General features: G+C 37.8%; 1 long non-coding RNA gene across 1 annotated transcript; it reads right to left on the bottom strand.

Annotated features, from left to right (window-relative positions):
- Positions 1-30799: 30799 nt before the first annotated feature.
- On the bottom strand, positions 30800-60940 carry LOC116732230 (uncharacterized). The gene is made up of 3 exons (XR_004341743.1): positions 59660-60940; positions 54459-54577; positions 30800-31057 (listed from the first exon to the last, which is right to left on the bottom strand). It is a non-coding gene; the product is annotated as an uncharacterized LOC116732230 (long non-coding RNA).
- Between the last annotated feature and the right edge of the window lie 11149 nt (positions 60941-72089).

Genomic DNA, 72089 nt, shown 5'->3' with positions numbered 1-72089 from the left:
CCTTCCCAGAACAACGTCTAAGGCTGCGGAGGCTTCACTTGTTTCAGTTAGTGTCAATGTTTATGATTTAGCAAAAAGAAAGCAACTGAGCTAAAATACCATTGGTGGGAGAGGTTAACTGGCTGTAGTGTCAGCTGTGGTCATTGTGATAAGAATATTTTTGAGAACATTTTATAGAATCTCATAAAAACTAATTGTGCATGTAAAAAAACCCAGTTTTTAGCACTGGTCAGATTTTAACCAGATGTTAATATTTACTAGGTAATATGTCTAAATCTTAATCTTCTATCTAAAATTGTATGCTGTGTCTTGGTGGTTAACAATTTTTGCTAACAATTTTCAGAATTAAGAGAAGAGTGTCACTTTTTGTAGGCACAGATCATTTGTCATCACTCAAAGTAAACAGACTGTTTATAATGTTCAGTCTTGCTAACTTTGGAGTGAAGAAAGTAGCTATCGGGCATCGTAAGAGTCACTAAAAGTAAAAAAAAAACCTTTTTTAGAATTGTTCATGACCATGTTATAACGGAAAACTGAAAAAAGATACCATTGTGGGAAAGACATAAAGGAATAAAACTACCATAGCTATTGTATGTTTACAACAACAAATAAACAATTATTATTAATCCTTGTCTATGTGAAGTCAAAATTACAAATGTCCTTCCTTATTCAGGCTTGAGTCAAACTGCATTTTACTTATTGCCACAGTTTGACCCAGAGATATTTTTATATCATGAACAAATGCTTCATCTATCAATGTCGCATATCTGTCTCTGAACACTTAGTAACTCTTTTCAAGTTGCTTCTTTCTTGGTCTGCACAGATCAGGCTCTGTTCATGACATCATTTGATATCGCAATATAAAATATTTCACTGAGATCAAAAAATGCCACCAGTACTATTATTGTAAACGAGATCATATGGAATAGCCCTACTGTGCATGGAGCTCAGCACATAAAGAATGATACAAATACTTTTGATTGACACAGACAGAATGCATACACTGAACCCCATGGGTTCTTGTTCTATCTTTTAAAAAATATTTAATTGCAAGTGAAGGCTGACAGATTCAGACCCAGTAAAAAGCCTTATATAAACTATAGAAAAATCTCAGCCTCTTGTGTAGTGTCCAAAGCCACTCAAACCCACAAACAGACATTTCCCAGCAGGAGAAAATGTAACTGATTGTACCAAAACAACCTGAAGAAAAAACAACATAATGGCTTACAATGTCCCTTCAATGGGACATTGCACTGGAGCCTTTCTGACCCATGTCGTCATTTAGAACATCTGTAGAATAAATCATGGAAATCTGATGCTTGACCAGTAGGGATCAAAGAGCACAAATAATCTGTTATGGCTTAGCTGTCAGGTTTTTTTTATTTTATCAGTGGAAAGACAAAGGTCTAAAGTCTGTAAATGACATCTGTTCCACCGATGCAGAGGAAAAGTTTCATTTTTTTCCCCTCTGGTTCTTCTTGTGTGTGTCTGCATCCCCTTCATTTGTCTCACTTGCTCACTCGCTTGTCACTTTGTTTCTGCCTCTCACTCACTCCTGCCCTGCCTCACATACCCCCACTTCAGCGTCTATACCCACCATTTCCATCTCACCACTTTCATGGTTTTTTTGCTTACTCGTCGTTCCACCTGTCAGTCCAGAAAATGTCTCTGCAGTTGACAAAACTGGGCCAGAAAGCACTGTGATTTCTTTTATATTTATCCCACTGCTGTTCCATTAAATACCATGTGTGTGGCCGGTATGGAATAAATCAGTTCAATTTCCAGTTCATTTTATTAGTGCAAATTCACAACAAATGTCATTTTAAAGAACCTTGGAGGACAATCCAATTAATTTCAACACAATCTAGTTCTAGAACCGGATCCCAATTCAATATTTTCACAATTAATGGGAACAGATTCAAATGTCCTCTCGCAGAACCAGTTTCAGTATGCATCCATCTACTCTCAATGACTGGGGATTGAGAGGACATGAAGACAAAGTAGTTCAAAGGCAGTGGTGTAGGTATGCTTTCTATTGGAAAGAAAAACAAAGAGTGCACTAATAAATTATATTTTTTCACGTTTTTTGCATTGTACAACGGAACTACAGTAAGTTTCTATGTTGACGAATTTAAAAATATGACAGATGTGAGAAATGAGACAAACATATGAGTGTACACTATTTATGTCTATAAATACCTACACGTACACTACATGTATTGATATATATATATATATACTGCTAAAGGGAACACTTAAACAGGTGTTTAACACTTAAAGTGTTCCCTTTATTTTTTTGAGCAGTGTATATACAGTATATATCCATTTGCTTTTGGCAAGGAGGGGTTGGGTCTGTGTCACAGAAAACTAGATTATTGGCTTCACAACGCTGTTTTCGTGTTACTGTATGCTGTGGAAATAAAGTCTAGAGTGTCTAGTTGGAAATTCTATGTTGTTGCTGTATTTTTAGAAAGTTGTAGGTCACTTAATAGGGTGATGTAAATATGCTGTGACATTCTACCCACAAAGAAGGAATAGATACAGAATTTTTCATCCCATGCTTGTAATAGATACAATACTGAAGACAGGGAATATTATATTTTGGAAAAGAAAAAAAAGGCTTTATTTTACACTGCTTTCAGTTGCTATTCTTATCATAGGTGTTAAGAAAACTTTTCTATATGTCATAGCAAATCATTCTGCAAAATAATAAAATAAAACAAGTGTTCTCTCCCAGCTTGATGCTCTGCTCATCAACACAAACCAGTTGTTTTGTCTTGACTTTGTTTTTTGTCAAAAAGTTGTTAGAAACTAAATACAATTATTCATTTTCAAATGATGATTTGATGTATTAAAAGAAAAGATCTCACCAAACCAGCCTGTGTAAAATGTGATTACCTCCTAATGACTGGTTGTGCCAGCCTTGGCAGGAATAGCTGCCATAAATTGTTTATAAAAACTGGAAATGAGAATTTTACAATGCTGTGTTGAAATCTTGCCTCACTCTTTAAAGGGCTCATTAATAAAGGATTGCAGTTGGTGTTAAAATCAGACTTGGACTAGGCAACTGCAACACGTTTTCACAAGCCATTCAGAGGTAGAATTGCTGATACACTTGGGATCATTGCCCTGCTGCAAATGAGTGAACAGATGGCCAGACATTCACCTTTAGGATTTTCTGGTAAAGAACAGATCTAATAGTTTCATCAATAACTGGAAATTATCCAGATCTTAAAGCAGCAAATTAGCTCCAGACACTACCACCACCATGTTTGACTGCAACCAGGACATTCTTTTTCTAAAATGATGAGATAGGTTAGTTTTAGGGCAAAATAGGGCATGTAGCTTCCCTTTTCTTTTGTCAGTCCAGAATATATCCTCCCCCAAGATGTTGGTTGGCAAGTGAGAGATGGGCAATTGTGTTGTTTTTAAGTCAGCAGTGGTTTTTGCCCACTTTGATTATTGTAGTGTATTGTGGTGAGTCACAATTAAGTAATGATCAACAAAAGGGGCTCAGAGTGAAATAGATTACTTGCATATCTTTTTTCCTAAATAAACAAAATTATTATTTTTAAAAAAATCATTATCTTTGACATTAACGTGTTTGATTACGTCAAACATTAGGTGTGGAGCTAAAAACAATAACTACAGATAATTTGAGGGGAGATGATACATTTTCCCTGGACAGTATAACCCTTGTAACAACAGTAATAACAGCATAAATAAAACTAGAAAAAAAAACTGTAAAGAATCAGTAACAAATATACATATTGTATTATTGTGCTATATGGCATAACAAGGTGATTATTAATTCCATAGTAGTTTTATTATCTTTTTGAGCAAAGAGCTTGAGAGTAAAATTGTGGTGTAATAGGTTGGCAGAAAATTGAGAGATGTGATGGGTGCTGCAAGAGTACAAGCTGCCAGATGGTGTTCAGAGAAGTGTGATCATTGGGCATTTCTTCACCAAAGGGCTCCAGGGGGAACGGGAGAAAGATGAAAAACTGAATGAAGAAGAAATGGGTGCAGAAATACTCTCCTTTATAAGATCCTTTTTAAACCTGTCCTGTATTCTTTTTTCATTATTATTATTGTTTTACCCACTCAAAGTTTTAGTTTGGGGATCATTTGAAGCTCTAGTGATCTTTATCTTCAGCCTCTGGTCTCATTTCTCTATTAAAGCTAATGGGTTTGGCTGGCATCACTTACATGTTGTTCTCAAGCTGCTCCAAAACAATCACCTCACATTTTAAATTTAAAGTCAAATCTGAGTATTCTGAACGTGTATTTACATGTGTGTGTGTGCACTTTATTTTTAACATTAGCACATAGGAGAGTCAGTCAATCAAATTCATTGTATAGAACATCTAAGCAATAAGGCAGTTCAAAGTGCTGTTCATCATAAAAACACAAAAATAAAAAAAGTTATAAAAACAACATAAAGTCGACAATTAAGAAACTAGTGACGAACATTACATTTTGATGAGTGCATCAATACACATTGAATATATTAGCCAATGTTCCATTTATTAAGTTTCAAAGAATTTACCTAGAGACAATTGTTCGCTTGTCAGGCCTTAAAACTGCTGGTAGTCCTTCCAAGGAGGCTAATGTGTAAAAGGAACAAAATGGGACCAAAGACTGAACATCAAGGAACACCATTCAACAAGGGAGTGATTTTAAACATTGTTATTAGCAAACATCCAAAAGGCTCTGTTGCTCAAAGAATAAGAAAATCACTTAAATACAATTCCAGAAATTCCTACTGCATTCTGAAGTCAAAGCAGCACAATTTTGTGGTCAACTGTTTCAAAAGCTGATAACAGATCCACTAAAACCACAAGTATGCACTGACAAGAGACTGCAGCCATAAATATTAGACTCTTTCAAGGACATTGTAGAGTGCATTGTAGACTGAAATTTATATAGGGCATTACTCCTTGCCAAGAAAGTAGTCAGCTGCCCATCCACTGACTTCTGCACAACTTAAGCAAGAACAGGTCATTTTGATATTTGCCTAGTAGCTCAGTGGGGTCCAAATCAGACTTCTTCAAAATAGGACTTAAAGCTGCTTGTTTTGAAAACCGTGGAGCTGATCTAGTTAAAAGACAACTGCCTATTAATTTGACAATGTATGGGCTAACAAAATCAAATACTTTTTAATACAGTGAGGTGGGTTCAAAGAATAGCATGCATAAAGGTTTAATCTTTTTCTGTACTTAGTTTTGTTTTTTAATTTAAAATATTTACATAGTGAACATGTTATGGTATCCTAAATTCAGTTGCCTGGTCAATATTTTGAAACTGTTTTAGAGTAATAATAAAGTAGTAGAGTTGAATAAAAAAGTAGAAACTAATTTGTTTTATGCTGGTAGTTTTATGCTATAAATCTACCCGAAGTTTGAAGATAAATCTTTTCTCCATTTTGTACATAAACATTTATGAAAAGGTGATGCCTGGTATTCAGCTTCCATTATTTTTTACATTTTTAAGGATTTTTGAGATAAGGATTTCTGCGCTGATTTTAAATATATTCTGAATTCTTAAGAATAATCAAAGATCTCCTCATTCTTCTTTTCTTTTACTGTGATAGAACTATCTTAGGTAAGTTAACTGCTCAAATTAACCTTTTATTGATTTTTACTTAACTATGTACATTAATAAAATTCAAGCTTTACCATGATCCACAAAACTACAGCTAATCCCAGTGTTTCCCTCTGCCATTATTCAGCTTCAGATAATGCACGGTACAAAAGCAAATCTTTTCACACACATTATTTGCTAAGTTAAGAACATAACGATTAAGAGCTTCAGGTTTTCTTTTCAGTTTAGGTATATTTTCCTGTACCCAACGGCAACATTACCTTTCATCAGAAAAACACAACATGGAAATTTAGATTCTAAAATGATGTAGCCATTTTAAGTCTAATTTGAAATGCACATGAGTCGACCTACACACTCTTGTAAGCAATGTGCACTGTAATTACAGATCTAGGGCAGCACTACACACTGGAATACAATGCAATCTTTTCAGTGTCGCCCCCTCAAGGTAGTCACATCTTCCACTCAGACTTGATGGTACTCTTTGTTGGCTCACTTGCATTCTTCAGAAGAAGACAGGAAGGGAAAAAAAAGAATTGTGATGAACAGATTCCTGAGTATGCCACAGATGAAAAGGAAGAAAAGGAGTGCATTTCTTGCTCACGGCTCTACTCGCATCCTCTCATCCAATTATCATTCATGTATGCCTTATGGTTAATCAGCTACAAAGCTCCTCGTACTCTCCTTTAGCTTTTCCATTCATTTCTCGGTCCCCTTTATATCCTTCACATGGCCATAAGTAGAAAGAATAGGTCAGGGTCCAGAAAAGCAATTCTCTTCAGGCGGTAATTAGTGCCATGTAAAAGGCAGCAACAAAGGCCGGGGGAGGGGGGGACATTGACAACTACCATGGGAGAGATGGTGATGATGGTCAAGCACGAATCATCAGTTATTAAAAACAACATGCAATAATGCCATCATTACTGCGAAAACACTCCCCACACGACCCTCCGCTAAGCACGAAGAAGGAGGGAGAAAAAAAAAGAAACGAACAATGGGGGAATATATCCTTTGAAAAGTGATTACAAATTGACTGGAGAGAGAGTGGCAAAACCGGGATGGAAGGACGGTGTAGCACGCCCTTGTGTTCTATAATTCTTTTCAGAGGAGATTGCAGACGCTCGCAAGTAATTCCACTTGACGAAACAAGGGGCCCTTTTTAGAGGCAAATGGGAAGAGAAGCATAGTCTCATTCAGGGAAGTTAATCCCCGTTAATGGGTTTGTTTAAATTCAATAAAAAAAGGGGAATATGCACGGAATGAATTATGAAAAAACGATTAATGAATGCTCCAGCAAGTAATCATTTTCCGGATAAATATGCACATGCATATTCATTTTCTCCCAAGTCTTGACACCCCTCTCCTATTCCTCTTCACTATGAGATATGCCACATTTCCATTGCATCTTAGCAGAAACTCGCTGCAAAATCACCAACTTTCGAATGAAAAAATAACTTATTTCTACCTTTCTTTGCTTTCAAAAAAGGTCATTGGGTCAGGAAGTAGGAGAGCTTGTATGCAAGTTGGATTAAATATTTCAGTTTGGTACTCAACAAGAGTTGAGTATTTTAAGCAAAGTACTATTTGAAATTCCTTAAAAAATATATTCTAATCCTTCAGCCTATATTCTACAAACACAGTAGGCACACACAAGTACTATTCAACAACTTTTTATGTTTTGCTCAATACAATTATTTTTGCATGAGCCACATAGATATCAAAACTAAAACTTACTTTGTTTCTCAGTCATTAATACAGACTGGAAGCCTACATTTACAAAAGATTTTTTATTACTAATATAATAGATTTTTTACCTTAAAAGCTGAGTGGTAATATTCATCTCTTGCATTTTTCACACAAAATAGCTATATTGACTTGAAAGATTATGTCGGTTTTTTGAATTGTCTTTATTTGGACTGACAGTCACTGAAAGTGATAAGTGGAGAGTCACAGTATCTACTGTCGCTCAAACAGACACAGGTGTGGTACAAAACAAGAGATGCCTAAATATTGCACACACTCATGAGGCCACGCACATTTTATAGCGGCAACAGCAGCAGCAACCAAGAGACAATTACAAATTGGCTTCTTGGCTTGAACATTGCTTCCGTTCATAATTATTTCTCCTTGTCATTGGGGCCTCTGCATACTGCCGATCCCCTGCTAATGTTGTAAGCACGCCAAGTGACTCCAGAGTTGTCTCCGTGTACAGACAGCCAAGAAAATCTCCCTGTGCAGCTAAAAGCCAATTATTTTTCTTGTAGATCGGCAAAACTATTTGCCCAAATAATTATTCCCGCATAACCTCTTTTCAGGCGGAAATTGAAACAACATAGATCCACAAAATGGAGGAGGATAATTTCCCAAGAGTGTACCAGGTGGTTGGCATACCCACAGAAACACAAGAAGAGGGAAATGAAGAAGTAGAACTTTTGGAGTGTAGATTATCCTTCCGGGGCTGAGGAAGCATTAAATCGTCTCCCTTGTTTGTCCTGAAATGACACAAAGTGAATCAAATCAGTTTGTGATGTCCCTGGCAGTTTTGTGCACTGTTTGGGGACAGTTTGTGAAAAAAATCCATTCATTTGCCAATTTTACCAGTTAGAAAGAATTACATGGTTCAGTTGCTGTATTGTGACTAGAGAATAATAGCAAGTGGGTTTAGAATCCTAAATTCTACTTTACTTTTGCACATCTGATTGATATTCATGAAATTTGTCAAATCCCTTATGTTACTGAAACAATAGATTATTTTCCAAATTGATTGTAGTAAAAACAAAAAACTATGGACTTAGCGCATTATGTTTCTCTTGTTTGATGTCATTCTATGGTAAATAACTAAGAACATTGTCTTTTCCAGCCTGAGGTTGGCCCTTGCTTGAAGCGCTATCTCCTGTTTTGATGTTCCTACTGAATGTCTGGAGAGGAAACAGTCGACTTGTGTCTGCTTGTCTAATCCTATTTATAACTACATTCAGAGCAGAAGTTTTAAAAAAACAAAATTGTGACAAACCTTGCAAGAAGAACTGCAAGTTTATCTTTGCCTACTACAAAATAAACAGGATTGTTCAGGGTCAGTCTAAGAGAACTACATAAAAGAGGCAGCTCTCGTGGGTCATCAAGTTGCCATAAATGATAACATTATTGCCAACAGGGTATTTGGCTGTACTTCCAACCAACGAAAACGCAAATGTGTGGAGTTCGTTAAAGGCAAGTAGGATGTTATCTGGAACATGTCTAATGCTTCCTGCTAGTTACCGTGGAGAATCAGTGGAACTTGTTTAATTTACAAAATAACTAAATATTGTACTTTTCTGAATACACATCAGTTTGTGGATATGCTAATGTTGACACTATGAATTTATCAATTAAAAACTTTACAACCTGCAACACACACAAAAACAAAAACAGGACAAAGAACGCATTTACAAAAAAAACTTTGGCTACATGTTGAAGGGGGGGGGGACTCTTAAGATTCTTTTTGATACTGAAAGGACTGCCTAAAACTAATTTCTGCTCTGCAGCATTTTTCTATTTAAGTGCTGCAAAGGGCTGCACTTTTTTGTCCTGAAATGGCCTGTGCAGATTCCAGACAATAGCTACCCGAGAGAAACACAAAAGGTTAGGGATGAACGAGGGAGATAGAAACATTATCAGCAGCTCGAAGTCCCTTTAGTTCTCAAGTTAAAGATGGAAATGGACCAAGATTAGTATGCCAAGTTTTATCATACTGAGATTTATTATATGTTCCAGAATGTACAAAAGGAAATAAAAGACAAATGCTTTTTTTAAAGTTCAGACCATCTATAATCTATGAGTGCTGGAGACTATTTCAATTTCATTTGGAACTGTAGAACAATGTCACAGACCTTGAAGGTATAGTAAGACATTGGGAGAATAGAAATATATGTGTGTGTGTGTGTGTGCATGTGTCGGCGTGAGTCTGTGTAGACTTTAAAAATGGGGTGGATGATAAGTTAAGAAAGAGAAACTATGCAATCACTGCAGAAAGATAAAAAGTATGGCTGGGAGTACATATTGCTACGTGCGTTTGAGAGCAAATTTTGATGTTACGATTTTGGCTCTAGACAATTTTCTTTGGCAGCTACTAGCCAGACATTGATTTTTTTTTTTTTGTTTGCTTGTTTTTGTTTTAAATAAAGTAGATATGTTACAACTGGGCTGCATTGGTTTCGTCAACAAGAAAAATAGAACCTGAGAAGTGGAATAAATTTAAAATCTTTCCTGTTATGGAGCAACAGGATGAACTTTGACTCTTTCTAGATAGACCAACAAGTAACAGATAATGTATATCAATTGAAGAGAAAAAAATTCCATGTAGTTTTATTTTTAAACTAAATAACGCTTGATAGGGAAAAAACACCGGACTCCTTGACGTCAAGGCAGCAAGAGGACTTGACTAGGAAATCTGCTTCAACGTGCCCAGTCTTTATCTTCAAGCCTCACACATTTCATTCTGTCTCACTGAGCCAGCTGGGCTTACTGTTCCTCCAGGTCAAGCCATCTTCCATACATATTTATCTCCAATGAAAACAAAAAAATAGTATTACTAAAACATGAGATCAGCAGAAAAGATCATCCTTACTGAGTGTGTGGACTAAGGTATTAAAAAATTATGTTAACAGAAATAGACGATATTAATAGTGGAACATTGGTTGACAAAAAATTGTATTTTACCGCTAATAAATAAGGTGCAAGTATTTTCTGCTTATCCATATGAATGGACAGAGAAATTAAATTGACCCCCAGAGCAATATCCCCACATGTCTTAACAATGAAGAAAAATGATCATTCTTAACTCTCTCTGTACATCTCTGAACTAGTTTAGTAATTACTCTCACAACAGCATGATGGTAGCAGCGTGGGAGCATTTACCAAGGATTTCAATTAAGTATTGGCAAAGTCTAATTTGTCATTTACCAATTAAAAAAAAAAAATGGAGATTTGGCTCACTATTTCACAGCTAAATGGGAACCGAGTTAAGAAGCAAACTGCAGTGCCCTGGTTTTCATTTTCTCTGCTTTTTTTTTGGGTCTTTAATTCAGATAAAATGGAGGGAGAACATTGAGGTACTGTCAGCTGTTATTGAAAGCTTGTAGTTTTTGCTTTTTATTTTTTGGACTTGCAGACGCAATACTGCTCCGCTAACGCCAATCTGAAATAATTTAATTTAGAAGTGCACGAAGTGGCAGCTGTCTCAATAAAACATTACACATCAGCTGTCTTTGCCTAAGGCCAGCATCTGTGTTGGGGTCTGATCAAGAGATTGGGGGTACAACAGGAGCTATCAGACTGGTCAGTCAGGCAAAGACCCTGTGGTAAAAGTTGTGTTTTGTGTGGAAAAAAAAGACCTCTTTAAATAATACATTTTCTGACTAGACATCAGAGTTGCATCTTATCACAGTGGTTATCACTGAATGTACATTCTTAACCAGCTCATTCATTCATTACTTTCCACACAGCATTTCTGTTTCAATTTGTTTGATGGTTAATCGGTCAAACTCATCTAAAAAAAATCCAGCTCTAACTGCAGATAATGCAGATTTTTCTTAAAGATAAACTCGGTGTGTTTGACTGCTTTCTTCAAGAATCATAAATTTCCAGAGACTTGCATTTAAAAATGCATTGTGATAAACACTGAGAATTCTCGTAAAAGACTTAAAAAAAAACATGGGTGGAGGGCATGTTGAGGCAAGAGAAAGACAGACTTTAAAACTAGAACCACAGTGGAGCCTTAGCAGTGACAGGTTTCACCTCTTTTCATGAAATACTGATAATTTAAAGAAAAATATCAAAATTGGGAGCATTTGTTACACAGCGGAGAATGATGGGCCGGGTCACTTCCAGTGCAACATTTATTTAGAATAAACCCTGGAAAACAGATACACAGCGGGTTATAGCAGCTGCTCGTTGTGTCTGCTCTAAGCTGCTTCCTCAGCAATGGCCGACTTCTTTTTAACAACAAGAGCACAATACATGTTCACCGTAAAACACATTTACCAGAGTAGCACAGCAGTTTACAGGTCTCATTATTACCCATGACATCACTGTCTGTATACTCATATGCATGAAACTTTCATTAGCCGAACTCGAATAGAAAATATAGTCCAACTTTAACTCAAAAATAGCTGCGAGGACAACATAGGCCCCAACCACAGCGAACCACGCAAATCCTTAGCTTAGCCTGCTGCTAACTCCGGGTCCACATTCGGCTCAGCAGTTGGGTCCGACACAAGCACCTCATTTATGCCACAAGGCACTTATCAGAGATTGCTACCGTTAACATCCATGTATTATTTATCACTCAGCTTACCTGTAAAACAGATTCACAGTGTTTTATAGCAGCGGCTCGTTATGTCTGCTCTAAGCTGCTTCCTCAGCAACGGCCAACTTCTTCTGTCGGCCAGAGCGTCAGCCGCTGGTGCATATGGCGCTGAGCGCCCTCTGCTGGCGAAACTCATACACTTTTGTTACACAGCAATAATAGATTTTAACGTAGTTTGGATACAAAATAAAATAGGGGGGCTACTATTTTGATTAATTTCACTTTCACAGTGCCACACGTTTATAGAAAACACAGAATATAAAAGTAGGTAACTTTTATAAAAATGTGTTTGTTACATATTTGTTAAAACATCACTTTCTCCTGATAGGATAATATGAGACAGATGATCTGTGGGGGAAAAAAATTAAGCTCCTCTGTGCTTCTTTTTGCATCTGCAAACATATACAACTTGGTCATAAACAACCAATTAGCACAAGGAGAAAGATCTTGGCACTGTCAATCAAGCTCATGCATGCACTGCTTACACCCTTCCACTTGCTGTCTGAATATTTTTCACAAAAAACTGTGAAACAAAAAGTCATTGCCTACTTCATTTGCATGACTGACAAAACTATAATGTAGACTATGCATATTATTTCATTAAACCATTTAGTACTCTTTTCTTTCACAAGAACATTCACTGGAAATTAGCAGTGAAAAAGTATTAATTACTGTGGATGTGTGTCTGCTGCTGAAACTCATAATTACTAATTTTAACTTTCAAAGCAAAGAGTTATCAAAACAGAAAGCTAAATGTAGTGAAGCAATTCAATTTTGCTTAAAAGTGACAAATTCTGCAAGAACATAGAAAATACAATGCTTGAAACCCAGTGGGAATTTTAAAGAGGTATTTGTTGAGTTTTTATCTTACAAACACATTACTTACTTTTTAAAATAAAACTGACAAACTTTTAGTGAATTGAGTCAATTAAATAAATTAACTTTTCAATAATATTCTACAGTTGCATTTAAATAACAACATTGTTTAATATCATGCGGAGTTATGCTTGATACTAATTCACATGCACTATTCAGAAGAGGAATGCATCAAATGTTAAGTTATAGGATTTAACAAAATTCCCATGATTTATTTACTTTTTGACCCACATCCTCAATGGCATAAAATAATCCGATAGCATTGCAAAGAAAGTCAGGCTTAAGACTAGACAGTAAAATCTGGATTTGAAGCATCAAAATGCTCCGCTCTTTCTTCCTTCCATTTTACCTGAAAATAACCACGAATCATAAAATTAATGGTTGTGTGTACAAAAAGGAGGTGTGGTACTTGTTTCTGGTTTTTCGTTTTATGCATTTGCAATGTGTTGCCTTTAGGTTGTCAAGGTCTAGAAAGCATTGATATTCTAAAATGTGCTTCCACCGCAAAAAAAAAACTGGTTCCTCAAACTAGTTTCTGGGTGAAGACTTTTCACCTCTACCCTTAACCACTCACTTGTACACCTATGAGAAGTGTAAATATTAATACAGCATAATCAAGTACACACTGTACTGCTAAGGCACAAATTTATATGGCTTTGTACTGGAAATCACATTGTTTTCTGAACATCCCAGCACTGCTATCTGACATAAACATCATGTGTGGAAATGATCACATTTGCCTCAGTTGGCTTTTTTAGCCCTCAACTCCTGGAGGATATTGACTGCAGCTTGATTAATGGTTTAATTAGATTGCTGCATTCACAGTTTTTTTTTTCTTCCAGAGACAAGCAACTAGTCATCACTGCAAAACAAATCAATCCTCCCAGTGTACCACATTACAGCATAAGGTCCTCAATTCCACTCCAATGGTTTGATGGAGCCCCTGCGTGGATGTGGGATGGTGTTTGTGGAGGGATTGTTAATCAAGGCAAAATAATGGATTCAAACCAAGACCCCCCCCTGCACTTGACCAACTCCATTTGGCGTTCGAAGCCAGTCCTCGTACGAAATCCTTTTTTTCTTTTTTTTTTCATAATTAGATGGAATTTATTGCACCAGACATATTTGTGATTGTTTGCACATCAGTCATTTCAGCCATTAATGATACAGAAGGTTGTTTGTGAGTGGAAGTTTTGGCCTGGTGTGTGGGGTGGACACCTACAGTGATCCTCAGGTCAGTACTTAGAGGGTAGGGGGGAGGTGGAAAGGGTACTGCGGCAGATGTTTCCTGTCCATCCATTGGGGGGGCTGCAGGGCGGGATTGGTAGGGGTCTGCGAAAAGCATTAAATGACACCGAAGAGGGGATTGGTGACCTCTCCTATGCTCTATCTCACACCTCCCTCTTCCGACATGTGTCAGTCAGTGCCAGGTCAATATGGTGGCCCAGTGCGCCTGCCGATCTGCCATGTGCTTTCAAGCCAGGAACTGCCAGTGCTGTGCCAGCACTGGCTCACCAGCATGACTCGTTTCCACCCCTTCCACCTGCCAAGTGGGCTGGGACCACGGGAATGAATGAAAACCTCGTGAATAAACAAACATTGCTGATGAGCACATGGAATCTGATGAGCGCTAGACAATAAAGTTTCCCATTTTCCTTTTTTCTTTTTTTTTTCCCCAATTCACATTTTCCTATTTGTTGTATTACCAAGTTACGATGGCATTAATGTCATTTGAACTTTATCACGTCGTGTCAGGCTATAACAACAAACGTCAATGTCATTTATTGAGATTTTGTGCACCAGGCAAAGAAAATATCACATTCCCATGAATGTGAATGAACAGTTTATATGGTTTTCAAAATCTTGACGGAAGACATCTGAGAAGTGTGTTTCTATTTCTATTCGGCACTCTAAATTCTGATTCCACCACATCCAAAAATCCAGTGCGGCCATAAACATTCAGAGGTCACCTAATTAGAAAATAGTATACTTTAACCTCATTATAAATACAGCTGTTCTGTAAAGACCTAAAGATTTTAAGGGAAAACATTACTTTCAAACAAGGTTAGGTTGTCAAAACTTTAACAACATCACTTTTATAAGTTATGACACTCACCGTGTAGGGGGCATAACAAGTATGTGTAAGAAAACATCCAGATGAGATTAAAATGTAACTTTATGCAGGCAAGATTAACATTGCAGATAAATCTGAATCGAGTGAAGCATGGTGGTGGCAGTTTTATATGGTAGCTATAAATTGATTTTAGTTCCGCTGGGACAAGAAAGCTGATCAGACTTGAAGGTAAGATAGATGGAGCTAAATACAGGTCAGATCAGGTAGTTTTTGCAATTATTGGAAGTTGCAAAAATATTTTAGATTTGGGCTGAGACGTATTTTCCACTGGGAAAATCCCTAAATATATCTGGATGAATTGCTTAAGATCAAAGTGCATTAATTTCTTAATAGCTTAGTTCAGATAGGACTAATCGGAATTCAATTGAAAATCTGTGATGAGAAGCTCTGCATGCAATTTGACTGAGCTTGAGCTAGATTTTGCAAAAGGTAAAAAAAAAAAAAAAAGGTAAAATGTGCATGTGCAGACTGGTAGAGACATACCCCAAAAGACTAACAGTTCCAAGTAGCCTGGTGGCTTTTGAAGAATTGAATCAGACAAATTCAGATCTGTGTTTTTCAGAATGATGGTAAATAAAAACTAAAAAAATTAAGAATTTTCCTCCCACTTTAAAAATTATGAACCACTTTGTATTGCACAATCAAATAAAATTACTGCAAAAGATGTCGAGCTTTGTGCATGTAACATGACAATAAGTGCATGCATGCACAATCATCCTCCCCTGCGCTCCCCAGCCTGCTGGCTGCTGATGCCTACCCAGCTTATACCCACGCCCACCTCTACACATTCGCATCACCCAACCGCTGCAGTTTATCCCATTTGTGACACATGGCTGGTCACTGTGCAGCGATGACCAAAGGGGAAAGCGACACAGCTAGGCAAGAGAAGAAATGGTGTCGGCAGCAGCCGGATGGAGAGGCGGGCCGGTGGACTGAAGCAGAGTTTGGCTTGGTCTGGTTGGCTGTAATTTGCCATCAGCTCTTCCAGAAGCCCCTGTAGCGATGGCAGGGAGGATGACTCTGTCCGCATTTTCCCTGCTACTCGTGCGTTTGTTTGTGTGAAATCAGACATACATGCTTGGGAGGCATACAACTGGTGACATAGACACTGACAATGTCCGCTGGGGTTGCATAAGTGGCCAGCCAGAGGGTAATTGTTACAAAGAGTGAATGTACCATCTCATTTGATCCCATTATTCCATTATTTTTGCTGCTATTATCACTATGCTTTGCTGCATAAGTGGTCCTCTTTATGTGTGTAATTTTTTTTTCTTTCAAATAAATGCTCGCTTTGAATTATGACTATATTTTACACAGTATTAAAAAATAAATCTACACATAAGCATGTCCCTAAGCCCTTTGCCAGCCCTTTTAGTCTGTCTGACTAGTGCCACAAGCTATTAGTTTGAACTCTTTGTTGGAGGCAGCTGGGGTACAAACACAGTTTTAATGTTTGACCGTCGCACCGCGAAGACGGCTTTTCATACGGCAGGAAGGAAGGCTTATATGAAAACAGAAATGTTCAGAATGTTGCACTTTCCACAGAATTGATGGAAAATATACCAGCTGGAAATAACCTGAGAGAGTGGTATGTCATGCAATTAAGGTCTGCAACCAAAATCCAGCTGGGACGTTGCAGATATACTGTATGTCATGCATCTTAAGCACTGGGCCACCAGATGGCCCAGGCTTTCTTATCTTAATGATGTGAAGGAGGTGCCTCGCTTTGCACAAATCTCAGTAAAGCCCAAGTTATACCGGGGGTTTAACTGTGATTTTCACATCTGTGAGGCAGCAAATTTCCACAGGAGGGAAATTCTGTTATCTATATGTCCATGCACAGTCTAAAATTCATTATAGAGTGGACACACCTGTAATCATGGCTATTTGTGAGGTGGATACACAGAGCTGTGTGCCTCTCGCCGTGCATGCATCCATATCTGAAATAGATTTGACCCTGAAGAGTCCACCGCTCTGAGGAACTAGGGTGGTGGTCGTTTTCATGCAGTGGCTGTTTACAGCCTGTCCAAAACCTTCCAGCTATGGCAAATCAGCAGCGTGTGTGCAAAACACTATGGGAAATTTAAAAAAAACAAAGAAAAAACTGAGCAGCAAGAAAGTATCAAAACTTTGATCAAAGCATACCACAAAATTTGAGGCTGCCACAGTTCTCTGAAAGAAATATGAATGAAACTGTTCATATGAATGAACAGTTGAGGTGAGGTGACGTGCATGTGAAGTTCATCAAATTATTACTGACTGACCTGATAAATGTTCACCTGTATAAAGACAGGAATCTCTACACAGTGATGATTTTCACAAGACATACTGTGCACACATTGGCATATGAAGGTGATGATAAGGTTTTAAGTTTAGCCTTCTAAATCTAACATCTTCATTCAAAAACCATCAGCTGCCTCTTCAACTGACACTTTTTCTCACTTTTCGTTTTTAAAATATATTCATATTTCTTGTTTCCAGGTATTAAAATGAGCTACCAGCCTGAACACAATTACAAAGGCAAAGTTGTAAAAATGAGGGTATGCCCCTTTCTTACAAATACTCATAAAGATTAGATTAACCCTTTTTATGTCACTGGCTCACTCAGTTATGTTTGGCTGTAATAGGAAACAATGCATGTCTGTTTTATTTGAAAATTAATTTAGCCATGTTGTATATCTGCTCAGACTCACAAAGGACTAGGCTCTTATTAGGCATGTGTGCTCTATTATTCAGACTCTGTCATTGTTTATCTTAACATACCATTGTCATAGACAAAAGTAGTCCTTTTAGAAAGAACTAACATCATGCTTTTTTCAGTAGGCCAAAAATATTTCGGGTAAATGGACTATCTTTATTAAGCAGCCTCTCTCACTCTCTCCCTCTGCAGAAGGAGGTTTTATCCTTGTTTGACAACTCCCCGATGAGTGAAGAAAAAAGCAATCGGGAAGCAAAGAGTGAAGGCTAAGCTGAATGAATGCCAAAAGACATTAGGTAAACCTTTTGGGCCTGACAAATCTGCAGAGAATAGAGGATCTAATCATTATCCGTTATGAGCCGATGGTGACTTGAATAGTAAAATTTTGGGAGAAAGACTATACGATTACCATACTACTACTGTGGGTTGATCGTTTTTTTCACAGTCTAACACATGGAGGTTGCCAGAGGTAACTTTGTGACAGGAACGATGGAACTTTGTCTACATCAGATCAAAATTCAATTAAATAGTCAAATCTTTACCCTTGAAGACCTGATGACCCAATGATGTGTCTTGTGCATTTAGCGAAGCTCTATGACCGTGTTGCCTGAGTATATTTTTTGGTAGGGGTTTGAAAGAGCAGAGTGCCGGTGTGAGAATGGGTCTGGGCTTATTGAGAACACGGTGCTGAGGCACAGGAACCTGGTATGTCAGCACTGGTGACACAGAGGTTCGGGAGGCTGGCTCAGACAGTCTGGAGGCCAAGGCGAAAGAACCAAAGTGACTGGTGGCCTAGGACTTTCGGAGGTGGATGAGAGATGGTTGATATTGGCCGTGGTAGAGGAAGTCAAATTTCCTTTAAATCATGCTATGTGCAGCATTTCCATAACAACTGTTGGTAACCAAAGGTAACATAGTTACTTGAAGTTAAATGGCACTGTGTGCCTGGACTTTTCATAATACTGCCCTTTTAACATATCCAGGACATAATGCTGTTGCATAAAACTTAATGGCTAAAGTAAAAAAATCCTTACAAAGTAAACCACAATAGACTGACATGAACTGAGGCTGAGGAAATAAATGTAATCTAATTAGCACTTCAGCCAACCCTGCAAGCCTGCAGCTAACACGTAATGTCAAGTCATTGTTGCAGGAGAAACTTGGATCATAATTTAACAATTATATTTGCTCAGTTCAAGTGTTGTGAGCACATGCCCTCAAATACGCCGATGCCATTCGAAAGAAAAGAAACTCATGTTAATTCTATCGATTAATTACAGGCCTTGATTGTGTTTTTTGTAGGCCTTTCTCCTTTCCATTACGAGACTTTAACCTTGAGGCAAACTATTAACCAGGCAACTGAAAAGTAATTCAAATTTCTTCTTGCATTTGAGAAAATGAAAATGGCATATTAAACATAGCAAAGCAATGTACCCTGCGATTAGAGTTTGTAGATGTCTGTGTCAAACAGAATCACACCATTAAAAAAAAAAAAAAAAAAAGGTGTGATGGCAGAAGTCTGTAGCCCAGATTTAATGTTTCATAAAAGCTTCACAGTGCAAAACAACATTATTGTTAAGGTCAAAAAGGTTGGCAAAAACAGCTTTAAACATCTTATTAATGTGAGTAATATGTCAGCGATTAATCAGCCCTTTACATACTACACATAAGCAAAGATCAGGGTGTGTTTTATGTTTATTCGCTTGGCTACTGTCCAGCTCTGAAACACGTCTGGTTATAAATAATGCCTCTATTATACCTAGATAATGTCTGCAACCTGAGGCTCTGGAGCCGCATACGGCTCTAAAGGGCCTTCACAAAGCCTCTTAACAAGCCACTTTTGACAAAACAATAACAAACTGAACAGATTTTTCTAATATAAAGCTTATGAAAATGACTTGCCTTTGCCTTTTTATGTTTTTAGGCAATCTCTGCCTAGTATTTATGCAACAAATCTAGACTAGTGATACAATTGGCATTTTTCAGTTAGGTCACAAGCTGTGCTTTTTCATGCTTATAATCAATGAATATAGAATTAAAGAAAATGCACTTATTCTCATATTGTAAGAGTTTAGTTTTTCTATCTTATTCTAAAATAATAAAAAAGGGACACTTTTACTACGAATGGCTCTTTGGATGAAGTTTGCTGCTGCCTGTCTAGCTTCTGTGAGAATTAGCCTTTGAATTTCTGGTAGACTCATGGTAAAAGTAACATGGTTTTATAGTGTCAGGCTAGTTACGGTATTGTACTGTAAAATGTATGTTGGCATGATCTAACTTTAAATGTTTAAATTATGCTTAAACATATATTAAATAAAAAACAATAATTATACATATGTTACACATAAAATGATATACATATGATTTCTAATAAGTTTTTTGTTTATGTCAATACACAGACATAAACTAAAATAGAACTTACCCACCCACTAAACTCAGTAAAAGGAATATTGGGGGGAATTGACAATTTGGTCATTTTTTTTCATACAACTTGCAAATGTAGATTTGAACCCTCTAGTGCCTTAAGAACTGCCTTAGTTCTCCATGGCACAGTTTTAACAAGGTGTTGGAAACATTTCTCAGACATTTTCATCCATACTGACATAAGCTGTTAGTTAGCAATTAACTAAATTAGGAATAATTTGTAATGACTCCAGCAAAGGGCTTCCAATAAGATCCTTGTTCTGTAGAAAGTATATGCATCCAAAGTCATTAGTGGTTCACACGTGCTTAATTGGCTGTCTTGTGTTTTGATGCAAGTCCATGACAAATATCCCCATGGGGGTTAATTCTGTATGCTAATCAAAACGGGTCACTTTCACTTAAAAAAAAACTGGCTTAACCCTCGAAGGCTGCAGTGGTGCTCCAGTGTGATCAGACTGCTATAGAATGGAGAGAGATGTGAGTTACCCCGTGGAGAAACAAGAAGCAGAATGTTGATTTTTATTAAGGCATGGACTGTTAGTTTGTTTTTTGGGTTTATTTTGCATAAGTAAAAGGCAATTATAAACCGTGTATCACAACTGAAAGAACAAAAACATGAGTTAGGGCCATGACAAATGTGTCCATGTAAGCTAACTGTCCCACATACAGTACCTCTTTTTGTACCATTTTCAGTCCAGCTGAACTACCACATTCCAATCAGACATACATGTATCTTTGTTTTGACTACAGCCCTCAAGGGGAAAACATGCATCTAGAAGTTTCTTCATTTCACTTTAACGCTTTTTCTGGCATCTAATTAAACTGACTTAAATAAAAATTGGAACTGTGTGATGAAAAATGTTTGCTTTTTTTTTTTTTTTTAAGTCATATGACTTTTGAAATTTCAGTATCTTACAGCTTGTGACCTGCAACTATCAAATATTTCCATGTCAGCATTTCCCTGAAAACATGTTGCATATTGACATTTAAAAATGGCATCTGTGGTTCCAGCAGGTTGCTTCATTTGTTGTCAGGCTGGCTTGCATACTTTTCTTTGCTAGCTGTGTACATCTTATTTGGCAATCACACTGGGGTAAATGTCCACACACACGGGCAGCCAATTAGATGTTTTCCCCTCTGAGCCTTCCTAAAGACAGAAAACAATTGGTATTTGAAGGACTCAGCAGTTAATCTGTTTAGGACACCAATGTCGTTTTTGGACAGATTTCCCCACTGGTTAGGGGAGCTCTGAAGCTTTGGCTTTCCAAAGAGGGGATTGAATGGAGGGGGCTCAATGGCTACAAAGCCTCACCCCAGATGGCCTTGCACTGGCTCTCTCTGGAGATTACTGGGCCAGTGGAAGTGTCTTAAAGGAAAATAGCCTTAGAAGGTTTATTTTGTGAAGCTAAATGACACAGAAGGGGGAAAAAAAGTTGGCTGGGAATAAATTTGAAAGAGTTTCTAGTTGACAGTTCAGTCTGCTGTTTTGGGGTATGAAGTTACATGCACACAAATGAATGTCATGCCCAAGAGTGTCTGCCTGCCTGACATGAGCTTCACATGTCTCATCTGTCTGTGTGACAGGCGCGTGAGCAGGAGACTGCGGCCTTGCCTGAAAAAGAAGAAAACAATCTCCTTTCAGACTATTCTCCATCATCCCATTGCTACAGTGAACCATAAAGCTGGCCTGTGAGATTCTGGTCAGTTTAGATATATTGACCCCACACACTCAGTCAGAGTAAGCCCGAGGGCTACCATGACAGATGACATCTCGTGGCACATGTGGAAAAAACAGAACCAGGGTCAATTTCTTTCCATCTGGTGGAGATGTTAAAATGTGAATCCTAAAGAGTTATCATCAAGAGATACACCCACCTCAGTAACTTAGATTCTTAGCATTTTAAGAATCTGGAGCCTATTCAGAATTTAACTAAGAGTAAGGATATAAACTGGGCATGAAGTCAATATGTCAGAGGGCTAACACAAAGCAACGGATTACCCTGGGACGATGCGCAGTCACAACTGTTGCCGAGTTATATTCCCCAGGTGCCCCAACACTTACATACACTTACTGTACATCATGTGCATTAATCTCATTAATTTTTGGATGTAGAGGCCAGTAATAACACCACACATTTTCCAGAGTAAATGGATCTATATATTTGTGGCTTTCTTTTATTATGACACTTGGAAAGAGAAAATCCAAATTCAACATTCTTTTGAAGTCATTTTTGTTGCACAAACATACCACATTGTAAAATGATTTTTTTTGTTAAAGCAAAAGTTAAAGACATTCTTATGTGATGCATGTATTTAAACATCTAATCAGAGTTGTACATATCTTTGAATTTTGAAAAATATGGGTATAACAATTAGCATTTATGAAAAGCAAACCCGTATTTTTAACACACAACTTATTGAGCAAGGACAAAACAGTGATCATTTATTTAAGCATTTATTGCTTTCGTAGTTTGGAACTAAATGAAACGCAAACTACTGCCATGAAAAGCCACCTCTGTGTGATTTAGTCTCAGTATAAACACTGGTGCTCCAGAAAGAAATGTAACATTTCCTCAGACATTTTCTACCCATGTCTGAGGAAAACACCAGAGAAGCTAGGGATAATGCTAAGGAGAAGTTAAAATGGGATGAGGTTATAAATCAATTTCCAAGCTTTGAACATCTCAGAGTTGGTGGAGAAGTATGTCGTTTTCGTCAAACAATGTTGAAATACATCGGTAGTGTCTGTGTTTTCACAAACACTGTAATAGACATACTCTATTACACCATACTGTTAGAACAGTATGGTGGAGGGAACATGAAATACAGAGGAATACACATAGAAAGCCTGTATGAGGTTTTGAAACTGGTTCAGTGGTTCACTTTCCAGTAGAACAACCCTAAACATCCAGTCTGCGCAACAATTGAGTTTAGATCAAATCACTCGTGATGCAGTCAAGGCCCAAACTTACATCCAACTGATAATTTCTGGTAAGATTTACAACTTTATTTTCATGAAGTGCTCTCCATCCATCCTGCCCGACTTAGCTTGAGCTATTTTGCAAAGTAAAAGTTAAAGGGCTTAAATTACATTTGTAAGACACTGCAATAGTGTGAATGTGACATGAAATTCCTGTTTGGATAATCTTGATCATAACCTTCAAATAACTCAAGATCAGTGTGCACCTAACAGGAATAGGAACGTAATGTCACTCCACATCTTACATGATGAAATGTATTTTATGCCACTCAACCCTTGTTCCCATATTCACAAATTCTCTTATCCTCTCCTTTGTGATGGTGCGGGCTTGTGTGTGGGGGTGTGTGTGTGTGTGTGGTGAGCCAGTGTCTGGCTGTAAATACCAAGCTTGGAGTGAACTCCTTCAGACTGAAGTCACCAGGGTCCTCCGCCTCGGCCAATCTTCCAGGGAGATGTGCAGCATTTGTTTGTCTGGCAGTAATGAGGAAAGGGAGGCCAAGAGTGTTATCAGGCGTGCCCTGTCTCACACACCTCCAGCAGACACATAAATACGCACAAACAGCTCTGCCGCCACTTCAACCGAAGATGCCCTTCATTACTGCAAGAGAACGTCTCTGTAAAACTTCAATGAGTTTTGACTCTGCAGGAAAGGTGCGGCCGCGTTTGTCAGGTTATTAGGGACAAACCACGACAGACATGTTCAAACGCTGTCGCAAGACACTGACATGTTTGTAGCGCATTGAAAAGTTTTTAGTGTAATTACGCTCTTGCCCTTGCCTCACACAAAGAATGCTTTCAAATCCTATTGTTGTAAATGCTCAGCAGAGAAAGATAGCGCTGCATATGAGAATGCCGAATGAGGTGAGCGTCTACTTGCCTGGTGGGTCTCTCCACTGTTAATTCAGTTATATGGCTGCTATGCAAAAGCAATGGGACTTAATTAAATGTCTCACCTAGAGCAGCGGAGGATCATGTTGCCACTAAATCCGGTTTGAAGTAATGCCGCACTTTATTGTGACGATCAGTGCTTCCCTAGGGGTTCAATTACAGCTAAATCTAATTGAAGGGGAACCGTACAACAATACCACCACTCCACACCCCCACCCCCACACCTGTCCCTTCCCCTTTTTGTTCTTCATAATCAAAGTCTTCTGCATTTTAACTAAGTCGGATTACCTTGGGAAGTCTTATAAAAGTCTTTTGTAGACAAGAGACTAACAGCTGGTGGCAAGAGGTCCACAAACTCATTACCTGAGCCAAAGGTAGAATTGCCTCCACAAAAGAGTTTAATATCCTCCATTAATTGTCCTCATATAAAGTTAATTAATTAATTACAGCTGTAATGGAGTGGAATCTTCTCTGGCTTATCAGTTAAACAAGTCTTGCTCATGTTAAGAATGAGTTATTGAGTTGCTTGGAATTAATAGGGGTGTTTTCTAAATGACGTGAAAGTTTCCAAGCCAACTTGGGCAAGTTTCCAACAACTAAATCGTCAATTAAAACAGCACGTGAAATTGACAGAATGGCTTTCTTTTGTAACTGTAAATGAGATAGCTATCAAAGAATCTCCATGGAGAGAAGAAGCTTTCAATGGGGTCTAATTTTGGAAAAAAAAATACTCAATTTTGTCCCGATAAAAACGCTTATCACCGTTTTAAAACCCTCTTTTTTTTCTTTTTTTTTAGAAATAAATTCCAACAAGTTGCCAGCATCACCTTCACATAACCTTTTATTTAAGACAGAACAGGAATAAAATTATTTCATGAAGAACACGCTTTTTACATTGATTTAAAGAAACATAGATTTAAAGAAAAAAAAAAGTGCTGTCACATAGCACAGTGGTTAGAGTGGGCGCCTTCTCGGTTCCTTTGTCGCATGTCTTTCACATCTCTCTGCTCCCTTCCTGTCGGATTACTGTGAAATAAATGTACCAAATAAGAAAAAGAAAACATTATATATACAGTATATATATATATATATATATATATATATATATATATATATATATATATATATATATATATATATAAATAATAAAGTTTTACTAAAAAGATTCCTTTGGAACCATGTACACAATTGTGTATTTTTATACAATATTGGAGAGATTAAATAACACTATAGAGCTTTGCAAATGCATACATTTTTCCATATTTTAGGAAATTGAAATCACTTAAACATTGTTTATTGGAAATTATTATATAGGTCAACACAAAGTGGCGTATAGATCTGAAATGTAAATAAAGTGATATGCTTTTTTTATTATTATTGTTACAAATCCAAAAATAAGAAAAGTGTGATGTGCATTAGCAGTGAGTCTTTTATAATTATTTATTGAAGCTTTATTACAAAGCTGGTCAGTTTAAGAACAAAATATTTACAGCTGCTTCCTGGCAAAAGGCAGGACCTCTTGAAGTAAAAGTGAATTAAAGGAATATAAATGAAAATGCTGGAATAAAGACCAAAGCAGCACAAACATCCCACTAAGTTAATCTCTCCGCAACTTATTGTCTAGATTTCTTTTGATTTTTAGAGTGAAAAATATATTAAAACCATATAGGATTTTTCTAACATTTCAGAATTATGCAATATCTTATGTTGATTTATGACACAGAATACAAATAAAATGGAATAAAAAGTTTGTAATGATAACAAGAACAGCATTGCAAAAGAAAAGGCTACAATACTGTTTGCAAGGTAAGCAAGCAGCAGTTATGGGACTCAGAGCCAACTTTTTGAAGTGGACAGTAGCCAGCTCCTCATCGACATATATATATATATATATGTATATATATATATATATACATATATATATATATATATAATTTATTTTACTACTTTTTTTTATGAAAACTGCACTAAGAAATCAACTTAAAAGAACTGTCTCTCTAAAGAGAACTCAAATTCCCATCACTAGTAAGTAGTATGTCTAGTTTTGCCGTTTGTGACAAATTTATTAGAAACTGGACACCTTTAAAATAATAACTGATTTTAAGTATTTTGTATGAATCTATGGTTTTAGGCATGTACTTGACCTAGATGTAAAACATAAGTACACGGTTATACTTTGGTTCCACCTTTTAATATTTAGTCACATATATTGTGAGGTTTTATGTGCTTTATGGTAGATTTAATTAGTCTTAGAACATGATAAAGGCTCGAATCGAGACCACTTAACAGTTCCCTCTGAATGACTTTCACTTTTTTTGCTTAACCCCCCCCGCCCCCGGAAATGAGGTCTTTTAAGTTGTGTGTGTAATGCATCTACGAACGAGTTGCAGAGAGAACTGAACCTTTCCAGGGATCCCATTTATAAAACACTTGGTGTCAGAAGTTCAAATAAATTCCACAAATTACTCACTCGTTGAAAGTAACTTGCATTTATCTTCACCTGAACAACTTTACATAAATTTAACAGTTCACATATTGGGCTGAGAGTAGGCTATTTACATAATGATTCACACACGAAGCATCTAAATCTTAATAGTTAGTTGCGGTTGCTCAGCTCACTTGGTATATAATATTTTTGGAGCATAACAGACAAAACGCTGTAAAACAAATAGGTAAAAAAAAACAACTTTCTTCATGAGAACCTCCTCCCTTTGCAACCTTTCCGAAGCTTTCAATAAATCTCCTACCCATTCTGCTGCAGTTGTCCCTCTGGAGAAACTTATTTATATCTTCACTGCGGGGATTCCAGTCATTTCAGTTTCAATTCATCAAGCTTAATAGGTATAGTTGAAGGGACTCGTGCTCATGCTGCATTTGCTCTTGCCATTTCTTCTTTGAAGCAACCCAGGGTAAAAGCAGTAAAAGTGTGTGCACTATATTTTCTGCCTAACTGCACATTGCTGTATGCACAGGCAATAAAATTGGGAGGTTATGAGAAACCATGCTAAAAATGTTAAACCATGCTAAAAATGTTGATACATTTTTTTTTTTTTTTGATCGTGTTGAGATTGTATATTTTGAAGGGATGGAGGGGTCCTTATGCTGTAATCTCTAGTGTACACTCACAACCTTGGCTCAAGTATTTAAGTGTTTAAATCCACAGTGATTTGGGGCAGTATTATGGCTTGAGTGTAATGAAAAAGGTATTGCACATGTAGAGCAAAGATAAGATCCTCATAATTATTGGCTCACCTGATAAAAGACATGTAAAAACCCTTTAGGTAATTTCATCCTTAATTACAGTAGAATATCCTGACACCCTAGAAGATGAAATAAGTAACGTTTCTTGTAGTATATAGTAATTGAGAATTTTTTAAATTCATGCTGTAGTTTGTTTTAGGTTGATCAGGGTTCATTTAGTAATCCATGATTTCATGTTTCCCAGAAGTTATAAACAGGATGTGACACAGAGACCCAATTTGCTTCGTCTCTTTTCAAAATTGGAAAGATAAGAAAAATAAGAAAATCCAAGTACGGTACATTAAATTGCTGCTGCTCTACTTTAGTCAAAAAATGGCTAAAATAAAATAGATAATTACCTTCCCTTGGCTATCAGAAAAAAACATCTAAAATTGTAACATTAAAGCTGCAGAGAGACCTAGAGGCACATTTTAACTATGGATTCTTCTTTTTTTCTCCAGCAGAGCTTACCTTCTTGGATCCTTAAATTAACTTAAACTATTTTATGTTTTGCGACCATTTTCCATTGTAGGGTCTGAAAGCAGACCCCTTTATGTAGATCATTTCTCCCTGAGTTAAGAAACTCCGCCATCCAAAGTGCTGCTGCTACATGGAGACACCATAACAGAGGCATCCAGAATGTGGTAAGGGGAGAAAAACTACCCCAGAAAACTATCTGGATTCCTGAAACGGTTCCTGCAGTAGAAACACATCTTAACCCAACCATGCAGAATGAGAGGAATGGTAATGCAAGTAAATGAAATGTCAACGCTAACTGGTTGAAAGCTGCAGGATAGCGCATGGAATCACCAAATATCCACAATACCCATTGAAAGTTGTTTACATCCCTACTCGCTCTTTGGGAGGCAGGTCTATGACCTCACCTGGAAACATGTGGTCTGAAGATTGTCAGCAACACACATTGGGCATTGGTTCTGGAGTGCAACAATGTATGTCTATTGCTAATAATTGTGGAGAGCATTTATTGATGTTTGCCTATTTCTTCTCCAAAGCTCTATGAATCTTGTTATGGGGCCCAGCATTATGATCTCTTTGAGCTACCAAGACATTTTAAATAAATGCTCATCTTCTGGATAATGATCCAATTTATGATCAAATAAGTACAAAAATGGTTAATTGGACAGAAAATACCCTTTGTCCATGGCCATCTTAATCCACAGACCTAAATAACCAAATGAGTGGCATAAGTTAGAAAGGAAACATGAGATAGGCTGAAGATGATCTACACAGACTGACCCCTCTTGCTGTGTGTTTCAACTTTAATTGCAGCAGTCTGTATGCTTTTCAATTGAGAACAGAGGCTTACAAGTAGGTGCAAAGAAATAACACTCAAAATTAATTTTTTTTAAGTGGTATTTTTATAACCACTAAGCAGATGTGCTTCAAATAAAGTTTTTTTTAAAATATTTGAGTATGTGTGTCTCTTGTTGAAATAAAATACTTTCATAATAAAAATTTTCTACACATCCTTTATCACCTGGTTAAATTATAGTGAAAGTGCGGTTGACATACAAATAAACTGCATTCGTGTATATCAAAAACATAAGTAATGTTCTATAGAAATTTGATTAGGTTAAAACGTTATCGTCTATAAAGAGGACTATTACATTTGCTGATTGTGAATTTTATTTTATTTTTTTTTACATAAAATTCCATCAAGAAAAATGTATTAACCTAAACTACGTAGTCATTAAACTAAAATGTAAAACTAAGAATCACCCTACATGTCTGGTAGCATTTCTGCCACAAAGATTAAACCTGATGGCTTTAAACAAAGTCAAAAACTTCCCTTATTCCCAAGGAAGACATACATTGAAGGTGAATAAAGACATGTACATAGAATATTGGTGCGAATTTCCCTTCAAGGAGGTTTGTCTAATCCTTGTTTTTCGCTGTCTTAGACAGCCTGCATGCAGTGCGTCGGTGCTAATCAAAACTGACAGGGTCTTCTTCGCAGATCCCTCCTCTCAAGCGTGCATTCTCATCTTCATTACAGCCATTGTGGACCATATCGGTTTAAGCAAACAAACATAAACTTGTGCACTGAGCAGATATAGCAAGGAAACGCAATCAGACGAAGCAATGGGATTGTAAGATTTCTGACCCTGGAGACTAATTTGACATTGAACACTGGTGTTACAACCCCTCCCCAAGACCACTAAGGGTAAATTCTGGCACTGGGTGCAACACAAAAATCAGTAATTTAAACAGTTGATGTCAGTAGCTATTTTACAGTTCGGGTAAAACCTCAATCACAGGAGGCAGCAAACACAGGGAAGCTTTAAGCTTCAGGGTCTCCAAGGCCAAAACAACAAACAAAACACCCCCCTTTTAATTATAAAATAATACAAACACTTTCTAGAGAACTGGAAAAAAAAAAGTACAAAACCTGAACACCCTGGCTAAACACAAAACAGGAGAAAACAGTTAAACAAAATGGCAGAAAACCCCTACCAGCTTCCACTGTGAATAGAAACATTATTTTAGTTAGACACTTGATTCTTCACAATAAGCTCACACCAAATGGTAGTGATGTTACGTGATGTGCCGAGGCTTCGAGGCGTGTGTCGAGTAATGGAGGGGGCATTTCCGTAAAGCGCGTATCGAAGCTTGCTTCATTTAGGGGAGGAGCCGAAAACGATGACGTCCGAAGCCTCGCTGCCCGGCTGTACCACGTGACTGCTTCGGGAAGTGGCTCAGAGTTTGGCGCGGGGTTTGACAGCTTTAGAAACCCCACAGGCTCCATTCAAAATGTGGGTTGTTGTAGGCGAGTTGCGGTCAGTTGAGAGAGTGGATAGAGTTTTGATAGTTTGGATAGCAGAGTTTGGATAGTGGTTATTTAGTTTGAGACCGTTAGTTTGGTGTTTGGAGAGTTTAGGAGAGAGAGATATAGATAGATAGATAGGAGATTTAGGAGCGCGAGGACAGGATAGGAGTAGGATGGAGCCGCGAGAAAGAGGAGGATTTCCCCTATGTGGGAACATTTTGATTTGATAAGCCCTAACAAGGTAAGGTGAACTGAACATTTGCAGATGCATTAGGTTTGCTTATGAGGAACTGTATTTTTCACTGTTTCTTATTTTCTGTAAAGGTGAGGTGTTTATTGTGCTCCAAGGAGTTGGGGTACAATAATAACACCTCATCCATGTAGTGTCAAAAAAGAGAAATCGTTTGAAACCAAAAACTGTGGAGAAATTGTTGTTTCTTAATAAAAATGCATGAAATCATCCAAGTTACACAAGCATTAGCCTATTCACTACCCCCTCCCTAGTTCCACAAGCACTTTCACTGTCCTCTGCCTGATTAGGCCCAGGCCATTTTTCTAGAGTCACAGAAAAACATTATTACACAACATGCCATATCACATGACGCTACTATTTTGGGAATAATTACACACAGAGAATACATTCAAACAATATTTTATTATACACATATGTGTATACATAATTTATGTAGACAAATGATTTCGTCCTACACCTTTTGTGAAGTCATTCCCAAGAGCCATAATAAACAAAAATTCAATGCATCACACGTATTAAGATACAGCTGGCTGTGATTATACACCTGGCCAGTAGGTGGTTTTGTGTGCACATGAAGCTTCAAGAAATGAACCCTTTCTCGAACCAGTTGGCTCAAGTGGTTCAATGCCTCATGAGGCTTCATCTCACCATCACTAGCAAATGGTATCTTAAATGGTATCATTTAAGTCCCCACAAACAGTCACCAGACAGACAAGATCACTTCAGATCAAGGCCCAGGGAAACAAGGGATCCCACATCTCTGTTATGAAGCTCTTTATGGGGTGGCTGACGAGCTCCAACACATTGCACCTGTGGCAGCCAGGTAGAACTGAAACACAAAGAGAGAGAGAGCTCATGAAGAGAGCCCCTAGAGGTCAGTGACTGTAACAACCGGTAAGGAAAGGCCTTCAAATGAATTGTTGTCCTTTGTGTCATGCTTAGAGATGGAACTGGAAATTTTCAATTTGAAAAGGAGACTAAAGGCTTATGCTCTTTTTCTTGAAAAGCAAGGTAATATTAAACTTAGACACAGCACATGATCATCACAAATTCACACCTACAATTAATATTTCTATCAAAGTAGCTCAATCATGCTATAAATATATAGTGCCCCATACATAAAGCACATTTTGGTTATGATTTTAAATAAAGTAAACAAACAAAGGGTAAACATTTCAGTCTATATGGGCAAAGCTGGTAGAGAGATATCCTCAAAAGATGCTCAGATAAAAAATAAACATACTTCCTGTGCAGCCAAAAAAAACCAAACAAACAAACAAACACACCTTTGCCATGAAGGCCTGTGTGTCACTGCTGCAAAATTATTTGATCATTTGCGGTGATTCAAAGACCATTTGGTAGGTGAAGATATTTTTTGCGCCCGTGCCTTTAAATTGTCACTTCCCTTATGAATCACTACAGTGCAGGTTTTTGTGTTTTTATTGAACACTAAAATTATTGGTGATATGCTGAAGATGTTAGAAAGCTCCTCATAGAGGAAGAAGCACAATTTAGAACAGTTTGGTAATCCGGCTTAATGAGTGTTTCATTTCACGTTTTTTTTAATATATATGGCTGAAAATGAGTGTTTGTGAGATCGCTGCTGAGTGACACAATGTGGTAAATATACAGTATATTTTTTTTAATATAATTTCACTAATTGGTTTAAAATAAATTTTATACTACAAAGAACCTCTCACTTTTTTTTTTTTTTTTAAGCAGGCCTTGATTAAGGTGCATGAATTGTGTTTTGCCTCTTCTCCAATTCAGACCAATATCCTGCATTTTTCTGTCTGTGCATGTACTCTCTGGCTGCTTCTCTGAATTGGGGCATGTCAGGCTCCACATGCTAAATACACTATTGTCCTCAGCTAACAAATTCTAGTATGAGTAACATACAACATCTTGCTGGAATTTTGGAGCCAATTAAAACAAATACATAAGCCAATTGACTATAGGAAACAATAACCTTGTTTAATTATGGTATCTAATCACAGTTAATCCTCTGGACTGGCAATAGTTCTCTTTTTGTGCAGGCTTTAAGTGGAGTAATGTCATGTCCTTACCAGCCACATACTTTTTTTGAAAATAATCAGCATAAGATGGATTTCTGAAGAAAAAAAATGCAATTAGTAGACCTCGAAAACCTATTTTCTACAACAGCGAGAGAATATGGAGGGGTGACCTTGCTGGATGATTATAAGAGGATTAAAATGAGCCATGTTGGTGCACTAAAAGACTTAGATATGTAAAGATACTGAACTAATGTGTGCTAAGAAGATGTATGTTGCCTCCTTTTATTTATAGCCATGTTGTGTGCTTTCTAATTAGAGTTCACAAAGTGCTTTGGAGGATCCTAGCATTAAGTTAAATGACACAGTGGAATGAATAGGATTCCTCTGAATATAACAGTTAGCTCTGCTTTTTAGTCTCCGAGTTTTGAAAAAGACACACACAAAGACGCCCCCACCCCTACATGCCCACCCACACACACACACACACACGTCCTTTCTGTGATGAGTTGCAAATGACAGCTGTCATCAGATTACTTTCAGTTATGAGACAGTTTGATTTTCCAGTCAAGAAAAACAACTCAGCTTATTTTTTTTTATATTTGCTAAACAATCACAGTTGCTTTGCATAATTGCACAGATCATTTCCACACCCAGTTAGAAGTTTGCCCAAACAAATTTGCAGAAATATTCATCACCAACTTCAAGTTATGTGAGCTTTGCAACGTGGTCCAAATGCAGAAGGTACATTGTAAAATTTGTGGGATATTTGAATGTCCAGAAAAAGCTGGCGACTCTTAAAAGAAGAGCAGGAGATTGACTGGAGATAGAGAGAACAGGATTGTCAGGCCAATGAAGTATGGTGGTATATAAGTTACTGGTTTTGAAGGTTTATGATGCATGAGCAGTGAATGATCCTGAGGTGCTTGAGGCTAAAAATGGATAATTAGTGGTTTTTCTATTACTCCCTTGTTTCTTATCTCAGTTAAATCTGCCTGGTTTCTATTTTCACTTCTTAGTGATTCTAGTTGTGTTTATTTCTTGTATCTAGTCCTTTTTTTAGTTACTCTAGTTCATTGATGTTTCTTTAGTTATTTTTGTTATATTCATTTCCTAGTTCCCAGTGTACTCCCACTGTGCCACCTTTCTCTCTCACGTTAGCCTGCCTCCTGCTTTCTCCCCACACCTGCAACCCATTAACCCAACAACCCAAGTCTGTTGTTTCAGCATTCAACCTCCCAGTACTTAAGCACCTCTTTCTCAGTCACTCTTTGCTGGCTCCTCTCGTTACTTCCTTATTCCATCCTGTGTTCTCATTGTTGTTTCTGCCCTGGCGTCCCGTGATTTTTTAAAAATGTTTTATTATTTATTCTTTTTGTAAGTTTGTTTTTTCACTAAACCTTCAAATTCACTGGCTGCCTCCATCTATCTGCATTCGGGTTCATCTACAAACCATTTACCATGATATAGATATAAATCTCCAGAATAAAATTAACTAATTGACATCCATTTCCTGAAGCTAGCAGAAACTCAGCTATCTTGGAGCACTAAATACCAGCATCCAAAACCAGCAGTTTTTAGATGTGTCAATGCTCCAACATAACTGATTCAAATAGTCCAACTATTTTGTCAGCCTGACAAAATTCTGTAGAAAGATGTTAATGAAACAGCGTTTGATTCAGGTGTGGTAAGAAAGGCAACAAAGTAAAACATTTTAGTCAAACAACAAAAAAGAAACATCTATTTCACATTGCAGCCAGGTAAAACTTTGTGAGTGGAATGGGCTCATTGCTATTGATTTTTTTTTCATTTTTTTGTAATTTTTTTTGTAAAATAGGATAACCTCAAGACACTAGACGTTTACGACTTCACAGCCTCGTTGGACGTCATTTCTCTGCGTCTTAAGCTTTCAGAGTGCAATTTAACGCTGCAAAATGAAATGATTATGGGGAGTTTAAAAGTTTGTAGCAGAACATCTATTCTCAGCAGCTCACAAAGTGTAAAATGATAAATTGGCACAAACACTCAAACTAGAAAAAGGATTGTAATGACATGCCTCGACGTGGCACACGTGAGAGCAGACAACTTGGAGGAAGGGGAGGATTTTCTTTACATGAGCAATGCCAAATGTGCATGAAAGTCACAGCAAACCAATCAATACCTCCAAATGAACTCAGATATGTGTTTAGCAGCAAACAAGCAGTTTCATCACCCCTCGTTCCTTTCTTCATCAAAGCTTTCAGGGGCACTTTTGAATATTTTACACCTCTAAATGTCTTTATGGAACTGCATGCAATATTGCAAAAGCTCTTTATCAACCATTCTTTATATCAGCATTTGTAAAAAAAATTACTCGATAATCCAGCATATTATACATTGTTTGGACTCATAAAAAAAAAACAAAAAAAAAAAACAGTCACTTCTGGTTACCTCCCCCTAGGCTCCAACGGCAGACTAAACAATGTGCTGCATGATAACGCATGAGGAGTTAATGCTGTATAGATGCTGGTCCCTCATTCCTGTCCTCCGGCTCTCAACACACACACACACACATGCGCGCACGCCCACACACAGATCAAGTTCAGAGTCAATATGGCCAAACAGTTCTTGTTGTAGCGGAACAGATGACAATGCCTTATTCTGTCTTCGGTGCGCAGCAAAAGGTGACTGCTGTCTGTTACATCACATATTATTTGCTGTGGTACATTGTATTAAATCTTTAATAATAGATTTTCAGGGAAGTGCATCTCCACCTCCCCCCACTCCAAAAGAGAAGAAGGGAAGAAACAATGCATTCATTATTGGCTTCTCTACAGCCAAATCACATAGCAGCACGACTAAACCGTAACCCCCCCCCCCCTTTTTTTTTATTATTAAGAATGTCCATCTGTCAAATACAAAATGGGTTGCATTTGGTTTGCACTCTAGATGAACTTGTGCCATAGAGAGAGGTCCTTGTGTGGGTTGGGAAGGCAGACGCACAGACACTCAACAGATGGCCCCTCTTCAGCCCAGCAACGGGTGGACTGGTGTGGGGGGAAAAAACGGGAGGTCCAGCAGGCCTGAAGACCCCACGAGTCTCTGGCATCACTTGCCTCTACACGTACACCATTGATGTACTCTTGTCCTAGTGACAAAAGTTAGAAACTTCACACTTGATCTCTGCGGATGTGAGACAGGTGGCATGGAGGACAGAGGAATGTGAGATGAGAAAGAAAGAAAGAAAGGAAGGAAGGAGGAGAGACAAAGAGAGAGAGAGAGGGGAGAAGGAGCAACTGAAGAGAAGGAGATGCATGCATATATAAAAAAAAATGGTCTTGGCAGTGATTTAAGGTTGGCAGAGCGGAACTGTTCTGTGGCCTAATGACAGTTTGGCTGATCGACACTTCAGCTTGCTCCCAAAGGTGACAGCAGACGCACAGGCCAGGTGGAGCAGTGACACTGGTGTCAGACTTCCCGCTTTGAATACAAGTCTGAGGAGTTATATTTGTCATTCACTCTACAGCTGATACACATTTTAAATATTACATTTGTCAGCTCTCGGTAGCAGAGAAAAAAATGGCCTGACCTGTTCTGGTTAATTGCTATTTAAAGGGCAAATATATTTTAGACCCTTAAAATGTAAAAAATAAATATAAGAGTATGAAACATAAAATAACATACATACAATGTAATAATGACAATACATTAGTTTTTTTATTGAAAAATATTAAAACAATATTTTTCTTAGTTTTCTTCCACTCACTCAATTTCAAAATTCTCAATATTTATTTTAGTTACAGAAAAAAGTATTCAAATTTTAGGTGGATTTTAGTGGGTCTCTTTAAAAGAGAGAAGCTTTGGTACAGGTTATATTTTCAGTGCTAATTAAAAAGATGATGTAGCAAAATGTCAGAATTTGAAGACAAATTGTTGAAAGACATCACTAGGCACTAATTTTGAATTTTGATCCACATCCCAAATCCTCTTTTAAGCTATTTTTTTATATTCTAAATGGAGCAGAATATTCTGACAGCCAGAGTTTTACTAAATATTTATCAGCCAAAGCTAGCTGATGCTTAGTAAAGACAGTTGTGGCAGATATTAGGGTTATTTTTGTGACACAACGGCAGAGGAAGCATTCAAGTTAGACAAGCAGTGATTTTCCGTATGGCTTTATTAGCTAAATAGTTTTATTCTAAATGGAAATTTGATCTTAATCAAATGTATCTTTCACTGTCAAAGGTAATCACTGAGTACGTTAAGCAATGTAGAAGATAAATATTTCATGGGAAGCCTTTAGGCATTAACTCATTCCAGTAATTCAACACTAATCTGTGCTGGTGATTTGCTTTAGTTTTCTCTTATCAAAGTGGTTGTATTTCACACTCAGTTTCCCTTCTGACACATGACACAATTGGATAATTCACCTTATCTTTGGCCAGGTTCCTTCCAAATCCAATAAACACAGTTTCCCCATTGGCTTTTGAAGGTGCGAGTCCCTGTTGAGCTCAGACAGCAATTGGCTTTGTGAGGCATCTAAAGGGTCTAACAATCATTTCACAAAGAGGAGGTTGAAGCTGTTGGCATCAAAGGCCAAGCATTTGCTGATCACACTTCTTACAAACAACCTCCAACCATCCCTCGCCTGCTAATAGCGCATTTATCTGGTTGCCGAGTCACCCTTTGTTGTAGGCGCTGCTTGACACCTAAGAAGTAACAATCGAGTAAAACGAGAGAACAGACACATTCTCAAGACAACAATACAAAAGAATGCATTTCACTTCAGTAACAGGTGCTACCATCTTCACCCTCCCTCCTTCCCTCTGCCTCGTTCGTCCATCCGCCCACCATCAGTAGCATTACTATCAGCCCTAGGTGAAACCCTGATAATTGGTCACATGGGGAAGGGGGGATGATTTTGTTCTGGCATAACTACTTGGTGTGCAACTGAACAGGGCAGCGATGAAGTCTCTGCCATCTGCCCCACTTTTCCACTTCTCAGCACATTTCTGTTGAGATTACCATCACCTCTAATTTGTGACGCGCTATTTCAGTGTCTCCATATAGTGTCACTGTTGAAACTGCGAGTGGACTAATTACTCACTGATTGTGCTGAGACTTTTAGTGCCAAGAGGTACTTCCATGATTTGTATAAGATTTGAGTTGGATACTGTGCCTTTGATTTATAAAGGGGTAATTGTAAGTCTTACTTGAGCATTTTTATTGTTCTGCTTGCTTGTTTAATGCTCCTCCCAGGTTTCTCCCTGCTACGCTTTGCTGCGTGAGTTATGGGGTTCAACAGGCTACCATATGGATAGTAAATGTGTTTCTTGTCACTGCAAAACTCTTTCACTCTTTACTAGCACGTTGCTTTCTTAATCATGAGAGCTATTATCATTACCGTTGATGTTGCACTTTGTTTTCGTCGTTAGACTCTGGGCCTTGCCTGATTAAAAGTAAAATATACTAGATGGTGCAATGCAATCTGCAGCGTCTGTTGTGGTTGCCGAACCAGCAGTTTTGCCTTGCATTGTTATTGCGCTCATCAGACCCTGCAAATGTATATTCCAAACATTATGCCTTCGCAGCAAGATCCCGATCAAATAGCAGTTTTATCATCCTGTTGGCGAAGCCACGCATGAATATTTTATATTTTATAAGTCAACATTATTTGTTGGACTGGAGAAAGCCAGAGAGAAAGTTGGATGTTTAGACATGCACTGAATAAAGTGCTGCAGTCATTTTTTCCTAGTATACACTATCTTGTAATGGCAGCTTAACACCAATTCACACCTTGACTTTTGCAGCCCTCATGACTTACATCATCACCATTACTCATGTGTCCCCAAGTAGTCTCTCAGAGGTTTTAATGAACCCTTTTTTGAATGCCCTTCCTGTCAGTTCAAAGAAAAGGACACTTTGTAAGAATGACCCTACTTGCAGCAACATCAAAATGTTTCATGTTCACCCAAACCAATTATGAGTCATTTAACAAATAATGATAATGTAGTGGACAAAAAGAAGATGCCTCTCTCTATTTTCCTCCACGGTGATAATGGAAACAAAAGTGAGCCCAGAAAAGGGCTAAAAACCGGTAAACACATAATGTGACTCACTCGTCTAGACAACAGTTTATTTATGGCGCTATAATTTTCTCTTTCTGTACTTTCCTCTGTTTCCATTTTAGCTCACTGTTGGGATGCAGAGTTTTTCATTGACCAGCAACTTGCACGTTTTGTGAACAAACTTTATTTTTTAGTCAATGTGAATTGTATTAGAACGTTTGAGTAGTTAGATAAACCTAAGTTTTTAGCTGATTTCACTCATTTTGTTATTGCATGTATAACTAATAATATGACGCTGAAAAATTAAAATTCTTTTAATAGGACAAATTATTGCTGTTAATTTCTGACTTTGTAACTTTTCACACGGCACCTTAGATTAGGCTCCCTTTTATAACAGTTTAAGTGACTATTTAAGTGAAGAAAATCTCAACACTGCCACACTGGTAGGACATATCAATCCAATCAGACTATGCAGTTTGTCTCTATATGTCAGATTCCTCTACCTCCACCAATAATTTCAACATCTTCCTCCATCTACCAGTAGCAAGAAGGGAAGTGGGCAAATGTGTTCAGCACAGAACAAAACAGCATCAATCATAAATTCCGTATTAACCTTAGAGAAAACGCTAAATGCTTTAAGGCCTTTCCAGTTCAATGTCATCTTCTAACCACATACCAGAAGTTAAGTCTCATGAAACATTCCTGTATGCTCAGCTGTCCAGGAATACAAATTAATGGAGGTAGCGCACCCTTATATGTTTGAAAAAGTTTAGCTCGAACCTTTGAAAAAAGTATAATCTTCAGCTGCATTAATCTTTTTGCACCGCTCATTCTGATAAAGAATGTATGTAACACAGTGACTCAAGAAGACTGCACCAGCTGTGACATTAAAAAGAATCAATTTCTGCCGTTCTGTTGGCACAAGTGCCTTACTGCATGAAAATGAAAACTGCAGCAAGCATAACAGCTTTCATGGATTGCCTTACTGTCTTCAATCAGATGTCACCGCAGCTCCAACACATTCAAATATAAATCTGTAAAACCTAGCAACATTTTTAACACCATATTAGTTAATTGGCTTGGATAAAATGATGGCACGGTGTGAGGCATTTTTCTTAAGTAGCAGTGCATTTAAAATTCCATGACAGTTACTGACAGCAGGAAAAGTGTAGTGAATTTATAAGGACGCACTAATGAGATTCCAACAGCATCTAAGCCAGTGGGGAAAACAACTTTGAGCACAACAGTGAATCAACTTTTCATGCTTCAGGTCACTGGCTCTGGTATAGAGCACCAACAATGCAAGGACACAACAGATCGTCCAAGTCCATAACACCTGTAGTCTTTCGTATTTGCTTCTGCATGCAGAACACGTTGTTAATTTTCTTGCATCTACCATCGAAGGTTTTTTTTTTTCCCCCCCTTTTTGGAAAGACAAGAGGATATGCAAACAATCCTTGACAGAAGGCATTTGATATGCTAAAGGTTCCTGATGAATGGTATTAACTTGACCAGGTGCTTCCCAGCATACAAATAGAAGAGATCCGAGGGAAACAATATTCAGTAGCCAAGAGGAAAGGTGAAAAGAGCCCAGGTGAGCTGAGAGAATTGCATGCAGCCAAATTAAACAAAGCAAAATCCACAGAACTCATGGTATCAGCACTTCATCTCTCAGGCTTCTATATGCGAGAGTCAGGAGTGCTTTATCTGCATAAAAATGTAGCATTACATCTCCCCAGGCTATTTCAAGCAGAGCCAATGTGTTCTTACTTCACTTACAACTCCCCAGGAATGCTGGTTGGATTCTAAAATTTACGCCCTAACAATGTGTTGAGGGAATTAAACATTGAATATTGTATATACAAAGGATTACCTGCAGTACGGGGGAATAAATATGGTTTGCCTTGAATTAAAATCAGTTGAGTGTAGGCCTGCACATTCCACTACTTCAGCCTACATTTGTTGTTTGTTGCTCAATGCACACAATCCCTTGTGATATAAAATTGTGTGCGGATCGATGTCTTTACACATAAACTTTAAATGCAAACTTACCGCCAAACAGTTGCTCTCAGTTTGGCAGAGGCTGGACAGGAAGGGCAATTGATCCAAGGCCTGCATCAATAGCGCAACCTCAAAATGCTCAGCACTTTCAGATTTCGACTACATTTCCGTTTTAATGTGTTGAAAGCTGAGAAGGGGTGAGTTGGATTCCAGCAGTGTGCCGTTCAGATTTCTTTGCTTCCCCCCGTTCAGTCTCTCATGACAAAAGTATCTGTTTTAAGTGCCTGAAGAGGCAAGTCTACTTTTCATAATTACAGAAAAGTATGCTTTATACTTTTCTGTCTTATCAGCTTCTTTTGTCCACAAGAGGATTCCGACCCCATTGACCAAAATGTTCTCAGGGGTTCTACGACCAATAAATTGGCAATATTTTCTTTTCTGACCATCAATATATGTGAACAAGACTTGAACAATGAGAAAAAAAGATGGATGGCATTACATTAGAATAGAAGCTGAATAAGAGAGACAGAACATACAACCCATTTCCGGTGAAGTTGGGAGGTTGTGCAAAACATAAATAAAAAACAGAATACAGTGATTTGTGAGTCCCTTTTCAACCTATATTTAATTGAATTTACTACAAATAAAAGATATTTAATGATAAAATGGATAAGCTTCATAGTTGTCTTGCCATTATTCACGCATTTGGATTTTGATGTCTGCAACACATTCCAAAAATGTTGGTGCAGAGGCATGTATGCCACTGTGTTACATAACTATTCCTTTTAGCAACACTCAATAGGTGTTTGGGTAACTGAGGACTCTAATTGCTGGAGTTTTGTAGGTGAAATGGTTTCCCTTTTTTTTTCCATCTTGATGTACGGTGCACTTTTAGATGTAGCGACGGATTGTGTTCACTGACATTGGTTTCCTGACATGCCTTTGGTTGCCTGACATGCATGTTGTTAAAATCGACAGAATGCTGTTGGTTTTTAATGCAGTGCCACCTGAGGGACCAAAGGTCATGGGCATTCTTATTTTTGGAACGTGTTGCTGGCATCAACGAGTGAATGCCAGCAACACAACCATAAGTTGGTTTTGCAGCTTATGTTGGTTTTGCAAATAGCCTTGTTCTGTTTGGCTGAACATTAAATATCTTGTCTTTGAAGTGTGTGTGAATGTAGATTGAAAATGATTGTATTGACAGAGCTACACTCGCTGCTGTTCTCCTGTTAATCAGCAGGTGTCGCTACATAATTAAAATGGCTGCAGAAAACAAGACGTTCCAGCTTGTACACTACAAAATTACACAATTTCGACTTGTACAAGCTTCATAATTACAGAAGCCGAATAGTTTTTCTTTCCAGTTTTCGGAAAAATGTTGGGTTTTAGTTTGCTGAAAAGTCTTCATACTCTGTGCGAAATACATCTATATAATGCATGATTTTAACTTTTGGAACCAATTTAGTCAAATAATGAAAGCTTATTATGATGTTCAAATTTACGAACGTCCTTGAGACGTTAAATGCTGCTATCGCAAAACAGTAACGACTATTTTTACTATATTTTTTATGTTGGTCATGCAGGGAAACTTAAATAAATGCTGCTGCATTTTTTAAAGTGCATGGATTTATAGGCAATAATTAGCATGATAAAGCCTTGAAACAGGGATATAAAAAACATGGAACCTGCACACCTACCATAAGCCTCAGGCCGGAGGTCTACTTTAGTGATCTGATGCACCACTGGGAGTTATGGATCATAGAATCCATGCTTCTCTCTCTTTCTGTCTTTTTTTTTTCTCTCCCTGATCTGCTGGTGGTTAAGACAGCAAAGGCAGCCAAGCCCTGAAAGAGGCACTGCAGCCACAAGGGGTTGCCCCCCCAGTGTGCTTTTGGAGCCAGGAGCCTTGTTAATTCCACCACCCGCTGCGAGAGGCTGTACCACCACAGTCAGGAAACTGGGTCCATTTAAGCTTCATATTTTTATTTATGCACATTAACATGATCTCCATACTTCATGCTCATACTTTAAAAGACGGAAACGTAATTATGACACGGATAAGTAAACATTTTCATGTCTGGGCTGCAATATCTTGAAACTACTTGTACAATTATTAGTTTTGACTTTAGAACCCCTGAGATGTAGTGAAGCAGTGGAGACCTACTACCTTGTGCTTTATCCAGACAGTGTCTCATGTACCAAGCCTCTGCTCCTTCAGCGGTTACCAAAAACAACTTTGTGACAGTACTAAGGCGTTTCTCTACTAAAAAAAAAAAAAGTTGTGACCTATAGCAATAACTGTACTCTCAAAAGAACTGACTATGAATAACTAGAAACTGAGCATTCTAATCTGCCCTACTTAAAAGATTTGGTGCAGATGCTTAGACCATATTTAGGATGTAAAAGAGCAAGATTGGTATTTGTTTTAACTGTCATCATAGGCTATTCTGTTTCTAGTTATTAAGCTTCTTGTACAAGTCGAAATTGTGTAATTTCGTAGTGCACAAGCTGGAACGTCTTGTTTTCTGCAGCCATTTTAACTATGTAGCGACACCTGCTGATTAACAGGAAAACAGCAGGGAGGGTAGCTCACATTGACTCACATTGAACATAACTTTTATTATGTACAAGTGAAAATTTTAGGAGTCTGTTTATTTCATGTCAGAACTTCTATCGACTGTTAAATATCTTACAACAGACCAAATCAGTCCTTTTACCTCAGTATTTTACAGTTGTACAGTTGAAGGAGGATGAAAAAAAAGAAGCTCAAACAGGCTGAAAACAATTTAACATAGCGTCTTTCTCTTACAAAGGCAGCAGGACACAACTGAAAAACTGGAAAAGAGCAGAGCTGAATGAATATTGTAAAGAGTCTGTGAACCATTAACATAACGGAAATACAAAACATGTATCTCTCAGCAGCTACAGCTACTGACAGCTACGGCTGCATCTACATTGAAACCTGGAAGGACAACAAACAGGTAACTGAAAGTTTTATATATTGGGCGACATGTTTGGCAGACTGCAGCTGTGAGGGAAGCCATACAGGTGAAGGAAACTGAGGGGAATTGCTGATGAAATGATTAAAAAACACACACACAAATAACTAAGCAGAGCATAACAAAACATAAGAGGAACACCAGATTAAAAGTGACAAAAAGTACTTTCAATAAAAGGTGTAAACATAATACACTGTACAAAAATATCTACCAACAAAAATATAAGTTGGGAAATAAATCTCTGAGCTGTATTTTTTTTTTGTATTTGCACTAAGTTGGAGTTTAAATTAATACCTAGTTTTCTTCTTTGCTTCCTACAAGGAATACATTCACAACAGTGAACACACACACAGACAAAACACAGTGTACACACACTTGCTTTCCTCAAGGACATGAACAATTGCCCACAAGAGAGAAGGTTGAGAGGAACTTTGTGGCATATTGCTGCGACTAATTTACCAGCAGCTTGGGGAAGTGCTGAGTGGACACAGCTCGGCAGCTGATTTGGGGCCAGGGCAGGGGCCCCTCGGCGACAGGCCTACACAGCCAAGGAGCTGAGGCAGCAGGAAAAAGAAAAAAGAAAAAAAAAAGTCTACCACACAAATGCCAAAAACACACAGTCGCTCGTACCCACATATTTGCTTCTTACACTCTTGTCTTTCACTTTCTTATCAAGCAAACAGGGTACATGTCAAGGATATGCCACCCTCAGGTGCCAGCTGTAGCTCCTGTTGTTGCATGTACTTTACTTTTGTTTGTTGTTCTTTCTTTTTTTTCGGATTTAGCATCTGTCGCCTTGCTCCTTGCTCACGTCCATGCTGTGTCCCCCCTCAATGACAAGGGCATCCCATCGTGCCAGATGGACCTCCCACCCAGCCAACCTACACTCACTTCATAAAAGTTGATCTTGTCACAGTTTTGAAAAGCAAGTGGCACTTCCCCCTAGAACACCGCACAAACACGCTCTGGTCCTGCTGTGAATATTCATGATCCATTCCTTCCTGGGGAATGTAGGCATTTGTTTGTTTTTGGTAATAAATCCTAGCATGATTCTAAATATACGTCGATCAGCCCAAGGAATTAAAAATAAAATCTTGGATGGGCTTGCAAAGGATCAATTCTGACTTTCGTCATGCATGAACTCTTCAAGTTGTTGTGGAGAAAATGCTTTGACTTTTTGACCATCTTGTGCCATCAACCTGGACATGTATTTTTTTCTGTGCAGGTGTGTGTAAACTTTAAGATTTTTTTTTTTTATTATACAAATCTATTATGATGAGCAAATCCTCTCATTGTTAAGATAGGATGTGTGAATAAATTACTCACTATTGGTGACTCACTAGTTTCAGTGCCATGACTGAATATTGCATTCAAATTGCTGGGGGCACAAATGGAAAACATTTCACACAACAGACAGCTTCTTTATGAGACATGATATTTGATCAGATTGTTTAAACATCCGACTTTTGGATACACCAAATTACCACCAAATGACAGCTCATCTGAATTTTGCCATGTTTTTTTTTAATGGAGGTTTGTTTTAAAAGTTATTATCCATGAAATTTATATCTATTAGTAATAGTTCCCTTACTTGTAGAAAGAAGCAAGTAAGGAACTTATTGGAACTAATAAGCTCACTTATTAGTTCCAATAAGTGAGCTTATTGGAAACTAGGTAATCAGAATGGTGGAAGTTATAAAGACAATCAGACGTCTAGTTAGTTAGTCCAAACTAGTTAGTAGTTTGGACTAACTACAAAATAAATTTAACTCAAAATGTTCATATCAATGGGTGAGAAAACTACTACAGTTACTCAACAAACCATTTGATTACTGGTTTATTTGCTATTTCTCAGCTGAACAATATCCATTTCATGTAAAAGTGGCCTTGGTTGAGGCTGCCAGTTGTACAGTCTGCCAGATCAGCTGTTACTTGTCAGTCAATTCTAGCTCTGCCAAACATTAAGTAAACATTTGTATTGACAATTAAGATCCACTCTTAAGTGTTTGACTTTCAGTTCTGCAGCAGCATCGAATGTGGGTCAGGCAGAATCTCACTACAAAAGATCTAAACTAGCTGTTTGTGAACACGTAAAGGAAGATTGTTATTTTCAATCTTCATCTAAACACTGTCATCATAGTTACACTAACTGTAGGATTCCCCAAGGCTGTGAACAATGCCCTGCTCTGCAAACCTTATATTGCTTGGAATGAAACAGAAAATTCAAGATTTTTTAAATAACTTTTAACATCTGCGTGCACTTTTCAACCTCAATTTTAAATATCTTACCAATTGTAAAAACTTAGTAAAGGTTAACATTATTTAACTGATCTTTCCTTTCTAAAAGAGCCCACTCTTAATTGTTGTTGTCGGTGTCACCTAGTGATGTCTAGGCATGACATATTCACTGATCAAATTAATATAGTAGATTAGAATGTCTGACCAACCAGTCGCTGATCGGATTCTATAAAATGAAAGTCGTCCAATAGCGGCTAACGTTCCAGTATTGGAACGTATTGGAACGAAAAACGTTCCAATACGTTCCAGTATTGGAACGTTAAAGGTAACGGTAATTTTAAACCTATTTAAGAATGTCTTCACAGCATTCTTAAATAGTTCCAGAAATTTACAAGTGGAAACGAAAACAGACAAAGCATCAGATAAAGATATATTTTCTTCATCTTGTACCATTGTTTAACATGCTCCACTCTATTTCCATCCCTGGAAAAACAAATAAGACACGACTTTGTAAATCCTTTTTCTCTGATGTCATCAAGTATTTCAAGACATTACCTAAAATTATACATGTTTGTATAATTGGAATGACAGGTTTTCTTTGTTTTTTTTTTCTAAATATGACAAACATTCTTTTAATTTTGAGTTGGCTGGTTGTGGTGACTTGACCATTGAGGTTTCCCTCCTTTTATTTAATGACAACTTTAAAACTTTTACTAAAGCTAAGTGTACCTCCTGCTCTCATCATTAGCTCTGGCTCACAAAAACAACTGCACAGCCTATTTGAAATTCAAAGAAATTATTAATGCATTGGTCACTGAGCCACGTGTTTTAATGCAGGATGAAAGCATCTGTCAGGAAAAATGATGAACTCAGTTCGCGGCACGTTTGAATTAACACACCAGAGAGCGTACATCCCTGCCTTTGTTATGCCATTGATCTTTAGCTTGCTTGTCTTTTCAAATTAGCTGTGATGTAACCCTACCTCAGATTCATGTCAGTCTGATGGCTGATTTTATTTCCTATTTCTACCTTCCCAATGAGGCATCCCGCTAAGAGTTCACCCGCAGCAGCCGCTCTCTGAGCAAGGACACCTTGCATAATGATCAGGTGTTTGAACTTCGTTGGCACATGTTGGTTTTTGCAGCAATTAGAAATCAACAATAAATGATGAAAAATTGTTCCTGCTGTGTGGCAGCATTTAATGAATTGGACGTACCAGATTCCTGCTGTGACTTTGACAAAAAAGAAAAAATAATACCATAAAAAAAAAAAAATCAATACTCTGAGACCAGGCCTCCTGTAAAAGTGGCATTTAGATACTGGTAAAAAATGATAAACATAGGTTGTATATGCAGTAATTGCAACTGCCGGATTGTTCGACAGTGGACAGTTTGTACATTGAAAGCTCGAATATAAATCATAGTGCAACCAAAGAAGAAAACAAGATTTATCTCCTAACCCTCTAAATGACTAAAGTGTAAAACATACATCTTGTGATCAAGACAAGTTTTCTGTGTATTTCATTATTTGTTTCTAAGATTAATTGATTTGTTAAATGTTTTTTTTTTTAAATATATATTTGTTAAAAATCTCCCTATGTCTTGATATTATTATATGAAACAGATAATCCACCGTCTTCCGAAATACACCGCTTGGTCAGAAACGGAAATTAGAGCCAACAGGAAGGTCTTAGCGCTGACTATTACCCCTGTGTATGCGCTGCTCGGACCTTTTCCCTTGCTTTCTGGACTACAGCTTCTTCCTCATAATAGCTCCTTACAATGATGTCTCCTATAAATGTGGAGGCTAGTGTTAAGAATACTAGTAAGCATGGTCACCAATGACTGCAGATAAAGAGTTTTTTCTGTAGCAGTTAGTTGTTTCTCTGCCATTAGCAGAGAATTAATTGCATTAAATATTTTTACACATGTCAGAAAGATATCAAAACAAAAAATATTGACAGTTCTCCAAATAATAGAAAAGAAAAAACAAACAACTATCAGTGCAATAAATTCCTTTAGGCTCAAAATTATCTTCATGCCTGTTTTCATTTTTTCTCTCTTTTTACAGATTCCCAGATATTTGCTCCTCTCATACCTGTTCAGTGTTGCGGGGGTTCAGGCCTGTGTCAACAGGCAAGACACACAAAAAAGTTACTTTAAAATCCGTAGCTCTGCCAATAGATTATGCGTTCAGACCCAAGGTCTTATCGAAAATCAGAACAAGCCAGTTCTGATTGACAGAAAGCCGCCTCCTTAAGCCAGAACCTAGAGCCTCTGCGTAGCGGCCACTTTATTTGAACTACAGCTCTTTTCCACTCTGTAAACTGAAACAGTGTACAGCAGCTAATAGGCCTTGTGGGGAATTTCTCTGCAAATGCATAATAAAATGATGGATTATACAGTAGATCAACACCAAATTAGCCATTATTTGAGACAAATAATCCCTAAGCTTGACTCATTATCATAGCTAATCATTGGTTATCAGTCCATGGTCTTTTAGTTGCACTAATCAAACATCATGAAGCAGCAGCCCCACTAGTTTACCACCAACTGTCACCTCGGGGATCAGCTTTGTGAATCTACAGCCCTGAAGGCAAGAGGCTCAGCAGCATCTAACTCAGCATATTTTTGCCCTGACACACAACTCGCGGTGTGGCAGTTTGTGCGAGACATCGGGATCAGTGGGACCGGCTGCTTGCATCTCAAATTAATTGGCTCACATTTAGACAATGACCTACTGGAAAGTGGCCCGGTCAGCCAGTTTTAGCTGCAGTCTCTGCTCCCTTTGGGACTATTTTGGGCGGAACCACTGGAAGCTTTCTGCCCTAAAACCCTCAAGCATAGCACCTTAACCTTTTTCCTCTGTGGAACAGGCGGCTGCTGAATTCACAAAAGTGCCTTGACATTAAGGGAAGCGAAGCTGCTGGGATTGAAACGGTGAAGGTGATGTGGTATAAAGACTTTTAGCTAAGGAGCACGTCAGCAGAAGTTCTTAAGTGTATAGCACAGGCCTTGGAGGTCAGGATAATTCCAGAGCTCCTGCACTGTCTGTTTCACTCCAGATAAAAAGGTTAGATACCCACTGAGAGAAAGCAGTGGACTGTGAACTACACACAACGGCCTTACAGTTAGAGAGTATACAGTATATATACAGTAATCTTGATGAACAGTAAGAAAAAGCTTTTATAGGAACAAGTTCTGCTAACGTACAACATGTATGTAAACAAAACGTGTTCTCCTTATTTATAACATTAATTTGTGGAAGACTATATTGTTCAGTTTTGTCCCTTAAGGGCACTAATAATATGTTTCATTTTAAATCACAGCGCTTTGATATTATGCACGTAGCCTTGGTTACAACTGAATATTCATTCAAACATAAGCTAATATTGTAATTGCTCATTCTGTTTGTTTAAATAGGAGGACACAAATAATTCTTGTGTGTTCTAAATTAGAAATTCATTCGAAACAAAATCTGGCCTTTTGTGTACTTGTTTACAGTTTTACTTAACTATATATAAAGTCATTTTTGAATAGATTAAAGATTTAAAAAGCATTTAAAGAAATCCGTATGTGTTCTTTTTCAGTTTAAATAAACATTCATATGTGCATGTACAAATATTGTGGTGAGTTATAGTTGAGCAGTAGTCACGATTTGTGTTTAATTTGGATTTCTAACAGCTCTGTATAATCTGTCTGTCTGTCTAGCTGTCTCTGTGTCTATCTTTATCTATGTTGATTGACTGATAGATTGTGGGTGCAGTTAATTAAAGCAGAAAGTTGCAACTCCAACAACAGCGTCTGCTGCTTTCATACAGTAACTTTACACAACTGCACTGAGTAGCTTCTCGGTCTCCGCGATGTGACTTGGTCAGCTTCCCTTTCAAATATGGGTCAGCTATTTCAGTAACCTTCAAAGCAAATTGTCTTTAATTAGAACATAATCCACTGTGTGCTTAAAAAAAACACACACACAAATAAAACAATACTCATATGAAGATACTTGTGGTACCATGTTCTATCACAGACACTTGAAAGGGAAAATGAACGGGCGCCTGGATTTGTACACCATTTCTCACACACCCCCACACCCACGCACACAACTGCACACACGTGATGGTACATTGGGTATCCTGTTCACACGGGGATGTGCACAGTGGAACACTTTGAACCAGCACAGCATCATTAGCGTGCTAGGTTGCCAGAGGCTATGGGAAAGGGCTACCGCACACAGCTCAGGCGGCTCACTGTGTCTCCTGCAAAAAGCCCATGAGGTTCATTATAGAAACACGAGCTCCAGTAGCCAGCACATTCTGAACCAGAAGAAAAGTTATCATGGCCATGATTCAACTCCCTGTATCCTTCACTCAAAGGGGATTTTCTTGCTTTTGCTTCCTGAGGCTCATTTGCCAAATTCCAGCAGAGAATCTTAAGGCACTTTGTCATTTCCCTCAAAGGAAAAGATGCCACAGCAAATAAGTAAAATTGAGATCATACTTTAAATTGGTATTTGCCCTCGAGCAGAGAGCGTAGGCCGTGCTATACACAGAAACTTAAACAACCGTGAATTTTATCACAAATAACAAATGCGTACAAAACAAAACAATCCGACAGCGTCTTGCAGTGTGCTTTGGGTCCTCATCTATTCATGCCGATAGCTTGCTTCACAACACAGGTAATATTACAGAGAAATATCATTATCTGAAGGCATTTGCTGACCTTGACTGTGTACAAAATACAGATTCACTCATCTCGTCTTTCCAACAGGAAAACAGAGCAGAGAGAACAAACACATTGCCTAATCCATGCTGAAGTCACCGCTCTCAAGAGATGAAACGCAAAAGCAAAGTTTCCCCCCCTAAATCTGTTATCCCTCACCTCTCCCTCCCTCTCGCTGTCTCCTTCTCTCCTTTCTCTCCTCACACATTGCCTTCCCATCTCAAGAACGGTGTCACTTTCGCTACTCTCGAGGAAAAAAAAAAAAAAAAGTGTTGTCAGCGCTTGTCTCAAAGTGCCGATAAATTTCAGAAAGTCTCTCCAAGTAACCTTACACTTGTCAAGTCTAAGTGGTACATATCCAGTACACAGCATGCTTGGAAAGTTGAAAAACTACCCCGACTAGGATTTCTGTAGATTTGGTGGCATCCATTGTCTAATAGCTCAAAACTGCCAAACAGACCTTAATGCAGCAATGGCAGCTTGTGGACAGACTCATCTTTGGTTCGGTAAATATAAAGGCGCAGGCTACATGCAGTTAACTGTAAGACCTAGCATGGCAAAAATGACACTTTTACTTTTTTATAATCTGTGCTAGCATAAAGCATCCCCTTATCTTTTGCTTGGTGTACATTTGTTTTCTTTAATATATTATTGTTTTACTTATACTTTAAGAACCATTTCCATATTTATTTATGACTTTGTCTGTTTGCCATTAATTTTACACACTAAATCAGATGTTGTGATCAACTACTCAGTCCTTCAAAGCCTTTTTGTAAAATAGTTTTTTAATATTGAGCAATGTATCCATAATTCTTGCTTAAAATGTGTTGAGGCACTGCTACTCTTACTTGAACACATTTTTTGTGTGCTCTGTCCATGTATCTTGGTGTGTAGAAAAATGTGTTTATGGAACATTAATTCCTTCCTGGTTTTTGAAGCATGTGTGTTGCTTTTTATACGCTCCTGTTCCTGGGATTCTACTGCAAGACAGCATTGTATTCCTGTTTTTTTGTTTGTTTGATTTTTTTTTTTTTTTACCAGCAAAGAAATAAAAAACATACCCAAGTGGTCAAATAATTATAAGTGGAATTAATTAGAAAAAGTCCAAACCATTGCTTTCACTTTTTGCATATATTATACTGAAATGACTGAATCTTCATAAGCGCAGATAAAATATCTCCAGTTGGGATTACTTAATGTTACCGAGTTACAATTGCAGTGTCAGAGTGGCAGTTGTGCCGACTCTGTGGCTCCAAGTACATGTTATGTAATTGGAGCACCTGCAGCACTGGTGGATATTTTTAACAAAAAATTGTGTCAGGGTGGCTGATCTAGTGATCCGACTGTGCGCGCTAGACGCCGGATTGTGTTGTAAGGTGATGCTAGCACATCAATTTCTAATAGTGTCAAGAATTGTTGCAACTGTAGGATGAAAGACTCACCCTAATGAGATGAGTTCATGGACAAAATGTGAAAAATGGATAAATGGATAGATTTTAAAAAAATATATTTTTATTTTTCTCTGCCTGTACATCCTCTACTTGGACAAACCAAGTAGAGCCCACTCTGCCACTAGCCTGAGTGGGCTCATCTGCAAAGTGCATTTCTGTTAACTCCAATGAGGAAAAACATCCAAGTTAAGGTATCTCACGTGCAGTTAAGGTACGGACTCCTGGAAAAGCTCAAAAACCTCACTTCAAATCATTCCAATTTTACAATGCAAGTATGTAAGGATGAAACAACGGCAACTGCTGCCACTGTGGAAAACCAAAAACAAGCCAAAATGTAAAAACTAGATATATAACTTAATACCAATAGTTAATGCTAAACAGCCTGGAAGACAGTCACATGTTTTGATGACTCCCTGCATTCTTTTGTCAGCATGGCTTACCATGATGAGCGCTGAACTCCTCACTTGTTCAAATCCCTTCCTTATTGGCGGCATTTCCACCAGCTAATTAATTCTCATCCCTAAATGAAATTAAATGGATTTTAGCACTCCTAAACCATCCATATACTTTTCATTACCCCACAGTCTTCCATAATCATTAATTAGAGTGTTTTATGTATTTCCTGTTAGTTTTGATGAACCGCCAACAAGCGGCAAAGTGGAGGGGGATAAATGGGAAGGAGTGAAGAGGAAAGAGGAAAAAAAACATGTTTATGTGTCAATTATGTGCTAGCTCGGCATCTTAAAAATACGCCAAGAATGTATATAATTTATTGCGGCAAACAGAAGCGCTCCTAATGCAGTGAGAAGATGAGTAATCACTGCCCTGGGCAGCTCCCAGTACAGTGAATCCCGGACTAGTGCCAGCGTGTCATTCATGCCACAGTACATTTTCTTCACACATTAGATATTAATCATTGCCTACTTCACTAATGCTAATTTTCTTCCATTTTCCATCTTGCCTTTATCAGCTCTGCCTCTCACTTTTCTTTTCTTTTTTTTCCCTCCTCCTCTGTCTGATTTTTTTGTGCTCAGCTCTCTTTCATTGACACCTCAAATGTGCAGACAGACAGTGGCAAGGCTGCTGAAACCAAATGTTACAACAGAGGGGGGGAATCAAGTGGAAGAACATTAAACATGTGCTGCTTTTTTTCTTCTCTGTATTTTTGCTCAGCCCAAAATCTGCTGCTATTTTTAAGCGTCATATTAGGATAGAAATTAAAAATTAGATATAAAGGTCAATGCAAGCAGCCCCTCAGGCAAATGTCGGGGCGAGCATTTTGCCGCAGTCTTATGTTCTCATCTTTTCGTCACTGCTTGCTCACAACACAGACTCCCCCCTCTGCTTTTACCTGTTAACCTGTTCCCACTTCCATTATTGATTTCCCACCCACCGTTTGTGACATGTACACAACGCAGGCAGTATTCACTTGTTGTAGTTTGCTACTACACATACTGAGCACCTCCTCCTGCAGTGCATTGCCCTGCACAAGTAGTTGTGCTGCTGATATTTTCACTTTTTGCTACATCACAACAGCCAACTTGAATATACATCTTATCGGGGCTTTTATATAGCCTAAGTAACGCAGACATCAGTCATACGCAGCAAAAAATAAATAAAAATGCATGAGTTACAATAAGAAAGTCATTGGTGAAAGAAACAAGTCTCATTAAACATGTGGAAGAATGTGATCTGGTCAAAATGAGATTAAAGTTGAACTTTTTTTACCTTCTGTGCCAATGGCTATTGATTATGGCTAAATAACATTGCACATCACTTCAAACACATCATCCCCATGGTGATGACATTATGATGTAATGACAACATAATGCTGTGAGAATGTTTATCTTCAGTATGGACAGAAAAACTGTCCAAATACAGGGCAAACCTAGAAGAAAACATGCTGGAGCCTGTAAGACATGACACTAAAGCTAAACAGCCCTAAATATGTTACAGTTGTACAGTTTAAATCTGTACCAAAAATCTAATTAAGATTGTGTGCCAACACCCTATATAAACTCTGAGTTTAGAGTATTTTTGCAAAGACAAGTGATCATAAATGTCAGTTTTGTGCCAGCAGCTGTCATTTAGACAAAAAATTGATTCTAAAGGATACTGTCTGAATGCAGGAACACTCAACAATTTGCAGAATTTTATTTATTAGAAAATAATTACAGCTATTCATCATTTCTCTTCCCCTTCTCAACTATGCTCTACTTTATTTTAGTCAATCACATACCATTCCAAAAAACACAGTGAAGTTTGCGATTTCAACATGACAAATTCAGAAAAATGTCAAAAGTCAAGAAAATTGTAAGGCCCCGCATCTGTATTGAAAAGTTGCAGTCTCACTGGAGCATTTATCAAAATGACTGGAACTAGATTTCTAGACTTCTTCCCCAAATCAGTTACATAAAAGTGCTTTTTTGTTTATGTAGCTTTCCTTCCCTTCCACTACTTTCTTCCACCCAGTGTGCAGATTTGGCAGGTGTGACACTTAAATCCTGACAACTCATTTTCAACAACAATGTCAAAATAAAGTTTTATATTTATACCTCTGAAAGTTTAGGTGTGGGAAAAGTGCTTAGTTTTGATTGAAAAAATTGTAGGAACCCTGGATACAGTCACAAAAAAAGAGCAAAACAGAAACAAAAAGCCCTCTAGTTTCAGAGGAAAGGTCTGGCTTACACATCCCGCATGTTCAGACAATTTTATTGGCTGCAGCTCCCTATCTTCACTTATCTCAGGACCCACTCACCCTCACTCCTTCCTGCACCTTCCTTCTGGCTGCCTTCCATGCTCTGATATTTCACTATTGCCAGATGCCACATTAGAGCAGGCAATGTTGTTCACCCTGAGAGCAACAAGCGCCTTCATCTGAGAAAAAAAAAGAGAGAGAAGGAGAGACCAGAGAGAGGGAAAGAGCAAGAGAAAGAGAGAGAGAGAGAGAGAAATGACAAGAAAGGAGTCAAATGATCCATAACATATTATTCTGTCATTTGGAAATAGCATTATAAGGCAATGCCGTCCCCTCCAGAGTGCAACACTCTGCCTTCCCTGAGGCTCAGGTGGCATTTTATGTACACGCTTTACTCTGATAGAATGACTATTTTGAGGCAAAACATTAAAAAATGGTAATTTATTAATTGTATAATGATGAAGTAAATCATTTTTTTTTATCCTGATCTGACTGTTCAGGCAAGAAGCATCTCATCTGGTTGCCTACCAGTGTCAAAGATTGAGATGAAGTCAGAAAACTGACAACATGAAGCAAAAAACAGTGAAATGACTAATAAAACAGCAAAGAAAACGATGTAAAATTACACAGATTTGTTTTCGTTTTCAGCACTCTGTCTGGAGAAGTAACTGTAAAATGATTGTTACAATCACCTGAATATGACGATGTGGTTTGTTTTTCTGACACCCTGCTGCTGCTATCTTTGGGAGTCCTGTTTTTGAAGTAAGAAAGGAGGTAGCTTTTGAGTTGGCCCCAGCGTGTTGACAGAGTCTGCTCACACAGACTGCTTGTCTGGCTGGATGACACTTGGTTAAGAAGAGAGAACGTTTTAAGGAGACTAAAGTTTATTCACTGTACAAAACACAAAGAGGGAGCATTTTCACCGCTTTTATCGTCCTTCGGAACAACTCAGTAAGCATAAAACCCTCGGTGTATGGCACTGTCTGCTGCCCTACGCTTATTATAAACATATTTGTGGAAATTTAGTTTTAAACCATTCCCAGAAATATTTGCTAAGCTAATCTTATGTCATTGTTGTGAGCCTAATATGATGTATCTGCTCATTTCGTGAGATGGATGCATTGCTTCACTCTTCCATCTATGTGTCAGTAGGTTATGCTGAACCATTTCTGTTATTTCTCATACATGCGACTAAGTCATGTTGGGCTTCTCCTTGGCAGTGAGCCATGTTATTCAGGACATCATTGTCATGAATGGCCAATCACTTTGCACTACACTGTAACAAATGGCTGTAAAAACTACAGCATGAAAATACAGTAAGGTGGCTGGGTTTTGAAAATACACCTTTTTACTGTGATCTGAAATGCGTATGGAAAGTATATGGGACGTGATTGGTCCGCTGGATCACGTGCGGAAATTTACAGCTGTACTGTAAATTTTTAAAGAACAGTTGCATTGTGGGATATTTAACGGCTGGAAGCGAACGTTCACAGGCTAGAGGGCGGGCCAACAATGACTTTCACCGGGTGAGTACTTTTTAAAAAAACATTATGTTACAGTTTTGTGTTTGTTTGTGTGAGAAAATATATTTTATGTGGTTATAATGAGCTGCTACTCGCTTGTTCGCTAAAGCTAACTTCGGTTATTTCTCAGCTAGCATTATGTGCAACACTGTGCTTTTTAGTTCATCTAGAATATGCAGATGACTATATTCTGGTCTTTTTGCAGAAGTTGTTTGAGGGTAGGATGCCTCAACTGTTTTTTTTTTGTTTTGTTTTTTTATTATCATTATTTCTCTCGCACATATGACTGTCAACGGTAACTCGTTAGTGCACGCAATTAACCAGAACATTTTAATGCGTTGATATATAACGCAGATAAATCGAACCATCTATTTTGACATCAGAGCCTCTCCCCCGCGGAGGGTTATCTTGTTCACAGCAGCGCATTACACACGGGGAGATATGAACAGCGAAATACTTTTACAGCAGACAGCCACAAGAGTTGAACAGTTTAAACTTTCTTGTGTTCGGTCTTTAGACAACGTTGTGCACATCTAGTTTACTAGCCCGCAATTTCAGGTGCACAAATTACACCGATCTCCGTTGGCTGGATGAGGACAATATAGTGTCGCTTCATCACAGGAAATGAATGTAGAGGAACATTTCTAAACCAACGGTTAAAACAAACCGACTTTCTATAAACCTTCCTGAATATAAAAACCTGGAAAACTAAGAGTCTTCAGACATGTTTGGTTTGAGACAAAGTTTTTTTTTTTGAGAATGTGCATGTTTCATATGGGCTTCATGTTGCCCTTGGCGATATCATAAAATGGTGGAGCATCCAAGAACTAGAAAATAAAATAGATGTAATAAATGAGCTCTTATCTATCAGTTGGCTCCTGAACAAGTTTGGTACCACTTGTATGCATGTGTAGTGGAGTAAATTTCTCTTAGTTGCTGTTGAGTATTGGGAGACTACAAATGCAAGATAATTGCTTGGATTTTAAATTGTTGGCGTGCAGCAAGAGGGGTTTGCACAGCTGTGTGCATATTTATATTTCAAGCTTACAAAGTTAGGCATAGTGACTAATTGTGATTAATCAGCCAGTGCCAGATTCTGCTGTGGGCGACCGCCCAGGGTGGCACCTTGTGTGGGGTGGCAAGACTGACCCCTCTCATCGCACCAGATACTCCAATTGTCTGTGTCTCACTGTAACTTCCATCATTCTGTCCATAGACTAATGGATGGAAGGCATAGTGAGATATTGCCATCTCACTGTATTTGCCAACCAGGTCTACAGATAGAGGTACAGAAGGTGTCTCTATCTGCAAACATAGTATATGGATAGAGACATCAGAATGTATCTGTCTACGGAAATGTCTCTGTGTACCTGAATATAACGGGTCCAGCAGCTCCTTTTGCCACCTAGAGTATTTTTTCATAGGTGAGAACTATGAGAACTATTTCAGTAATGCTTTTACAAAACATATTTGGTAGTTCACAGGCATCTAATCTAAAAATTTAATATGTACTTAAAAAATCAAAAGGGTAGTTTTGAGAAGTCTCCCATCTGTTTTTAGGCAATTTATAGGCCTCAACCCAGAAAGGGTAACAAAAGCTGCAAAAGGAAAAGTGACATCAACCAACAGGACGACTTATGCAAAACACTAGGACAACAGTGAACCTGTGTGTCTCTGTTCTCCTCCTTCATGGACCAGTGGAACTTTTAAAATGGTAAAATTACACATTTACACACAATCAGTTCTCTTACTCTATCTCTCTCCCTGTTTTTCTTTTTCTCTACATGTCTCTCTGTATCTGTCCTGTCCGTTTCTAATAGACGGACAGGAGGACAGCTACAATGAAGGAAGGTCAGAGAGAGTGTCTGTCCACTAAATCTTTCCTTTTCATCCTGTCTGTCTTTAACTGACATAAATGCAGTTTAATGTGCTGTTTATCTCATGTATTAAAACATGTTTTTTTTTTTTTTATCTTCCAGCAACCTTTTGATGATTTCTGGAGAAGTTCAAGACTGAGACCAACTCAGAACTCATCCATGGTGGTTTTGTTTGCCTGTTCACCAAGTCTTAAACTTGCCCAAATGTTTGAGATGTACTGTTTGGGGTTCCAATAAAGTTTTGAAAAATATGTAACTTCAATATTTGACATTGCTGGATCCCTTCCGTCCTTCAAAGGAAGAAAACGACAGACATTTAGAATTTTGACTGCAAGTTTTACATGAAAAGCTGGTAAAACATTGTTTTTATGACTTTGACATGTAGTTTGCTTGGAAACTTTGACGTTTGGGCACTTTTGTTTTAGTAAAGATTATTTAATTCATTGTATTCAATGTAATATTACCATGAGGGTAAATGTATCAGTTATGTTTTTAGATCAGAGTATTTTTCACTTTGGTTGCAATACTTTGACTTCTATGTAACAAGCAAATATTGCTGTTGCAAAATACTATATTTTGTTTTGCTTTAGTTTGTCAGATTTAAATTGACAATAAAATAAAGCAATTTTAAAATATATATGTGTTTTTTATTAGAATTTTTTTTTTTTGAGAGGTTCGTAAATTAAGTTGCAAGTTCACATTTAAACATTTAAAAGCTAGCAAAGTTAGCAGTTTCATAAACTACTGTAAAATGAAAATTATTTGTAATTCTACTACAGGATTACTGTAATTTTATTAAGATAAAAATGTGTGCTATTTTAAAGAAATTACAGTTAAACTAATCAAATTACAGTAAGATAGTAATAAATATTACAGTAAAACTGCAATAAAATTACAGTAAAACTGTAATAAAATTACAGTAAAATTGTAATAAAATTACATTTACCCTTCAATAAAATCAAAGTAAAATCATAATAGAATTACAGTAAGACTACTGTAAAAGAAATTACAGTAAAGTTACTGTAATTTCTTTACTGTAAAAATTACAGTAATTGGCTAGCAACCCTGCTGCCAGTAAGTTACTGTAAATTTTACCGTGACTTTTTTTTTTACAGTGTAGTCGGTCACCTGAATTTCTTGAGAAAAAATGTTCTCTCGCCAAACTGACAACTGACTTTTTTTTTTCTTGCATATACATAAACAAGTGAAGCGGCGTACTAAAATGACACATAATACCTTTGCACATGATCCAATTACTCCGCCATATGAAGTCGTCTCTCTCCAAATGTGTGTGAACCGTCGTCTCAGTGATCCCATTTGCACAGGGGGGACGTGGTGAGATCTTTAAATGTAATCCTCTTAATGGCATCCTCCCCGTGTGGCAGAAATGTTACGTGTTATCTCACATGTTCAAAGAAAGGCAAATCAATGGATGTTTTTTTTCTTTAAAAAACTAAACGCATTTACTGTGTGAACCCTTGTATCAATTCTTCAAAAGCTCTGAAACTTTGGGATATCCGAGCACGGTTCCCAGATGAACTACACATCTGTGGCAAGTGTGCACTCATTTGTATGCGGCAGTTTGGCTCTCGCTATAGGGTTCATTCGGTGCTGATCGATGGTAGCAGCAAGTGTGCGGATGAACGGGTACTGCTCTGCAAATTAGGCCTTTCCCCGTTTCATCTCTAAGCTCGTGTTTGGAAACGATGAGAGCGGGTCCCGTTTCTGAGTGTGCATGTCCTCCCATTGAAGATTTCCACTTATATGTTTGGTATGGTAAAGCTCTCCCATCAACCCCTTTTAAAATTGGAGCTGAACAAGCTCAGACGTTAGCGTTAGTCAGGGCCATCACTTTACTTACCCCTCCTTTTAGGCAGGTGGAATGGCGAGTTGGGCTGGGTTGTTACATCCCTAATTATTCTCACTTGTCCCCGTTAATCCTCGAGCGCCAAGGAACAGTGCAGATGCAGCGAAGGGTGCAGCTGCCAAAAGGAAGCACATCTGTGGTCCAGGAAAAAATTTATAGATAAATATACAAGAGAGAAACACAAATGTAGTAGGAGAGGATACTCGCTGCAATAAGACGACTTTTCAAGAGGCGGAAATTTCTTGGCGCCAGCAGGTGAAATTTAGAGAGGATTGTATAGTGCTGAGACTTGGATTTGGGGGAAAGAAAGAAAAATTCAGAGACATTACTTTTAAAAGTTTGTAAAAGATATACGTATATTCTGAGACTCAAACTGAGCTACACACTTTGGCCTCACTGTTAAACTAATGAGTAAATTTAAGCTAGGGTTGTGCGATAGTAGGAGAAAAGATAATTGCTATGCTGTTGTTGAAGAACATTTTCCTTATATTTACTTAGTGAAGAGCTGACTTATCTCTGCCATTAAATGAAGAAAGATGTTATCAAAGGCAGTGAGAAGTTATAAAAGCGGCTAAATATATTGTTGACATAAATGTGTTATGTATAAATGTGCATTGAAATGAAATACTAAAAAATGCACTCAAGTAGTCTTCTGAATTGAGATTGTGCACACACTGAAATTGCAATAATGAGTGTGATCTCACCGTATGTTCTGTATTTGTAGTCAGTTTAGTTAAAATTTTCCTTAAATTTTCCTGTTTAGTTAAAAGCTCCCAGGCCACTGGTAGAAGACCAGAGCTTGAGATGAAGAGCCGTCCAACAGGGGGGATGATTATTTATTATTTATTTTTTAATTATTGTGTGTGAACAGTTTCTTATAATGTGTGGCATTATAAGAAATATGTTTGCTCATTATTCCTCTCCTAAATTTTCTTGGACTAGATTGCACTTTTTAAGTTTATGATTTATCCTCCCAACTGAATAACAATAATTCAGCCCACTGGGACTCTCCCCCTCACTTTATCAAGTGCTGACCTCGAGCTTTGAAATAAAACTCATCTCGATACAGTTATTTTCTTTCTGTTTCTTCAGAGTTATGCTCATATTCAATATTCATTTGCATTATGGTATTTTTCCACTTCAATAAAAGAATAAATAGTACTGTTGGAATAGAGAGGGGAAAGTGAGATGTGCAAACACAATCTTTATAGATTAGTCAATAGTAACTGCTGTTTTTTTAACTACTGTAGGGTTATATCTTGTTACTATTGGCAGGAAGCATTGTGTATATTCTCAGGCTCTTTGCTTATGCAAGTATTTTTGCTGTTTAACCTGCCATGGCTGCCAGTTCCACTTTTCCAACCAATACATTCCAATGTATATATATCTATATATATATATATATATATAGATATATATAAATAAAAATCTATATATATATATAGATATATATATATATATCTATATAGATATATATAGATCTATATATAGATTTTTATTGATATATATCTATATATATATAGATATATATAAATAAAAATCTCCTGTTTTGTATTAAACTGGAGGCTATTTGAATAGTTTCACATTGGAATATATATATATATATATATATATATATATATATATATATATATATATATATATATATATATATAAGTAGTTCTGTAAATACTAAACAGAATATTTTAAAAGAAAGTAGCCCAAGTATAATCAAATAGAATTTAACTTGAATTCATTATGCACGTGGATATCAAAATAAGGCCTTTTACTGATTCATTTCTAATCGGTATTTACCTTGGGCAGAAGAAGTGACGTTTTTCTTATCCATATACTGTCAAAATGACACATAAAGACTCAATATTTGATCAAATGTCCCTAAGTAAGTTATATAATGACAATTGCTGTTTTGCAGTGATTGAAGCAAATTGTGTTTGCTGTTTTAAAACCTAGTTGTGTTCAATCTTCAACAATCCAGATGTTGAATTTCATTAAATTTAAGCATTCTAGAGGTTGGCGTCCTCCTTCATTATTTCACTTTTGTGCAAAGCACCTTTACCACCATTGGCAAAACTATACATAGGTTTTCGTATGTACAAATGACCCCACTTCCATTCTATCCATCTCCTTCCTATTAAAAAAAACTTTAAACTATTCTAGGTAACTACGGTTGGAGCAGATAACCACTCTGCTTAGATAAACTGTAACGGCAATATTTTTGCCAAAACCTGACAATTGCTATAAAAAAAATGTGCTCCAGGTGCAGCCTGATAACAGATATTTTACCAAAGAGCGGTGGGGAGGCTGGTATGTTCTTTCTTCTTTTCCCTGAATGTTTAATTTTGATCATGTGTTTCCAAAAAGGTTGTTTTGTGTGATTGTTCCATCTTCAACAAACAATGGTTCATATGCATAGCTAACAGTCACAATCTAACATGACATTTATGCCAATGTTAACATGCACAGTTTTGCACAGAAACGCGCACGTTAACAGCTGGACAAATTGAAAATCTAAAAATATTTTTAAATAAATATCTTTACTTCTTCTGGTCCACCAAACCTTAGCTCACTCACCTGACTATTTATAGTAGATAAACCAGCAGCTCAGTTTTAGCCTATTACCAACATATAGAAGGTACGTTGCTTCCAATCTGTTTGCTGGACATTAATTGCAAGATTGTTTGGGGGAAGAAGAAAAAAAATCAATGTGCTGAAATGAAGTGATGCGTAGGAAAAAAAAAAGTAGGTCACTAGCAGGCATGCCTCTTTTCTCCAGCTGTGTGAGCCCGTATGTAGGGGTGCACACACATAAAAAAACACACAGACATCCAGGTGGAAAGCAAAGCCCTGGTTGGGCCTTAAAACAGTGGGACATTTAACCACACACCCCTAATGCCATCAGTTAACGGTAGAAAAGCTGATCGCGTTTTGTCATGTTCTCAGTGAGTCCCTGCATTCTACTGCATGTTGCCACTCAAAAAACCCATGTTTTTTGTTGTTGTTTTTGGGTTTTTTTGGCATTGTCCCTGAATTCAGAGAGAACTATGTAATGCTGTCTCTATTTACCAAAAACAAAAGGTATTGAAACAATCAGAGTCTTGGAAATGTGTCCTATAAACAATGACTGACATAGTTTTAAACTTTGGTCTCTTGTACTTCCCCTGTGTTTTATGTTACAGTTATATGCTGATGGGCATGTACTCACATTAGATGATGATTCTTGTCACCTATAGAACAGCCAGTAACTATGTTACTTAGGATGTCCTCAAATCTTGCTTTCAGTTTCATCCAATGGGTATGAAGCTGTCCATGGTGCTGAAAAAAAACTTTTACTTGATTATAACTCAGATAGGGAATTGCTGCTCTTGCTAACTTCGTCTAATGTTTTCTTTTTTTTTTTTTTAAAGAATACTAAATCAGCAACTGTGGTTGCAAAGGTGGCAAAGTTTCAATTAATTGATTAAATGATGGTTTTATTACAACAATTATTTATTTGCTTTTGTTGTGTTATTTGTTAAATTTTTTGGGTAACAAATAAAATTCCAGAATCTTTCACATAACAGAGATACTATTCCTTTCCTGGGGGCTGTTCTTTTATCACTTCCATCATGGTTTACTAATATATTTACAGCAGCACTACCCAAACCTTTTGCCACAGGGACCTTTCAGGTGATGGCTGCCCAGAATTTAAGAACGGGAACGTCGCTGTTGACATAGAAGTTGACATAGAAATTTCCAAATTACATGGAATAATTGTTTTATATTATAAATTTTTCATTTTTCAGAAGCAATCACAGACTCTTTCGCCAAAACTTTACATTAATCAAAACTTGATATTGTATTATTCTTAAATCGCAGTTAGAGGATCACATGAAAACCCTAAGAGAACTTATAATAGCCCCTGTTATGCACATTAGGTACTGATGATATTGAAATATTGTTACTGCACGTTTTCTTTTTTTACTGTTAAAAAAACCCAAAATATTTTTTCACGATAATGTACTTTTTTTGTTACATAGCTGTTTAAGTTATTCCAACAATTACCAAGAAAAAAAACAGAATCAAATTCTTCTATGGCAGCAAAACTAGCTAGATATGGGGAAATAAATACCTGCTGCCTCTTGACTCTTTTTTTCTGGCTTTCCTTTTCTCCTCTTACATCCCTCCATTTTATATTACTGCTCTCCCGACTTCTTCTCCTTCTACTTCTTCTCTTGACTGCAGCGGCGCCGTGACCTGGCCTGTCAGCGGTGTCGGCTGTTACTCCCAAAAAATCTGAAAGCTCTCCTCTAGCTGCATGCAGTGACAGGATGATTGCCCTTTTCATCATAGCTGTGAGGTCTTAACACGAGCTGATTCCTCTCCAGCCGACGAACTGCATATAGCTAAGAGAGAGTGAGGGATGACAGAGAGAGGGGGAAGCAATCTGAGAAAATGATAATAGAGCTGGTATGCAGTCCATTTAACCATAAACAATGCTCGGAAATCAGATGGATTAGTTGAATGTGCCTCGTTGAGCTTTAGAACCAGTTCATTTTCAAGCCATTAATTTACTCCAACTAGTGTCTTTAAGTTATTTGGAATATGATCAAACTAATGAAGGAAACATTAAAAGAGCTTGTGTCCATATTAGAAGTTAGACATTGCATTACAGTTATTTTGGTTGTAGACCCTTTTTCTTTTCTCTCCCCTACGTCTATTTCTCCTGTTTGTCACGCTTTGCGGATTGGGGGCATCATTAGCTGAGATTCCATCAGTGTCACCAGAATTTGTTGGCTGCCATCTGCTTCATTCAGTTACAGTAGGGATTAATGGTCAAGGGTGAAATGCAGCTAAATCTACAACCCCCCTCTAGTCATCACTGCTAATCTATGGCAACCTCTTAATCCTCACTCACTACCTTGACTCCACTCCATCTGATGCGTGTGTTGTTTGACATGTTTGTGTTTTTTGTATGTAGTTTTTTTATATATATAAAAAAAGTAGTATGTAAAAATAAATCTAACAGCATCTTTGTTCATGTTGCCAGTACACAATAGTGTTTCTCACAGATAAGTTCTCATAACGTTAAGAAGCATATATTTGTCTTTTTTTTTATTTACGACCTTTCATTTTGGGATTAGTTTCATATTGCTTTCCATTTCTGGAAGCAAGAAATATTTGAAAGATGTAAAAGAAATAAAGTGATCAAAAGGCAGCAGAGCACATTATGAAAGTTATAAAAGAACGATGATGATTGTAACATAATGGCTGTCCAAGAAGAAAGTAAGTATGGCAAAGTCTCCAGATTGAATGTGAATTAACAAAGTCAAGCATGTTGAGTAAAGAGGTACGAGTCAGAAGAACTTTCTGTCAGCAGTAGCTTGAAGACCAAACACACTGGTATGCTGCTTTGATATTCAATAGTCCAGTTTCCTACTTGTGCTACTTTGGTGAATGATTTCAACTCCAAAATCCCAAATTTCGACAACATTTGTACACAATTTCTGCTCCTGTTCTTTCCATCATTGTAATGTGTATGGGCCATCACCACTCTTTTCACAAAAAAATGATCAATTAACAAACCAAAGGGGGCGATTGGAAGCATCTTTTTCCCAAACATAATCAGTCTATGTTTTATGAATCAGCTGATGGATTAATTACACTACAGTCATGGAACTCTCAAAACATGATTCTGATGACACTGTCTGTCACTCCATTAAAACTCTATAAGTGTGTCTAAGTTTTCAGTCCCAGATTCACATTTAAGTATCGGCTGATCACCCATGTCCAAAAGTTAAGGAAATCAAGACCGATTTAGCAAGCACCCCTACTAATGCTACACTTTCATTGTTCTTTCCACATCTAGAAGTTGTGCTTCCAGATGGCATGTCACAGTACCATAGCAATGATGGCAATACCAATGTTTTTGTTTTAAACATTGTGCCCCAAAAGGATGCTTTAATTTTTTTTATTTATTTTTTGCCCTGTTAGATTTATAAGAAGTAAAATGAAGAACAACTTTTTTTCCCCCCAGTTTATTAACTCTAAAAAGATAACTACTGGGGGCGTGCTGTGGTGGCGCAGGGGGTTAGCACGCTCCACGTTTGGAGGCCTTAGTCCTCGACGCGGACGTCGCGGGTTCGACTCCCGGTCCCGACGACCTTTGCCGCATGTCCCCCCTCTCCTCACCCTCCTTCCTGTCTGCCTACTGTTGAAAAAATACGAGCCACTAGCGCCACAAAAAGTCTTCGGAGAAAAAAAAAAAAAAAACGATAACTACTGATACATTTTGGCATATCTGACAACAATTTAGATCTAAAACACATTTCCTCTCATCAAACGATCTAAAGGCAGTGAAATAGATCTAGTGCCTTTAGCAGCCTACGCCGAACCCAATAGTCTGCCTTAGCCACACGGATAATTAACAGACGCATTGATCTCTTCTCCCTACCCCCCGATCGCATGGGGCACTCCTTCTCAGGATTCAGTCCCTATTTCCTGCAGAATTTATTTATCACCCACAATGCCACTGGGGTGCTATCACTCACAATGTAAAGAGGGAAAAGGGGCCCTAGAAACAAGAGGAGAGAACAGGGGAAATGGTGCTCTTTGTGCTCCTGTGTCAGGATACAAATGGATGGGCTATTAGTGGACACTAGAGAAAGGGTTAATGCTTGTCTTTAAGAACGCTGCAAGAGCGCTTCACACCCCTTGACATCCAGAGTTGGTCTAAATTTTTAAACTTCACTGCTTCTAAAAGAGATAATGACCCTCTGTTTAAAAAAAAAAAAAAAACATTGCATGGAAATCCCATGGACACTGTCACAAGACTTTGGAATAAGAGTTATAAATTTCAGATTATTCAACATTCTAATAACCACATACAGCCAACATACATTTTCACAAGGTTGATGCACAACTTGTTTGATCTTGTGAAACACAGGGAGCCATTTGGTGCTCTTCAAAATGACAAGGACAAGTGAGAAGTAAGACATGCGTATGTTGATCTTTATAAGTCAGAAAATGTCTAAATTTACCAATAAATACAGTCAGAGTAATTGGAAATATGACAAGAGAAAGACCAACATTCATTACAATGAGAAGGATGTTTAATTCACTGGAATATTTTCTGTGGGAGACACATACAATCCTCCTTTTCTCTTCAATAAACCTGCTGCTTGTAGTTCAATTATGATTTAAAATGACAAAAAAGGACAGAATATGAATTAGGAATAAAATGACATCTCTGTATGAGTAACAATTTAGAGCAACATGTTTTCACATCTTATTTTGTCAGAGGCTGATGCAGAGCCAAGTTTAGATAAGGAGCCCCATTGACCTCTCCAGAGACCCTTTAGTGGTTCGGGAATCACTTGTAAGGATGTCAACGACTCAGACAACCTCACTGCATGAAATGGCATCATAACAGTTTAAGTGAACCTTCAGCAGTGGGCTTCTCCCCACTCTGTGTGCTTCCTTCATGCTACAATAGCTGGTTTATTCCTAAAGTGAAAGCCCACCCAGTTTAAAGTCTAGCACTGCAGCACATTTCAGTGTGATGGCCCTCAGCTACGCTGGTTTAGGGCACGCACACATACGCAGACACCCCATTTAGGGTTGATGATCGCCAGCTCTCCGGAGACAGCTTGGTGAGAACAGCGAGGTGGAATATCCGTGCCACTGAGCAGGGCCTCAAAATCACTTGAAATGCTGTGAGTGGCGGTGTCGAGCCATAATGGTAACGATTACCAAACTGAGGAGGCATGCTTTAGAGATCGCTTCTGCATCCCTTTGCAGTTAACACCAGGATGCCACCCTCTCCCCCCCTCTTGTTTTTGCACGGCTGAAAGGTTATCTACACACTTAGGCCTGGGTGCCCGAGCAACACCTAATGCTACTTCCACTTTCAGAGCAATTTCATTTGCATACAAGGAGACGGATCTCAGTGCAATTTGAAGAAAATGCACAATTCACAAAGAAAGCCATTTCTGTATGGGAATAAAATTACCTATGAGTCCTTATCAGTGGCTCAATTCAGGAAGGATATTGGAGATTTCCTGATTCCGAGCTCCCTTGCTATCTCTTTTATTGCGTGTTTGTTCATGTGTGAGTGTGAGCGCAAGCTGCTGTTCACATTATCGGACAGATGTGAACAGCCTTCATGGGCAGTCATGGGTGTATCAGGGTAGGCACCCAATGAGTATTGCTAAATCCAATTGAATTATTGCACTTTGGAACACATACATGCAAAATATGACAGCATATCAGCCCCTACTCAGACATCTGAACTGTTGTTTAGTGTCACAGTTCTGAAAAGATGTATTGGCTACTTATCCAATTTATGGTACCCGGTAGTTTTTAAACACTATTTTTCCCACATGAAGATTTTATGGTACAATAGAACAACAAAGACTACTGCTAAATTGTGAGGTGAAAAGAAAAGATGCTTTTTTTTTTAACAAACATAAATCTGAAAAGTGTGACGAGTCTTTGTATTCAGCTTCGTTTTTTTCTTACGCCCATAAGTCAAATCCAGCACAGCCAACTGCCAACAGAAATAATCTCTTTTTTCATATTCAGAAGTAACCTAATTGGCAGAGTCAATCTGTGTGTATTTTAATCTGACATTAACCCATCTGTTCTGTGAAACCCTCACAGGTTTGTGTGCTAACATGATCAGAGCAACAAACACGGTAGACAAGGGTTGAGTCATGAATTAATGTCCAGAGCTTTAAACATGTTATAGAACTCTGTTCAATCCCTCATATGAAAATGAAAAGAATATAGCACAACTGCAAAATTTACCACTTGTGGACATCCACCTAAATTGACAGACTAGGGAATGAAAGCATTCATTGAGACCTACTGTAACTCTGAAGGAGCTGCACAGATCCACTGTTCAGGTTGAAGAACTTGTTGACACAACTAGTTGGTCCATATTGAAGACATGAGGGATGCCTTCAATATAACAAAGATATCCACATTGAAGATATCTTTGTGCACCAGATATCGTAATCTGGCTTTAATGAGTAGCAAAAGAAATCCATAGTAGAAAGAGCAGAAAAACACATCCCATGTACAGTTTACAATAAAAAAAAAAGTAGGAGATGACAAATGTGGCAGAAGTGTTGTGGTCAGACAAGGCTTTGATGCGACAATCGCCGTATACTTCAGAGCAGCTACGTATGCTGTGTTATGGGGAAAGTGTAGTTTGTGATTTCACAGAAGTGCTATGGATACAACACATTCAAATGATACACAACTTCTTATGAGCTGTGCTATGCTGTGAAGGTCTGGTGGAGCGGGCTGAAAAAACAAAAACAAATCATTGTCCTTCTACTACTTCCTGTCGTCTTCTTCGTCATTTTCACCAACAGTGATGTCAGGCTGTGATCAAGCGACACGCGCAGTGCGAAAAAAATTGTTTCCATTGCAGTTTTGCGAACTACATCTATTTTGATCCTAGCACAAAAACATTTTTGGTGAAAATGAAGCCTTTTCAAATTTGCAATCTTTCCATTTAGCAAATTCATTTTCAGAATTTCATTTTTGCCCAATTCTATGATTGACGGAAATGCAGCTGGGGAGATGAGGAAGGAAACAGGTAGAAGCAAGACTGACCCCTCTGTGTAGTGCTGCGTGTGGATTGTCCTCTTTCTGGCTTTTTCTGTCATTAACATTAACTCTGTCAGGACTATTTATAGTGCGCTAACCTTTTGTCGCTGGGCCTGTGTCCAAGCACTCTCCCTCTCTGGCTCTGCCACTAAATGGCCTCCAGATTGCCACATCCCCTTCTCATCTGGAACTGGAAGGGATAATTATGCCGAGTCTTCAATTCCGAGCTCTCCACCATTGACCCTTCTGGGGCCTGTGTTCTGATTACAAGCAGAATGTGAATATGAAAGGAAAAGATAAAAGTTTTCCTTTTCACAATGCTGTATTTCAAGCTAACAATGAAGGAGCTTTGTAACAGCACCTGAAGTCAGGTAAAAAGTGTGTCATTCCATGGTTGAAAAAAAAAACCCAAAACAAAACTAAAAGTAAAAGAAAAGTAGCATTATCTCATTGATACAATATTAACTATTTCTGATTCACTGATCAAAACAGTCAGGTGGGTAGAAGTACTGGAGAAGCAGCAAATTAAATGTTTCTGGCTCGATCCATGTCCAGATGCCTCTTGCCTCATGACAGCTGCACTCGGTGGATGATCCATTTAACTAATAGACCAGTATTTAAATGCATCTGTTGGAAGGAGGCAGTTGTGTTCCAAATAGGCACATTGTAAGCTGCTGACATTTTTACAGGAAGGGGAAAAAAACATGGTAAAAATAGAAGCCTGTCTGCTTGCTGAAACTCTTTGCTGAGGCAGATGCAAACTAAGAATTGGTGACATTTGAAATCCCATCTTTCGCACTGATCTTTTTTTGTCATCTGCAAAACTAATTAGCGCATGTCACCAAAGCAGGGATGCTGTGGCTTATAGATGGAAAAGTTGTTTTATGTTCCTTATATTATCTGTCTTTGTTTGAAGGATTGTATTCTTCTAAGTCCATATTCATTGGGAGAAATACAGCACCCTACAGATCTAATGGTACCCCTGGTAAACGTATGTAAAAAAAATAAATACAAATTTTAGAAAAATGCCTCAATCATACTCAGAAAGGTTTTAAAATATTCCACATTTTAGTACACACATTTATTTAAACCTCATTTTGCAAATAATGATGATACAATCTCTCTTGTGGCTCCCTAACTTCTAACTGAAAGTGCCAAAAATGTGGAGGGTACGGCACGTGGTTGGTGACACTGGATTCATGAGGTTATGTAGTGCTATTTGACATCGTAAATACTCTCTCCCACATATGAAAAAAAAAGTATATATATATATATATATGTGTGTGTGTGTAGCCCATGTATACCGGTCTGAAGTAGGTAAGGGCCCCTGAGTTCATTAAACCCATTAAATTACAAATAATAACACTCTCGTGTTTAACCCTTTGTTAAGTTTCACTTTAGAGTAATAATACACCAGTACTTTTCTATTCTTTTCACCCAATAATATAGCTTTGAGCAAGAATAATATTCTCCAAATACTATTCTACAAGAAATCAAACACACACCTGTATGAGATTTTGAACATATATTGAACACAATAATAATTTCACAGAAATGGTAAATGTTTCAGTCTTTTGGTTTCACAAAACCTATGTTAATTAATGTGGGCCCACACTTCAATGTTCACCTAAGCCGGCAATAATTAACTAAAATATAATTCCCCCCCCCCCCAAAAAAAACCGTTGCAGGCCTGATGTGATGACGAAGCGTGTAATTTGGTACCTTACTCCAAAGGAAAATCTTGAACCTTCTTGGAATTTCACCTGTCCTTAGTCCCAATTGGCAAGATGTCTTCAGCTCCTTCACCAGTCCCTCGGCCCACAGGATTCAGGAAACAGCAGGAAAATCCAACGCAGACACAGTCCTCCAGCACAGTCACAAAACTCTCAGTGTAAGCTCATCTCTCTGCACTGAGCTCAACTCTGGAACGCTCCCACGACGGAAACCTTAGTTAAGTCTTCTATTAGCTGAGTTAGCGCACAGTACTCAATGTCCATTCACTGTGCTAATGAATGCTAATGCGTTAGCGAGCATGACATATGACTTTCCACATACTGTACAGTGAATTCCGGTTTGAAATGATCACAGTAGCTGCAAACAGGAGTGTAGAGTCGATATCTATTAACAGACTGTCGAGTTGAAAGCCTAAATATCTGCTAAAACACTCGTTTATTAATAACTCCGCCACGTTTTTTCAGCGCTGTTTACCTCTTTCTTTCTCATTTCTTCTTTTTTTTTTTACTTCCTGTCTCTCCTTAACCCTCAGCCAACCACGGACCAGTGAAGTTGCTTTGTTCTACCCCACTTCCTCTTATAAACATAAGCCCTTCACAATAAAATATGGTGAAGCTTACTTTACTATAAAACGGTTTTAAATACATTTCCTTTTGTTAACACTTATTTATAACAATTTTAACATATTTAAGCGAACATGCTTTTAACACATTCTAACTTATTATTCCTTCCATGAACTTAACTCAATACAAAATGCCCTTATTTTGGACTGGGCTACACCTATATATGAAAACAAGCTGTTATAAGTAATGACAACCCTAAACACAAAAAAGACTCCCCAACATTCCTTTTCTTCTTTTCTTCTTAATTTCTCGTTGTGATAAGTTCTTTAGTGTTATGTCAGTTAGTCGGTGCTACTTCGCATACAACCGCTAGGGGGGCTGCCGCATTGGTGTGATAGAGAAGGTTGAGAACACAGAATAAGAATAAACCTTCCTGTTAGATGCTAATGGAAGCTCATCTTGTGTGTCTCATCTTTTCCATATCACAGGTCAGTAAAAATGTATCTTGATGCATATATATTGGTTAACTTTAA

This window comes from Xiphophorus hellerii, chromosome 14 (genome assembly GCF_003331165.1).
Source record: "Xiphophorus hellerii strain 12219 chromosome 14, Xiphophorus_hellerii-4.1, whole genome shotgun sequence".
NCBI lineage: Eukaryota > Metazoa > Chordata > Actinopteri > Cyprinodontiformes > Poeciliidae > Xiphophorus > Xiphophorus hellerii.
The sequence above is the reverse complement of the archived record's forward strand: the minus strand, read 5'-3'. Positions and strand labels throughout refer to the sequence as shown.